This window comes from Centroberyx affinis, unplaced genomic scaffold, assembly GCF_046629955.1.
Source record: "Centroberyx affinis isolate AG114_WGS23_722 - 3 ecotype Tasmania unplaced genomic scaffold, CSIRO-AGI_Caff_v1 ptg003349l_1, whole genome shotgun sequence".
NCBI classification, from domain to species: domain Eukaryota; kingdom Metazoa; phylum Chordata; class Actinopteri; order Beryciformes; family Berycidae; genus Centroberyx; species Centroberyx affinis.
Genome location: NW_027281345.1, coordinates 58,671 through 114,263, shown reverse-complemented (window position 1 = coordinate 114,263; position 55,593 = coordinate 58,671). Strand labels below are relative to the sequence as shown.

The following is a 55,593-nucleotide window of genomic DNA, read 5'->3' as shown; positions in this document are numbered from 1 at the left end:
AAGCTCATGTGAAGCCCAGTGTGGAAGGTCATGTGGAAACTTCTATTTCCATATTCATAACTGTTATCAGTCTTGTGAAATGAAGCTCATTATCTGTGTAAAAGCTCAAAGCTCCAACAAGCATTGCGTGACTTCAGAGCGTCTCCCTCCATTCCCTGTCAGAGGCTGCTGCATGTCAATCAGATGTTTTATATAAGATAAGATGCAGAGACTGGCAGATAAATGCTACATGAAAATATTAAAAGATAAGTAAGTTTGATGAGAACAATGTTGCTGAATGGCTTTAAAATGCAAGTTTTAGTTTGTGGATTGATCAGATTATGGTAACATTCAACAGGATGTGATGTCACAATTCCTTGTTTGTTTTTTTTATTATTATTATCTTACACAAGAGCTCAAAGTAGTTTTGCACGGGTATGTTGCTTATATATATGCATGTAATCTGACTGTGCATCCTACACACACACACACACACACACTCACAGGCACACAGCTCCTTTACTGCTGATCCCTGATGCGTGATATAAGGCCGCCACCCGCTGTTCAATCCTTGTCATTACAAGGCAGCAAAAAATATCCCTGAGCAACATTTTTACTGGTGTCACACCCACAGCATGTGCCTGCTGAATTGAATTGAATTGAATTTATTGTATAATCTTAAAAACAAGTACAAGAATAGGATTCAGCCAGAAAATAACTTCACACGACACCAGCAACATTTAGTTCTAGTAGTTTTTATGTTTCATCTCAACTCAGAATTCCACTATAGGATAAATTTGAAATTAGATGGAGATTATCTGTGTGAGGGAAGCATGGTCTCACTATTAGCCAATACAAACACGGCAAAATCAGCGTCAGTGTTAATTTAACTGTGAGAGTGTAAAAATCAACACATGCCAGTGTTTATAGTCCAGTCCAGTGGTTCTCAACGTGGGGTCCGGGGACCACCAGGGGTCCTTGAGGGGGTTCCAGGGGGTCCCCAGCAAACTGATGAATTGTTCAACTTCAGCATTATTTCATTTACAAGAAGTTAACACAATTAGAGAATGTAGAAGAATGACTGTTTTTTTTTCATAGTTTCACTGTTATCTCTCTACCTACAGTACAGATAGTCATGGAATTCTGGACAAAATCATATCTAACAATAAAAATATTGTCAGAGAGACAAAAACTCATCAAATGGCGGTCCATGATTCCAATGTGGACTAAATTAGGGGTCCTTGATATGAAAAAGGTTGAGAATCACTGGTCCAGTCAACACGTATTAACACTGGAAGATTTGCTCTTAAAGGAGTACAAAAGTGTTACTACTACTACTACTACTGGGTACTCTTCCTGTTGGAGAGCGACATACAAATTTACTGTAATTCATAAACAAAAAAATTAAAAGGAAGATCCACTCTAAAACAGAAATCACCCATTCAGTTGTGCTATTTCAGTGATCCTGGACCGTTGAGTCAGCATTTGTGAAAATGGCAGAGCCAAGACTTTCATGCTGATGTCATCAAGAGACAAATGTTCAGGCTCTTCCCTGGCTGTGAATGAGTCACCGATTGGCTTTGTGGACATGGTGAGAGGACATGTGAAGATTAATCAAACGCTCAAAGTCAGTCTCTTCCTCACTGTCAGCGGACTGACCTCATTTTCTCAGACATCACAGAAGAGAATCCTCGTTCCTCTTGAGATAGACTGGTTTTAAAATATAAATTGAACTCTTTATATTGCCCATGGGAGAATAGTTTAATTTGCATTCTGCTGTATTCTTCTTCTTCTCATTATTAATATTATCATTATTAGCCTATCACAATTGGTGAGATGCAATTACATTTTAAAGTAGAGGAAAAATTAATTGTGTTTAAATCTGTATAGACTTACCTCTTCCAACATCAGTGACCTCAGTGAGGTAACTGTTACCAAGCAACACAGTGAAGGCCCTGTAGGCATTTAAACAATAATATAGCCCACCTCATCACAAGTGTAATCACAGTAAAGAAAGCACTCAATAGTGTTATGGCTTTTACAGAACCATTACCAACGCATATACTGTCTAAAAGCAATCTACAAAGTAGTTTATATATATAAGAATATACAGGTATTGTATTAAACTTATATTATTTATCAAAGTACATTAAAAACACATTTACAATCTCTTAATGTTGTCTACATGACTTTGCAGATTTATTCTAAGTTGTCCGTTTCATACTCACCATTGTATAATGTTTGATGCACTTAATTGGACATCTTTAAATATAAGAAGACATTTTCACTGCTTGCAGTTTATTTTTATACACTTTAATTATCCCCACTGCTTAGAGCAGCTTTTGGGACTGCAGACCATCACATTCACTTAGACATTCAGGTCAGTTTTTCTTTTCGGTTCCTACTGTCTCTAAAGACATTGTGAAAAGAGCTTTTGTTTCTAAGGCTCGTTCTGACTGGAATAAGTTAGCAGACTCCTTATGATCCATAACAACATTTAGCTTGTTTAAGAACCAACTTTTTTCTTATCTTAAAACTGACTGCGTGTGCTTCTCATGATTCTCACTTGATCTATGACTAATCCCCCCCCCCCCCCCCCCCTCCTTTTTTCCTTTTTTCCTTTTTTTTTATTATGTCATTGTATTGTATGATATTTGGATTATTTAATGATTGCACATTGAAATACAATTTACTTGATTGGAGTTATCATATTGTACAGTATATGCAAATAGAAGGAAACTATGTTGTGTGTGTTAGTCTTTGTTGTGGTCATTGTTTGGTATTCTGTGTTTTGCTGTAGGACCCCCTTGAAAACAAGATGATACATCCCAAGGGGTTTATCCTATCAATACACTTCTGTCCCAGAATGCTGAGAAAATATGCTGCTGAAGCTCAAAATGTATCACTGCTATCATAAATCAAATGATTCATCTTGAGGAGAACAAAGTAGGGCTATCGAACCCTTTAGGGCTCTCATATCATGAAAGTCCGCAGGTTTTCATTCCAACCAAACACTACAGCAACTGATTTCACTGATGAGCACAGCTTCAGCCACAGAGGAGGAAGTGAGCAGTGAAATCAGCTGATGTGAAGTGGAATGAAAATCTGCTGATTTCTCTGCCCTCCGTGGCACATGGTTTGAGATCCCTGCTTCACTACTCTGTCACAGTTATGCCCAAGCATCATACGGGACGTCCCAGGGGTCTTTGAGAGGGTCAGGGGTCCCCAGCAAAATGAGGAATAGTGTGATTTTGAAGTTATTACTAGGGACAGAATGTGTAAAGATGAGTGTTCTGTTCATAGGTGTCACTCTCCCTGCTGTTACCTCCTCTTATGTCATAGAGATATTATATTTGGAATGGTGCTAGAGGACAAGAAGGAAGATGTTATTAATCATGTCATGTTTTTATAACACTCTGTATCTCCAATAAAGCAAGGGAAGTCTATTTCAAGATATTACACAATATGTATCCCTCTAATTTATATGTTTCTAAATTTGCTGATGTTGACCATAAATGTACTTTTTGTAAGGCTGACCCTGAATCAATAAGCCATTTTATAATTTCATATTTATGTTTTTCTCGTATATCTATTTTATTTTGTTTTTCTTTGCATGATCATCACATGTACTTATACTTTTCATGTAAATGTTATTGGAATCTGTTCGTTCCTTTGTATTAGATGCTGTATTTGCAAGATGTATGATTGCCTGACATTGTAATGTTTTGTAATTTAATAATTAAAGAAAAAAAAAAGAAAAGAAAAAAAAAGTCAGGCTGCGCAGTTTCGTTTCGTTCCTCTCCTGGGCGGAAGTTGCGTTTTCCTGGAACAGATCCAGAGTCACGTGCCGGCGGGTCAGCTGATATAAACTCGGTTGTTGTCGTCGAGAACAAGTCAAACTGCCCAGTCATTGTGTTGTGTTGGTTCTTTATGGTTTTATAATTATCCGAGTAATCTGCGACTGTAAAATGAGGATTTTATGCCTGTTTGTTTTTGCGGCACTAGCCTTGACGAACGACGCACTTGTTCGGTAAGAAAAAGAGTTTTACCTAACGTTTACGCTAGCAAACGTTCACTAGTTGCACTGTAACGTTAACGTTTGCCAGTGGAACCTAAAATATGCATGTTAAGGTCGAATTGACTGCCAACTAACAGCCAGGTTCGTCTCATGTTTACTCACGTAGTTTAGGTTAACGGTAGCTAGTTCCCATTGGTGACCCATTGGTGAAAAATAATTTAACCTTAGCTAATCGTTAGTCAGTTTACACCGTCTGTACATTCCCTGCATTTGTCCTGCGCTTTGGAAGTCAGTTACGTTGAGTACAGTACGTCCCAGCCAGGCCTGCTGTGCTGAGCTGTTGACAACTAAACTGTGAGCAAAGAAGGGTGAGCTATCTCTGAATGTAAAGGTGAGGTATCATGGGTATATTATGATATATATCGGTATAAGTTACTGTGCGGTCCCAGCCGTGCAGTTAACAGGGGCTGACTGTGACCCCAGCAAACCTATTCATGTCAGTGGTATTTTGGTTGAAACGTGAGTATTCATCATATGCCCCAGAGACTGCCGCACTACTGAGGGTATCAATGATGGGACCAATAACAAGAATCAGTATCATGCATACTCACTGCCGAGGATGGCTAACTTGGCTAATTTAATTCCTTGGGGGTTTCTCATGCACGAGCAGCCACTGTGATAAGTCACTGAGATAAGACTCCAAGCATGAATGGGCAAGACCGATAGAGAACATTTATTTTCCCTAAGGTTTTCTTGCAAGCTTTTCCTAGTATGCTTCGAGGGTCTAAGGGTGGTGGTGCCGAGTAGGTTAGGCTATGTAGAATATGTAGGCACTTATGTCTTGCTAAAATCTGCCCTATCTCTTATGCTTTGTTCTGCTTCTCTTATGTTTGTCCACTACCAGCCCTTTGAGTCACGCATGTGATAAAGGGCTATAGAAATAAACAAACTTGAACTAAGAGGGGCAAAGTAAAAAAACAAAATGGGAGAGGCATGTCCACACCTTGCACCAAGTTTGCCAAATCAATTCCCGCTCCCCAGCAGCGCTCAGGACTTAACACCCACAAGCCAACTGCACTCAGTCACTGGCACAGGTGCAGGCTGCCATAGTAAAATCCTCACAAAAACACAAGAGTGTCCAGGCTCAGTAAAATAAACCCCAGGCACCAGATTAAGTTACTTTAGCTCCTATACACAGAAAATGGATCATGCTATAAATATATGTTCAGATTATGGTGACCCATATATATTTTTTTTATGCTGTATTCTGCATCATTCTTTTCAAGAGTTAAAGCCTGGCAGTGGGGCTGTAGGGTTGTCTAGTGGTAAGAGAGATCATCCTATAACCAAAAATTCACTTGGTTTGATTCCTGGAACAGCCAGTTTGTGTCTAACAGTCATGTGTCCTTGTACAAGACACTGAACCTGCACAGTTGTTGTGAGTCACTCAAGATAAGAGTGTCAGCTAAATGCCTAAAATGTAACAGTTTGCAGTTAGTTATTTATTGGGGGGGGGGGGATCCTGAGCATTTGTGACTGCAAATTTCCAGGGCAACTACAGCCATCAGCTGAATCTTCATGAACTCGTATATCAAGTATGTTTAAAAAAAAACCCAAAAACAAACGATACCAGAGTGAAATATTGCTTTAAGTTGGATTTGTTTTGGAAAATGGATGAAGTTTTGGCTGCACCTTCTTCTGCCTTAGGCATAGTCCCCATTTGGTCATGCAGTCTGAAGTATAGTGAAACTGTACAGATAAGGATGCAGCAATTAGGCACAATTTCATCGACATGGCCACTAGTTGCTGTTATATTTTATCAAGGAACTGACCTAAATCCAAAGGAAATTAATCCCTTTTTTCATTTCTTCCCCACCAGAATTCCTCTAAAGAAATTCCGTTCCATCAGACGTGAGCTCACAGACTCGGGGAGAAAAGCAGAGGAGCTCCTGGCCGACAAGCACTCCCTTAAGTACAACTTTGGCTTTCCCTCCAGTAATGGACCCACTCCAGAAACGCTGAAGAACTACCTTGACGTAAGCATCGCCGCGCAGCCCCACTCACCAAACCAATGACCTGTGGACCCCTTAGTCTTCCCTTTCCCTAATGCACTGTTCAGAAGCTAAAAGCCAAGCTGCAGGAGAGCCGCAACAAAGGTTCTCTTGTGTGCCGACTGCTTTGGCCTTTTCCTCCTAATCCTCCCGGCTGAATAGAAAATTAGACTTGCCAGTCAAGCCCAACAAACCCCCTGCACACGCAGCTTTTTAGAATGGCTGATTCATCCTTGTTAAGCCAAATATCAGCTTCAGGTAATGAAACTGCTTGGGTTCCACCATTGTGACAGAAGAGGAACATTTACCGTATGACAGCTGAGTCAGAGTGTTGGCGCCTGATCTGTAAGCTTCTTGATCCTCATCAGCTGACACGAGCTTCAGACCATGTTTGGCTGTTCTCTGTTCTACTTGACATTTCAGGCAGCCGCCTCTTATCTTAGGTATTGATATCAATCAGCCTTTAAAGATTGTAAGTGTGGAGAAGGGTGTAAAAAAAAAAAAAAAAATATTTGCATGTTGAGGCTCATGAGCAGCTCAGGCTTTCAGATAAAGCAAGCAAATAAGACCTGAACCTAGGGCTGGGCGATATTGACAAAATCAAATATCACAATATTTTAGGTTGATATTTACACACACACACACACACACACAAACATACACAAATTTAGAAAATTAGTAATGGTCATTAGTAATCAGCAATGAGTAATGTGGATATGACGAGCAGGTAAAGCCAATCGTAACGCAGCATTTAAGACCAGGAAGAAGTGGCATTTAAGTTATTTCACAATATTACGATAACCAAAATCCCAGACGATATCTAGTTTCATATCGCAGTATCGATATTATAAGATATATCGGGGTCCCCACATTTCCTTTGGTGTTTTTTAAAATGTGTGGGGTTTTTTTTTAAAGGCCTACAGTACTTTAAGTGTTAGAGTGGTAATACATGACTGTGAAATAGATTTTGAATAGCGGTATCAGCTATTTAAAGAACTTGACTTGTAGGGCTAATGACTTCACACAAACGTCTCTATCTCAATGTAAGTCATCATCATCTGGGCTTAACTGCAGGTAGTGACTCCAAGGTCTCTCTATCAATAACAAGATTAAGATTGGTCACATTATGTCCACATAGGCCAGAAGATTGCAAAGACATGCAGCTGCTGAACAGTATCCGTAACAATGACAAAACAGAAATCACAGAATCACAAATAATTGACTCAGGAGGTCTGGATGAATTGGCAAAAATGCCTTCAGTTTCACAATGAGTGGTTTGACACAAGTTCCCTTCAGTCACATGAAAAAGGATATTGCCTCAGCTCCTGAATCTGTGAAGTAATCGTGCAGCCCTCTGTTTTTGCAGAGTATCTGGGAGACCTAATATTGCTGATTTATTAACGTGACTCAGTGAAGCTGTTTGACCTGCTTCCTCTTAAATTCCGCTGAGACCAGCAGCTGCAGAAACTCTTTATCAGCACAGAGTGGAACAGACCTCACATGACTGACTGAAATTATTAGCCTGTCTGTTGTTTACTTGCCCTGTACAATCTGATCCTATTAATACTGTTGTTGTTGTCAAATCATTAGGCCTAATCATTAGGTAAAGGCCTGGTCTCTTGCCCTGCTGTGGGTGGCGTCTATTGGTAAAGATGACCATCTTACTGCCTCAAGGGATTATCTGGACCTGGTTTCCTGGATACATGAGATTAGCGCTAGAATTAAGTACCGTTTCTGTAGGAATGCTTTACTGGCAAGTTTGTGAAGATTAGCTCCAGTGAGTCCAGGAAACAAGGCCCAGCTAAATCTCTAAAAGCATTAGAGATGATTGTTATTTTATTGATGGTAGTTTATATGTATTTTTGTCTTTCTGTGTTTAGGCGCAGTATTATGGTGAGATTGGTCTGGGCACCCCCCCTCAGCCCTTCACTGTGGTGTTTGACACCGGCTCCTCCAACCTGTGGGTTCCCTCTGTTCACTGCTCCTTCACAGACATCGCCTGCTGTAAGTCCCAGCTATCACAAATATATAGAGTGTAAAATAACATTTCTCCAGGCGCTTTAAGCTTAATGAAATGTTAAGCAAACTAAAATGTATGTCTTTCTTTTTTCTCTTTTTGCAGTGCTTCACCACAAGTATAACTCTGCCAAGTCTAGCACATACGTGAAGAACGGCACTGCCTTTGCCATCCAGTATGGATCTGGTAGTTTGTCTGGCTACCTCAGTCAGGACACTTGCACAGTAAGCTAATTTTACAAACGAGCTTTAAAGGGCATTTCTTTAACAATGTAAAGTCTCAGTGTAGTTTTCATGGAAACACTCAGGCTTGTTTTGTTCCCTGCTCTCCCAGATTGGAGACCTGTCAATAGAAAAGCAGGTATTTGGGGAGGCCACCAAGCAGCCTGGCGTCGCCTTCATTGCAGCCAAGTTTGATGGGATCCTTGGCATGGCTTACCCACGCATCTCTGTGGACGGGGTGGCGCCGGTCTTCGACAACATCATGAGCCAGAAGAAGGTGGAGCAGAACGTCTTCTCTTTCTACCTCAACAGGTGAAGACAAGCAAAACCTTAGCAAACTATTATTGACTCTAAACCTCCAGAGCCAGCAGATTTTGCTACTGTGTGTCTTCCTTTGCATTGATTAACTGTTTGTAGTGTGTTATCTGTGGCCTTTTCTTAATGACAATGTTTTATCATCTGCCTCTTTTCCTGCAGCAGGTATACATTTCACACATCCAATTTAAAAGCTACATTACTCTGCACATACGACCGTAAAAGCTCTGACAGAAAACACTGCACCAGCACAAAAAGAAGTTGTTACCTTCCTGTACGGAGCACAAAAACAGTCATGACTGGGTAATGCTGATGTTGTGAAGACCACTGATAACTCGGAAGGAGATAAGAATAATGTGCAGCTGCATCATTCTCACAAACTTGGTCATGCACCTGGTGAAAGTTGAAAATATAGGACAACAGTTGTTTTACTTTGCATATTATCTCAATTCACTGCTAATATTTATTTTTTATTAATTTTAGGGCATTTTCTGAGATGATTAAAGATACAAATAATAAAACCTGGGGTAACCTGAGTTCCTCGGACAGGTCGTTCCTCGGGCAGGTCGGTTGTGGAACAGGTCGTTCCACAACCCAGGTCACCCCGTCAGGTTTTGGTCTTGAGTCTAGACCAAGGAACAGTCAGAAGTCTTGTGCTCGAGGATCTCAGGTCACACTCTTGTAGGATTTAAAGGTCAGCAATGTAGCTAGGGACCAAACCCTGCTGAGCTTTGAAAGTGTCTTCTAAAACTACTACTAAAGCCATTGAATAATCCTTGATATTTCTCAACTGAAAGAAGCAAGACTGTACTACCTTCTCAACCTGATCTTCAAAAGTCAAGTCGGTGTGAAAAGCCATCTGCAGGTTTCTGGCTGCTGCTGACGATCTAGTGTGTTTTTTTTTGTCTGTCTTGTGTCTGTTAGGAACCCAGACACTGAGCCGGGCGGCGAGCTGCTGCTGGGAGGAACCGACCCCAAGTACTACAGCGGAGACTTCAACTACATCAACATCAGCCGCCAGGCCTACTGGCAGATCCACATGGACGGGTGTGTGTTCATTCTAACACTGCAAACACACAGTTTAACACTGTTATTCAAGACTCAGATCATTATGCATTGTGTTTACCATTATGCCTTGAAGACAAGTCACAAACTGGCCCTACCTGTAGACTAGAAACCAGAGAACCATGCCTGGAGCCGTTTCACTGAATGAATGGGACACTGACTGCTTACCTGAACATTTTATATCTAGATGCGACTGATACTATCTATACTATATGTGCAATATATACAAATGCTTCACTCCGTCAGAAAAGACACAAGAAAAAATGTAAGGAAAAAATACAAAGACCTTCTTTTGACGGTGCAGGATTCTTAAAATCCATTTCTATTGAGCAATTACAAAGAATCCTTGAGGAAATGGGAGCAGTGCCCACTTCTTGTTAGCAATGCTAGTGCAAGTCAATGCCATTAAACATTCAGTAGCTGCAAGAGTAAGAAATTGAGCTGTTTGAAAGAACTTGCAGTTTTGAGAGAAAAGGCTTCAATCCCCACTGAATTGTACTCGCATTGCTAACAAACGCTAATAGGAGGCTATTGCCAGGTTCTCAAAACAGAAACACCAGAGTGAAAACCTTTTTGAATGTCTAAAGAGGGGGATTGGCTAATAAGATGGTTTCTTAAAATCCCAAACCTCCCCCTTTTTTTTTTTTTTTTTTCAAAGTACAACTTTTGCTGTATTGCATACTTTCCTAGCAAAACCCCAATAACAAAGACACAGTGATGCTGTTATTGTACTTTGATTGTATAATGGTGTGTGTGTGTGTGTGTGTGTGTAACAGGATGGGAGTGGGTAGCCAGCTGAGCCTGTGTAAGGGCGGCTGTGAGGCCATCGTGGACACCGGCACGTCTCTGATCACCGGCCCATCTGCTGAGGTCAAGGCCCTGCAGAAGGCCATCGGAGCCACTCCACTCATCCAGGGAGAGGTAAGATCAACCTGACCCACCTGACCACATCTGTGGAGAGGCAAACAGTACTTTGATGTTGGATCGACCCTGACAGACAGTTGTCTGTTGTCTACTATAATAAATAATCTTTGCATTAGAGCTATGGGTGTGCGGCTACTCTCTTCAACACCATGATAAACAAACATAAACGCTGCTTTAATGAGTTATGCTGTGTTCACACTGTGAAGTCCGGACACCAACGTGGACAGTCAGAAGAAGAAGAAGAAGAAGAAAGCTCTTTCTTATTCGCTACCCTTTTTTCATAGGAAGATGAGACATGAAGAGCAGATGCTTGAACATACAGTATGTGGCTAAATTCATTTTGGACGATTTTTCAACATTCGATTTGTCTGACAAATTGAATGGCAACATTTTGGAAACCAAGTTCTGCCTGCAGGCGTTGTATGCAGCTCTTATTACTAGTTTACTGTCATTCTCCCATTGAAAACAATGAACATCTAGTTTGCCGTCGGCCACATGCTGCCACAGTGTGAACACAGTATTGCATTAAACTTTTTTTTAGACTGACATAGTCTATGGTTAAAAAGGAAATTAGTGAATGAAATGTGTATTAAGGGTTAGTAAATGTCTGTTGTTTTGTAGTACATGGTGAACTGTGACAAGATCCCAACCCTCCCTGTCATCACCTTCACCCTGGGCGGGAAGGCCTACACCCTGACAGGAGAGCAGTACGTCCTCAAGGTGAGTCTGTCTGCAGGAGAGCTGCTGAACAGCCAGCAGGGGGCGACAGAGAGTCTGCTCCCACAATAACAAAACAACCCTGTGACTGTTGCATCACAAAACCACACAAGTGTAGCTTTGTTTCATTTGGCAGAGCCAGCGGCAGTCATGGTGGGAGTAGGCTGATTTGTTGTCTGAAGAGTAATTACTAAGAGAACCATCTAGCTGTCTGTTGTCTCAACCCCATGTTATGCTTTTCATTGTCAAATTTTCAGATTTATGTATAAGATAATCTGATTATGTCATGAGCTAAACTGTCTTTCTTCTTCTGATCACCCAGGAAAGCCAGGCTGGTAAGACTATCTGTCTGAGTGGCTTCATGGGTCTGGACATCCCGGCCCCCGCTGGGCCCCTGTGGATTCTGGGAGATGTATTCATCGGCCAGTATTACACCGTCTTTGACCGTGAGAACAACAGAGTGGGCCTTGCCAAGTCCAAATAAGCACAACCTGTGTTAGAGCAATATTTTCATGTACAAGTGGATCGGAGTTAAAAATCCAAGTTTGGGAGGTCAAAACACTGCTGCACACGCTTCTGTTGCTTTGGAATCGTACAGTATTTAGCAATAGATTTGTGTAGAACCTGTATGCACTGATCTGAAGAAACATCCATTTTGTAATTCTCAACAGAGTGTGTGTGTGAAACGGATTGGAGATTTGGTATGCTGTGTGATGTGTGTACATGATCAGGGAGCAGGTGATGGTTTCGGTACTGACCTTTTGAGTTCAAACATTTGAGTGATCTGTACTTTTTTTTAATCAGGGACCTGTTTTAAGCAACAGAACACTTTTAATTTGCATTTTAGGAGGCAGTTTGCCCTCTTCTTCTGACTTTCAATGTATCTTAATGTGATTGGCGTGAATAAAGTCTTTTAACAAGATGTGTCTCCATTTGGTATGTGCTATGCAGCTGTGATAATGGATAATTTGTATTTCTGGAAGGAGAAGAAAGTGATCAAACCATGCTTTCCAGTGTGAATAACCCTTCTTAAGGCAAATCTTAATAAGATATCCTCCTAATTATCAGAACTTTCATTTTACAAGTGTATATAGACATCTGGTGGGAAAACTTCCCTTGTGCAGGACAGAAATTAATATGCATCCAGTGAGCCAATCCATAACACGGCGATCTAGACTCGATAAATCTTTCAAACTTTATTATTCCCTCAAGCGCCTCAACACCAATCACTTCAATGTACAAAATGTCAGCTATATATTAACCATATATTTTTCCATAACAATAGTTATTTTGCTTAACATGCTCAATAAAATACAAACCACAGAAAAAGTCCCTTCGTCTGTTTAGTATTCAGTAGATAAAGTTTGTCTTCACATATTTTTCTGACCATAAAAATCCAGACAATTTTGGTTCATTTTAGTAAAGCTTGTACAAAATGTGTGTAGCGCACTGGGATGTGACAATAATCAAGGCAGCACTATGTTTACCATCTTTACTGAAGACGGAAATCATTGATCACTGATTTTTCTCGGCCCTCATGTTGATTCAAGTTGTCATTTGATGTCCTGATGTGACTGGAGGTGACAGGACTCATTATTTACACTGTATAAAGGTAGTCATATTATCTCTGATGCTGTATTTTGGAGCATTCCCAGTAGAAAATAAATACTTCTTGAAGTTTGGCAATTATCCAGAGATGTTGAACCATCAGCGTGGAATGTGGAGACCTCTGCTGTAGGCGTATCCAAAAAGTGACAAGAAAACAAACAGCATTTTGCTCAGTTTTATGAACTTTTGTCCAATCCACCTCTGGAGCCACAAATTGAGGCGGTTTGACCTCTGACCTCTGCTGTTTTCACTGCTCTGAGCCGTCCTGCTCCTGTTTTCCCTCTTTCTCTTTCTCTGAGTCGGCGTTTCCGCAGCCCTGGTCCTCATTAGGCTCCGTGCTCTCGTCCTCTTGCCCACCGTCAGCCTCTCTTTGCGGGGCTGCTGGGTCTCTCACCACCCCTTCCATCTCCACCTCCCCCTCCAGCTCCTCCTCAGTTTCTTCCTCCACCCGGCCCACAGTGTCTGGGATAATCTCCACCTCGATGTCCGAGGAGTCCTCGCTCTCTTTGAACCACACCGTCTTCTGCCCCTCCCTCCTCCTCTGCTTGTTCAGGATGGACCTCGCGGCGTATTCGTCCCCCCCTCTGCCCCCTCTCCCGGCCGAAGGGCTGCCCCTGGGCACGTGGTTGGTGTAGACGCCGCAGGAGGAGCAGTGGCGGCTCCGTCGCTCGAGGGGGATGACCCTGCCTCGGGCCTGGGGCACCGTGCTGCGTCTGGGGACGGCGTTGCTCCAGCGCCTGGCTCCCCCGCGGCTCGGGTCGCCCTCGTTCTGGAAGCCGTCGTTGGTGTACTGCATGGAGTCCCTCGGCCTCGGCCTGGGCCGGTCGGACCGCAGGCAGGGGCCCAGGCACTAGAGGCAGGAGACAGGCCGCCCGTTAATACACCAGTTAATGAAGCATGGAGGATATTGAGGCATTGTTCAATGTTACAGATGCCACCGCGGTTCCCAAGTGTTAGCTAGGTTCATTTGTTCTGTTTTAACACAGAGCCCTTCTGTGGATTTCAGCTGATAAATATTCATCAAAGCCACACAGGAGGAGTGCTGCACATGCAGGCATTTCACAGCTGAGTCCCCCTCTGAGGTCTGAGCCGTTATGACGTGGAGTTACTTATGTGTCTTTATTTTGAAAGTGAAAAAAATCTTTTGAAAGAAAAAGAACAAAACATTTTGAGACTGAAAAAATGGTTTCAAAGTGAAAAAAAAGTTTCAAAAAATGAAATAAAGGTTTGAAAGCAAAAAGGTTTTGAAAGTGAAAAAAAAAGACTGGATTGGATTCTTCCTTCACTTTCAATGCTCTTTTTCCATTCATTCAAATCTTTTCCCATTAATTAAATTCTTTTCATTCATTCTAATCTTATTTCTCTTTTTTTTCTCACGGTATTTTACAAGCTATATTGTCATATAAAATAAGCAAGAGTGTGTTGGCAAAGAACCCAGTCAATATTTTTGTTGCTTTCTCGACTCAGCATTACATTCAGAGATCTTTACCGATGTGATCAAGGTCACAGGTCATTCACCTGTCACAGCTCCCCCTCACCACACCACACCCCCTCTCTTCTACACCTCACCCACACCAAAACGGAGCCAAAAAGAATGAATGAATGAAAAAAGATCTGAATGAACAAAAAAATGATTTAAATGAATGAATAAAAGATTTGAATGAATGAAAAAGGAGAAGAATTTTCTTCACTTTCAAAACTTTTTTTCCCTTTCAAAATAAATACACAAAAGGAACTCTATTACTTGGATACAGCAAAATCAACCTACTACTGAACTTTACAGTACAGTGTAGTCACTTTATAACCAGGAGGGGCTTTTAACTTCATCGTCCAAATAATTCCACCTCACAAAACGTTTCGGAGTTTAAAGCTGTCAGCAGAATACTGACCTCACACAGTTTGTGCATACTGGTGTTTCCCTTCCACACGTGGGAGATCAGGAAGCCAATCACAATGAGGCAGAGGACCAGCAGAGCGGCCATGACCAGGCCGAGGAGCGCCATGTCTCCGGCCCGGTAACCCACGTTCGAGGGAGACGGGACAGCCACCGCTGCAGAGGACAGATCATGGCAATCAGATAAGAAAGTGTTAGAAGACGAATGGATAGAGTGTCTCTGAAAATTAACAGAATCCATTGTATTCCAACCAAACTGCGTACATTCGGTGTGCAGATCACGTATGTAAAACATGACAATTTTAACAAGGCCAAATTTGATCCATACTGACACCCAAAAATTGTCACCTTGTTTTCAATGACTGGTCTACGGAAGCTGAGAACGGCAGTGCTTGCAATTATTTTTTTAATGCCGTTATCTCGAGATCACAAGTTAATTTATCACGTTAATTTACCACGTTATTTACATTTATTTATCACGTTATTTACAAGTTAATTATCACAAGATAATTAACTCGTGATCTCGAGATAATGGCATTAAAAAAAAAAAATTGCAAGCGTCCGTACTGGTCCATCCCATCCTCCACTGTAACTGCATAGCTAACACTGCATCATATTACTCCCTGAGTAGGACTTTCCCTATGACCATTCTTTCAAATGTGGAAATATGAAATGCATCCTGGTATTTTAAATTAAGGATAAATATTTTATACAAAACAATTTTCTACATGATGTAGTAGGAGTATGTGGACAGAGCCAGTTGCCTTGCCGGTATTTTGTGTTGTACCTGCTGATCAATAGGTTGATTCAGTTTACTAACTTTAAATTAGTTTGGTGGGCAAAGTTACACGTGAAAATGGCAGGATGTCATATTGTGTTCTGGGTTTGATTAAGGAGACAACAGCAAAATAATAACTGGAAATTGGGTGCAGTAAAAAGTGACCCACAATGCTGTGTGACATGACGTAATGGTGAAATTGAGTGACAGAAAACAACAAAATTATACTGTCAGCCTCTCTGAAGGCTGAATGTCTTCGAGTAATGAGTAATATGTAGGGGAGAGCAGGGCATGCTGTCACACCTTTTACTCATTGGTGTGTTTTTCAGTAGTGCCTTACTACTGAGATACGATATATATTTTTCTAGCTAGATTAAGGTCTTTTTACATTTTGAATAACTTACTGGAAGAAAAAGTTATTACTGATTAAATACTACTTGACAACATGTGACAACTTACCCCATGTCAGGGCATGTTGTCACACATGACAGGGCATGTTGTCACATAGACAAGTACACAGGGAACAGCAATGATCAGGTGGATGTTTTTACCTGGTATGACTTGGACAGAGAGGGCTGCTGTGCCAGACTCCCCTGTGGAGGTGTCCACTGCTCTAAGCTACATGCAAAGAGAAACAATTACATTCATAGAGCAGCTTACTTACAAGTGGTGGCAATACATCTGACTGGACATGCAGTGTTTGTACTGAGCTGGAAGGCTGCAGTATGTGTATCGGTCACCTGAAGTGCAAAGGACTCGGTCTTCACAACCCTCTTCAGGATGACGAAGCCCTCTGAGGTCACGTTAACGTAGCTGCTGTACTGCACCTCGTACTTCACATCTGGATTCAAACCCTGACACACACACACAGAAACTGATCAAAGGATTTTGTCATGAACATTTCATCTCATGAACCATGTGTACACACCTGACATTTAAAGTGACTAGTGCAGCGCCCGTTCAAAACATGCCTGTTCGGAACGGGCTGATTGCTTGGCCTCCGGTATTGCTGCTTGCAGCTTTCTCGAGAACCGCTCATCCAAACAACTTCACACTCCACACTGCGCTTCCAGACGCTCGCTTTGAGCCCCGCTGCTGCACAGAGCGCTGTTCGCTTGTTTATTCAAAGTCTATTAATATTGAACGTGTCCAATCCGACACTGCACGTCCTTGGGTCCCCAGCAATACACCAAGTGTGAAGTAGATCGGACGAATGGTTCTTGAGATATGCGAAGGACACACATACAGACAGAGATTCCTTGCTTTATAGTATGATAATCCGCAAGATTCTTGCTTTTCTTGGTTTTGGCGACACCTTTGGTGATAAGAGGTCATTGCGTTGGTGTTTTACACTCAATAAATAATATGGAGCCGAAGCTGACGTCATTCCGTCAACCCTAGGGTTGGCTTTACTATATAATGTAGGTTACTTTATATAAGCAATCTAAAAAGCATATGGCTTTGATTTTGAAATATGTTGTAGTAAGCATCAACACATCTTGCTTCGCTTAATTTGGCAAAAATCCATTCAGTATTATTTACATGAACGCCAAAATTAGTTATCGAACTACACTACCCAGCAGGCTTTTAGCTAGTTGGAATGTTCCATCTCCTGCAAAGGGAACAAGCTCCAGTAGCTACAGCTCCACAGGCTGCTGTACTATTACAAGCCTGAACTCAGACTTTAGCAAAGTCCCAAATTGCATCTCAAGAGGTGAAAACCTGCCATGTGTGACAGCGTGTCCTCCATAGTCAGGCGGAGCACCCCCGCTAGACAGTTGGTACATTATGTTGTAGCTTTCCAAATCCACTAAAAGCTTATGCTACTAGTGTTTTGAGGGGTGAATCTTAACACCAATCGCTGCTTTGTTTAGTTGCAGAAGACATAAGGCTTTGTGGCCAGTGGAAACGGCTGCAAAGCAACAGCAAATGTAAAAGCTTCCATGAACTGAGTATAGGTTGAACCACTATTATACTACTATACCACTACTATACTATCAATCACAACATTTATTTATAAGAAAAAGTTGTGGATTATTACTTTAAGAGCATTTTAAGTTCTAAAGTCATTGTCATTAAATGAAATGTTCAGGCACCGAGTTCAACTTTAAAACCACAGAAACACAGACTCACGCTGGCGAAGTCCTCATCCCGGGCCCGGACCCTGAAGGGCCTGTTGGAGCTGCGGTCTCTGAGGATCATGCTCTCTGGGATGGAGTTGCTGTAGATAAATCCCTCGTAGCGCTCCTTCTCGAAGCGAGGAGGGTTCCTGCTCTTCTTCATCACCTCGATGGTGACCAGCGTCACTGCAAACTGATCCCTGTTGGTCACCTGTGACGCCTGAGGGCCGGGGAGGAGGGAAAAGAGACTTCAGCAAGAAAATATTCTAAATAATCCCCAGAAAGTCTATTGCAATCATTAGCTTTGTTTGTTTTTGTTGTTTTTCTATTTTCTGTTTCAGTGCAGAACAGCATGATGCACAGTCTAGTTTGGTACCAGAACAGTGAGGGTTATTGGTCCGGCAATATCAGCAGCTTTAGCCATGGTGATGTTTCCTGTGTCTTCATCAATCTGGAATATGCTGCCCTCATTCCCTGGATAAGCAAAAAAAAAAAAAACTTGTTCATACTCATACAATACATCACTATATCAATATATCAGTAAGGCTTTCTTCCTTTATACAGCACATTCCCTCAGCTCTTGACAGACACATTCATGAAGGCTCGATCAATAGCCTGTTAATTGCACTTGCAATATACAGTACATGCTTCTAATTTTTATGTTACATGGTTACAAAGGAAATTGAATCCAAAATGAGAAATGAAAATTTTATTAAAGTATTTAAGTTGTCCTTAGATAAATAATTTACTGTATATGAAATCTTAATTTGAGTCATATTTCCATTTAAAGATTGGTAGAAAAGCATTGGACCAAACGTTGTACAAAGAGATGACTTATTTGAATGGCGACATATTTGGATGTTAATGGTTTTTAATGTGCATTTCTTTATTTGGGACAAATTCTTATATTTTTGAATTTTATTCTGAAGTTTTATTTTTAAAGTTTTTCTTTGGCTTTTATCTTCTTGACATGTTAAGTCTAAAATGAAGCAAAAAATTGCAAAAATGAAGAAGCGAATACATGCACTGACATTTTAACAAAGTAACAAAGCCAGTGGTGAATGTGCTGTGGAAACCAAATACTGTGTTTCTGCACTGGAAGAAAATGAACACATGGGAGGCCGGAGTGTTCTTCAGTTCAGTCAAACCTCTCAGTATCTTGTAGCTGATCTGCTCGCTCCTGTTCTTGTCTCCGTCCTTGGCGAACAGCGGACCGGGCTCCAGTGTTAGTGGCCCATCCTGCAGATTAAAATCATGATGCATTAAACCTGCAAACCTCATTTGTATTTATTTGAACAGCCATTTCTCACGGACAGGACTATAACAGCCACAGTCTGATGAGCTCTCAGGTCTTATCCTGAGGCCAGATGGAGATCAAGTGAATTTTCACTGCTAACAACTTTCCATCTGCCAAGTGACTGAATATATCATCAACTTTAGATACTGACAGATGCAACCAAGTTGTTAAATAAATTAATTTGAGAACTAAATTGGTAAGGCACAATTGAAATTGAATGGAATGGCTTGAAATTGAATTATTGTTGAACTTAACTTTTAACTAATTTCAGTTTTCTCAATTCAAATTCAGTTTTCTCTGTTCAGACTGAGCAATCTGAGATAAACATCCTGGGATTTAGGAAAATCAAACGAGCAAAAGTTCAATCCAACATTTGTGAGCAGAATGTTTAGATGAGTTCCTGATGGAAATGTAGCAAGTGCAGAAACAAGACCAAGACAAAACTTCCAACAAGCTATAGTGAAAACTAGTAGCAGTAGTATTTTCCAGTGTTACTGGATTGAATCTTTTGTCCATTTGATTTTCCCAAATCCCTGGATGTTTGTTTCAAAGAGCTCAGTCTGAATTGAGAAAACCGAATTTAAACTGAAAAACCTGCACTTGAATTTAGAGGTAAAAGTTATGGTAACACTTTACATTAAGTGTTCATTTACTAATGTTAACTAATGCATTTACTAACATGAATTAAACATGAATAACAGCATTAACAAAGATTAATTAATGTTAAATGCACATGAACAACTGCATCAATCAACATGTTTGTTGATTATGTTAACTAATGTGTTTACTAACATGAATTAAGCATGAACATTGCATTGCAGCATGACATTAACAAAGATGAGTTCATATTAAATGCACAATAAACAACTGCATTAAGTAATGTTGTTATACATGTTTGTTAATGCTTCATGTATTACTGAATATCCTGGCATTAACCAGAGGTGGAAAGTAACTACGTACATTTACTCAAGTACTGTACTTAAGTACATTTTTTTGAGGTACTGACACTTTATTTGCGTATTTCCATTTAGTCAGACTTTATACTTTTTCTCCACTGCATTTCAGAGGGAAATCTTGTACTTTTTCCTCCACTACATTTATCTGACAGCTGCAGTTACTAGTTAATTTTGCAGAATAAGGTTTTACATGCAAAACATACGATAAACCCATAAAATATGTTGCATTGTTAGAATTTAAACGGTATATGGAGCAGTTAGACCGACAACATTAAAATACTTCTTACAGGTTAATGCTTCAATAATGTAACACTCTGAAAAGGGCCGTTCTTGAGAATGAGTACTTTTGATACTTAAGTACATTTTACTCCTAATACTTCTATACTTTTACTTAAGGAAACTTTTGAATGTAGAACTTTTACTTTCAATTCAGTAGTTTTCCATTATGGTTTTGCTACTTTTACTTTAGTAAATTATTTGAGTACTTTTTCTATCACTGTCACTAACTGAACCGAGTAAGTCACAGCAAGCATTACCTAACGTGAACAGTGTATTATTGATGTCATTTGGTACTTCCTCAAACTTACACAAATGTATGCAATCCAAATACAGTCTCTGCAGGCACCAAACAGTATCCATACAGAAGCTTTAGACAATCGACTGATGAGGATGTAATTGGGGAGACTCACCTCCTTCTCAGTCAGGTTGACCTTTCCCCTGTATCCTGTGCTGACACACAGCTTGGCGATGCCTAAGTTGGCCCTCATGCAGGGCTGGAACCACGGCGGCCGGTTATCCACGTCCTTCACCTGCACCGTGATGGTGGCCACCGAGGTGAAGAAGGGCTTGTCGGAGGAAGAACCGTTGAACGTGTCCTGCAATATGTGACACGTTACATAATAATAATAATAATGATAAACTTTACTTATACAGCACTTTTCAAAAGTCAATAATAGGGAGAGATAAAGGACTTAAAAATAGAAAAGAACACCATCTAAAAGAGAGAATACAATGAAATGGAATAATAATAATAATGGAAAAGAAATCAAATTAGATAGAATAAAATAAGTTAAAATAAACACTAAGAGAAGGCCTGTACATAAAAGTAGGTTTTAAGAAGTGACTTAAAAGATGATACCGGTGATACATGGGTCAAAGAGAGTCATCCCCTTCCTGGATGTTGTGGTGGATGTTGAATTTTTTTTTAATTGTACCTGTACATGTAAAACCAGAGAGATCTTCTGTATAACATCGTAGTCCATGATGCTTTGAACCAGTATCTTCGGAGTATTGATGTTCTCCAGGCGGAAATACTTGTCCTGGTATAAAAAAGCCTTTGTCAAAGCCTGAAGTCATGATTTGGTTTTTTATTCTATTTTATTGCTCTAGTTTTTACTTGCTTTGTGAAGCACTGTGTAACACTGTTAAGAAAGGTGCTATTATAAAGTTTATTATTATTATTATTATTATTATTATTATTATTATTATTATTATTATTATATACACTCAATGAAAGAGACAAAGGCAATTGATTAATTAATTAATTTCTTCAGATAGACTTCTCTCACTTCAGCATCAATTCTTTACATCATTTTATATTCATATCAGTTTTCTTGCATCAGCACATTTTGAAGTATTCCTGGATTACTTAAAATCATTCTTGATGTATTATGCATTCTCAGTTTGAAAAGCCAATATGATAACGTTGTTATGTTTCTGTTTTCTGAAAGAATACAAACAGTGAGTACTGTTCTAGATACAGTATATACAGTCACTGTAATACAGTCATCATATCACTACAATAGATTTGGTCTTACCGTGGCAGACTCTAAACGATAGTACAAAACCTCTGAATCGATATCTGTAGCTTCTATTAGTCCAACAGTGGAGTTAACTGGAGTGAGCTGTGGAGACAAAATTCAGAGTTAGCATAATCTTGACACTGAAACAGGTTGTAAATATATGGATTATAGAAAATATAAATGTTCCTAGAAAACCAGAATGTCTCACCTCATTCACTTCTAGAACATAGTGGTTTTGTGAAAAGTTTGGAGGATTATCGTTCACATTTTCAACAGAAACCTCCACAGACACGTTCACCTTGAAGAGAGAAAAAAGGATTGAATCCAACAGTTTTACGACAAAGTAAATGATAACTTGATATTCTAGATAATCATTAGTTATTTTAATGAGCGGAGCAAGAAGTTGCACATAAATTAAGAGAAATATTATGTTGACCTTTGACAATGAGCCCCAAAATAGCATGGGCCAGCTGTTTACAATCCATTTGCTTGACTCATTAGCAAGTTATCTTTTATTTTTTTCTTAATGAGTGATTCAGTGTGTGATGTGACTGTGCTACTCACAGATCTGGAGCCGGCTCTGCTGCATTGGACCCGAACCACCAGAGCTTCACTGGGCAAAGACTAACAAACACATATCACACATATCAGCAATAATATCAGCATTTATATAAAGTTTTAAAAAGTGAAACTTTATTAATAACACCATCCATAAATCCATCCTTTTTTCCATTCAGTTTCAGACTAACTCCAAGAAACGCATCATAACTAGACTTGGTCCTGATTGGCTCACTAAAGAATTCCTGAAATCGGTCCAATCAGGCCAGTTTGCAGCATTTGAACTGGAAAGCCTCCACTCAGCAAAGTTTACTTCATTTGAATTAGAGGAGCTGCTGCTGTCGACCAATCAGGGTCCAGTATTGTGAGTCTTCACATTCATTCAATAAATAACCTTTCAACTGAACTACATTTATTTACAAAACATCATGGAGAACATTATTCTTATGCTGAGTCAAAGTATATTTGAAAACAAATCATGAAAACTGAATCAAATTGGACCAGTAAAAATGCAACTACAATAAAAAGTGCAACCTTTGACCTCTGAATGAAGAATGGAAGACCCTTCTTTCAATATCAGAGACAAGTAGGCAGTATTGAATGTTCACATCAACATGCAGTTGATAATGTACAAGTGATGGGGATTACCTCATAGTCCAAGCCTTTCTTCACCATCAGCTCATTCCCCTTTAAGTAGAAGAAATCCTCAGGATTTCCTACAACAGTCAACGTTACATCGCTACCAGCGCTGACTTTTGCAACCAGGAGGTCAGCGGTGTTGTTTTCTGGTATGGACACTGGGCCGGGAGAAACTGTGCAGACTAACAGAGGGAAGAGTCATGAAAATCAGACTGTGTACGAACAATAACAGTCAACAATGGCAGCAAGGCTTGCATGGCAGTGTCAGGGCCTAAAGGGATCCTGATCTAAGATTTCTATGAAATAAAGATCTGCATAGAGATCTACAGCACATGCAGATTTAAAGCCAAAGCTGATTAATTGGGAATGTTGAAAAGTTTGTTTAGGTAAAGTACACTGGTACAAGATTTTTGCAATCCAGAAAGACTTATGACACCTATTCCAAACCTAATCTAATTTTAGCCCTTATCCTACACAAAACCCAATCCTAATACTAATCTTAACACTAAACACAAGCCCTAACCCTAAACTAACCTTAACTTTCAGCAGTACATGCCTACTCTTAAGCCTTGCCCTAAACTAAACCCAATCTTTATTCTAATCTTGATACTAAACACAATCCCTACATAGCCCTACATATCTAGTCTTCACTTTAGCCTGAACTCAAGCCTTATTATAATCTAAACACTAAACACAAGCTCTAACTCTAAATTAACCCCTTGGAAAAGTGAGGACCAGCAAAATGTTCTCAGTTTGGAGTATTTTTGTACATTTTCCATCCTTTTGAGGACCAAATATCAAATACAAGAACACTCGCGCACACACACTCACACACACTAATCAGAGTAAGCCTCATCAACATACACAGCCTCTTCCTGATGACGCCGTCAGCAGAGAGCAGACCTGTACTTACGTCTCTGAGCTGAACAAACTGTACAAAAGCAGACAGCGACGACACATCCAAGGAGAAAGTTCACAGGTTTGCTCTTCGATTTCAGTTCCATGTCCTGATTTCAGAGCAGCAACAAATGAAGTCCTGAGGAGGATGAGGAACCCGTGGTACCAGCTGGTACTTGTGCACATAATGCCCTGTCTGTGCTGCCCGGCGAGTGGGAGTCGACTACAGTCGCAATGTTTGTGACTTCATCTTACGGGCATATATTGCATGCAGCGCTTGCCAGCAGTGGACTTGCAACCTCCTACAAAAATACTTGCATCTGTTTTAGCCGGACGGGTCTTTCTGTATCTCTCTGCTGGCTGCAGTCATAAGGCAGGAATCCACCAGCTGAGAGAAACATTTCTGACATGTCTGGATGTTAAGTTACACTGACCTGTTTAAAGAGGATGAATTATCTTTGTTTTATTGTGATAACATACATAGATGCATACATGCATTAACATATAGTAGAAACTTGAAAATGTAAATAAATAAAACCAGAAAAAGGGTATGATGGGGGGGGTGATGGAGGGCTATGGGCAGTAACTGAAGTTGTTGAATGAATGAATGAATGTCTCACTTTTCTCACGCTACAGCAAGGTATATTTGCTAGTAAATGGGCAGTTCAAAATGGTGAATAGAGTTCAACCAATATGGAATTTTGAAGGCCGATACCAATAATGATATTTTTGTATTATTCAATACAATATCTTTAAATTTGAACATTTCCATGTCAAAAACCTTACTGAATATTACTAAAATATTACTAAATAATGCTAAATAGTCAGTGTTTCCCCCCAGAATGTTATTCTGGTCAGGGTGGAAAAGCGTCTGAAACAGTATTTAGATCATCATGGGACACTAAAACTCTCCATTGAAACCCACCTTAAGGCAGAGTGACCCACCACACCTATTCAATGGTAGGAGAAGCTGGGAAACATTACTGCCTTTAACTGAAGAATTATTGAACAACTAAATGAATAAACAAAATGTGAAAAGAGAATTAAATGTCATGTCAGGTTTTCCAGTCTGTTTTCCTGTAGCTGTGGTCAGGGAAGAACCTCCATCCATTTTGGCAGTGAACAACACTAGTGTTGTTCACTGCCAAAATGGATGGAGGTTCTGGCCAATATCTGATATTTAATATAAGGCCAATATTGGCCTGATATATCGGTCTAACGCTAATGGAGAGTTTTTAAATTTTCATAAACTGTTGTTGCATAAACTCTTATTTTGGAGGGTCAGAAGGTTTCTCCTCCCTCTCCATCCTCTCTGATCCTTTCACAGCAGTGATGACAGAAAGTGACCCTGGCACAAAGTGGGACATACATGTCTTCACATGTGGGCAGTGGAACACTGTACACACACCCGTCTGTTATACACTGCACTAAGTACTGCTCGCCCACACACACACACACACACACACACACACACACACACACACACACATACATACATACACATAAACACAGTCCAGTGCCCCTCCCCCTCCCCCCAGCTCCTCTGTGTGGGAACAACAGCCATACAGTGTCATGATGTCACATGAAGCACATACTATACATTGTGCAGCGGAGCAGAGAAGCTCCACATGCAGCAGATCATCCAGAGCCTGAAACACTGAGAAACACTGAACTGAGGCCTGATAACATGGAAGCATAATGATTGGTTTGTGCCTGACCTGCCTGCTGTGTGTGTGTGTGTGTGTGTGTGTGTGTGTGTGTGTGTGTGTGTGTGTGTGTGTGTGTGTGTGTGTGTGTATGACTTAAGTCACTTTCAGGGACACACACCAGACTTAAGACCAGTTGACTGGGGACGGCTTGTGCAATTAGGGATAAAAGCCGTGTCCCCAATTGGTAAAAAGCTGATTTTTGGGTCAGTGGTTAAAGTTAGGGTTAGGTTAAGGTTAGGGTTTGGGTTAGGGTTAGGTTTAGGTTTAGGTTTAGGCAAGGGTTTGGGTTAGGGTTAGGTTTAGGCAAGTAGTAGTTATTGTTAGGGTTAGGGTAAGTCTCCAGGAAATGAATATAAGTCTATTTAAATACACCAAAAGTGACTTAAGTAAGTATGTGTGTGTGTGTGTGTGTGTGTGTGTGTGTGTGTCCCAGATTGGGATTTGTGGGATTAATAAAGTTCTACTACTACTATTACATTCACTAGTACTACTACTACTTCTACTAATACGAATACAGTTACTACCACTACTGCAATCACTACTGCTCCTGCTACTATAATCACTACTACTACAACTACTAATGTTACTATTACTGCTACTCCTACTTCTAATACAATCGCTATACTGCTGCAGCTACTACTAATACTACAATCACTACTGCTATTACTATTGCTACTACTAGTATTACTCAGTATTACTTCTACTGCTTCTACTACTATACTAATACAATTAATACTACTACTGCTGCTGCTGCTACTGCTACTGCTACTACAGTCACTGCTACTACCACTACCACTAATACAATTACTATTACTACTACTCCTACTACAATCACTCTTACTATTACTGCTACTACTATCAATACTACATCTACTAATACTACCACTACTACTGCTCCTACTAGTAGTACTACTGCTGCTGCTAACACAGACCTTGGCCTGAGGCGCTGATGTTGTGTGAGTGCAAATTAAACCCACTCTGTCTGGAAAGTCTATCTTAATAAATAGGTAGTTGACATTCATGAAATAATGTAGTCTATCACTTGGCTAAACAGGCACACGAAATCATAGATTTATAATAATAATAATAATAATATAAGCTTTATTTTTTATATAGCATTCTTAAAAAAAAACACAGTTACAAACTGCTTCACAACCAAGAAAAAAAATCAGGGTTCCCTTCGTCTTAAAAAAAATAAAATAAATCCTTGAAGGTTTCTGAAAAACAATGGAAGCCTTGAACCCTGTCATGGAGATTTGGAGATTTTTAAGCAGCAGCAGTTTTAACATGAAGGATTTCATCTAGATTTACTGACTTGACAACATCATGATTGAAACATGAGGCCATGATGTCTAATTCTGACCGATGTCAGTGTAATGATTTACGCTCGGTGTAGCACTGGCTTGCCTGAGTCATGTTGTTGCTCTTGGTTGTGTCACTGTAGGGCAGCGCTATGTCAATGCCAACTGCTGTTTTGGCACAGTGCACATTACAGCCAGTAGAGAGCGCTAGAGGAGGGGAAAGCAGATCCAGGACCAGGGACGGGTCATGAAGAGAGCAGAGTAAAACCACATCCCAGTGTTAATCAGGAGCCAAACAGAGTGAAAAACATGGAACAAAAACTAGAGTCTGCTGCTCCCAAGGTGTGAATGAAAATGTATTAACAACTTCACATGGGACGTTTCCAGCCCAGTGCTCTTCATCAGAACAACCATGAGTGAGAAACATGCAGAGGAACCACATTCTTCTCAGGACACCAACACCTAAACCATGAGGTTCCTCTGGGTCAACAGAACTTCATGACACCCTGGACAGTAGTTCACTCCTCTGGATCCACTAACAGAGGTCAGATCCAGATCTTAAGATAGAGGTCGTGTCAGGTTTACTCACTGTATAGTTCTCTCTGATACATTCACCCATCATCATTTTTCTATATCTTTGTCATTAAATAAATTGCATTAAAGAACTGTATTCTTTATCAAAGTGTCTAGGGAGTTTGTAATGTTCCTCCTTAGCCTCATATCTGACCCATTTATGTAATAATTTGTGCAGTGGTGGTGATGTAACACTAACTTGGGTTTGGTCTGGTTAAGCAGAGTAGCTAATCTCATAAGAGTTATTAGAGACCTACTTACTGGCATTCCTGTTCTCTAAGGCTGGGAGAGCCGGGGCTTTAAGCCTGTTGGTATAAGACCAGTGTTACCTGGGTCTGCTGTTCATTTGTCGAGGTCATCAGTGATTTGAATTTGCACGTTAACTTGTCCATAGTTTACACAGAAAAAATCCACCTTAAAAGTCCTGTCATGAAACCTGTCAGTGGCTATAAAAAGTATTCATTCCCCTTGACTTGTTACAAAAATCGTTTACAATACACGGTGGCTCAGTGGTTAGCACTGTTGCCTCACAGCAAGAAGGTCCTGGGTTCAAACCACAGTCTGTCCCAGGTCCTTTCTGTGTGGAGTTTGCATGTTCTCCCTGTGTTTGTGTGGGTTTCCACCAGGTGCTCTGGTTTCCTCCCACCATCAAAGACATGTATGTTAGGGTTAATACTCCTGTTTTCTGGTTTTTGTCAGTGCCCCTGACCAAGGCACTGGCAAAAGAACTGGAGTTGGTCCCCGGGTGCTGTGCTGCGACTCCCCACTGCTCCTAGTGTGTGTGTATAGGATAGGTCAAATGCAGGACAAATGGGTCAGATGAGGACAAATTTCCCCATGGGGATAATAAAATATACAAATACATTTATTGGGATTATTCATGTAATTATATGCAAAGTACTTTTTCCTGTCAAGGTAGAAATTAGAAAGAAATTAATGTAAAAATATCAAATTAGAAATACAGAACAGTCTAGTTTGTAAAGGTATTTACCCCATAAATTATCAAAACATATAACATGTATCATTCATACTTTATCTTTACACTAAAGTGATACATTTTTAATACATCTTCTTTTCAAAACAGCTCACATTTCTTTCTTTCTAGGAAAGCTATAGCAGGTCCCTTCTATATAAACATCGAACAAAAAGTTCGGAACCTTGTGTTTGGTAGATTATTTCTCTGTTGTAACAATGCTTCTTGGCAATGCATTTTATATCGTTGGAAAGCCTGTTTATTTCCCTTTTAAATGGTGCCTCATTTGTAAGGAACATGCATTTGTGGGATGAGCAGCACAGCTGAGTATGTGGGTTGCGCTCATGAAAGATTTGCCAAATCTTCTCTGCCAATGCCAAACAGCTTATTCTGCTGTTGCTATTGACTCTTGTTTGGTGTTGTTTGGTGGATTGGATGATTGAAGTCTATCAGTAACAAGGAAGAAACAAGACATATTGGCAATTTTACAATTTATTCATTGAACAGTCAGGAGCCTCAGTAGCGGGTGGAAGAACCATACACAGCCACAACAGCCTGGCACCTCTTCCTCATGCTGGTCACCAACCTGGTCACACACTGCTGTGGGATGGCATTCCACTCCTCAACCAGGATTTGTCGCAAGTCAGCCAATGTGGTTGTGTCGGTCACTCTAGCACGAACAGCACGCCCAAGCTGATCCCATAAGTGTTCAATTGGGTTGAGGTCAGGACTGTTGGCAGGCCATTCCATTCTCTCTACTCCCAAATTCTGGAGGTAGTCTCTGATAAACCCCGCTCTGTGGGGGCGAGCGTTGTCATCTTGGAGGATGGAGTTCGGTCCCAGACTGTGGAGATATGGGATTGCCACCGGTTGCAGAATCTCATCTCGATATCTCTCTGCATTGAGATCGCCTCCAATGATGACAAGCCTCGTTTTTCCAGTGATGGAGATGCCGCCCCACACCATCACACTGCCTCCACCAAAAGGTGTTACTCTATCGGTGCAGCAATCAGCATAGCGTTCTCCCCGTCTTCTCCACACTTTGACCCTACGATCCAACTTCCGTAGGCAGAATCTGGACTCATCGCTGAACATAACGTTCCTCCACATGTTCAGGTTCCAGTGCAGGTGCCAACCAGGTACCTGATTGTCAGCACCTGGGGGTACCGGAAGCTCAAAACAAGAGTCAATAGCAACAGCAGAATAAGCTGTTTGGCATTGGCAGAGAAGATTTGGCAAATCTTTCATGAGCGCAACCCACATACTCAGCTGTGCTGCTCATCCCACAAATGCATGTTCCTTACAAATGAGGCACCATTTAAAAGGGAAATAAACAGGCTTTCCAACGGTATAAAATGTATTGCCAAGAAGCATTGTTACAACAGAGAAATAATCTACCAAACACAAAGTTCCGAACTTTTTGTTCGATGTTTATATATGACAATAAGATTTTAGGGTGCAGGATGTTTCTGCGATAAAAATAAACTGTCGTCATTAGAACAGTAAACTATATAAATCCACACAGAATGCACTCTCTTAGTATTTTTTTTTAGTGCACTGATTGACTTGCCTGGTGAAATTAGATAAGAGAAAGTGCACTGAGAGTGCACCCTTTACGTTTATTTAGTTTGCATTGATTTTAGACCAAAATTCCAGAATAAATGTGTTTTGAACTAATTTCACAGTACAAATGTGCAAAAAGTCCAGGGGTGAAAAGCTTTTAAAGCCACTGTGCATCACTGTGAATCCACATATCACTAGGCCAATGGTTTTTTTTAGCTTGTCAGAGCAAATTGACTTCTTATTAAAAACTTTTAGTATCACATACCATTAATAAAAATTACAATAATAAGATAAAAAAAAAAAAAACAAGAAATCATAATTGCTGATGTGTTCACTCAGTGTCTCCCAGTGTTCTCAACTGAACTTTGCCTTGAGAAAAGTGCCAACTTCACCAAACACCCAGTCCAGGTTCCTCACTGGGACCCACAGCAGCCTGAGCCTGCTGTTCAGCAGTAAGCAGCTACAGTAGATTAGCTGGAAACACTCACAGCTCCAACACTGCTGCTAGTCACTGCTTACTGAAAGTATTAAGGCCATAAACACATTTAGCCTTTGACCTTTACATGGCTGTTCCTCTTTGCTTTATTCATAATATTTTGCAGGGGATATTATGAATGAGTTTCCTATGACAAATTCTGCTGCATTAACCAGTAGTCATATATACTAGTCATATATATATTGGTATTTTGCAACTGTTGGGAATGGATAGCTCAGTATGATAAAGCTCACAAAGCAGTTTGGTGTGTGTAGGTGCAGTGTTTCGCTGTTGTTGGCTGAAAACTTTGTATGTCTTGACTTGATCATGATGCATTTTTCAGTTTATTATCCAACTGGTTTTGAAAGGGTTTCATAAACCCAAAGGTTGTAGTATTTTCTCAGCCCATACAGGAGCATGTGCTGCTCAGTTGAAGCTTCAGCTGAAGTTAAAAATGAAAATAACCAAAATTAGAGTTGCACTGTCACTCGACAACAATGATTTCTTCAGCTAGTGGATGCTCACAAAATATTTCAGTAAACTACTAGTCTTCAACTGGTTGGCAGTCCAGAATATTTCATAGCACGTTTTCATGTCACAGACCCACAGGTGGACCCACTTTAGGCCATGGACCCATTTGATAAGATCTTGGCCCAGAGACCCATATGGGAAGATTTTTGTTGTTGTTGATTTAGTATTGGAGTGTATAACTATGGCCTACTGTAGGTGGGGAGATAATAGTGGAGAGGGTGAAACTTCTGATCAGAATAGTCATTATTCTCTAACTTAATACATTTCTGGTTAAAGAATTGTGCAATTATATTATTATTTATTTTGCCAAAATTCTAAACGCAAGTCATAATTGCTGCACCACCAATCTGATTTTGATGAAACTCGGAGGGAAGATGCATCTTGTTACTGAAAACACTCTCAATCCATTTTTACACGTTCATTTTCCAGCATCTCTCTGAGCCTTACCAAGAACAGGCCATTTCTGTCGCCATGTCTTTAAGGCTCATTAATATTAACGACCCCTCTGTTCTGATTGGTTTACCGTTTCAAGAGTGAAAGGTGAGACACCGCGGCCCGGCAGCTACAGGTAGGGAAAACTCTCCGGTAATAAACAATGACAACCGCTCAACCGCTTTGAAAAAAACACTTTGTTAGTCTATTATTTCTTACAAAAATGATAATGAGCGAACCTTTGTGACGCCACAAAGTTACGGAAGTCCAAACAGCTCATTTAGAGGCTTGCGTTTCTAATATGGATTGTGTGGATTTAGTTGGCGACATTTTGCTTTCACCATGTTTAGATAGACCATCCAACTCCTTTAGAATCACACAGGCAAGGGAAATCCTGTTTTCCACAATATGGGACCTTTAACACTTTAACACAGCCGTTAAGTCTGGTAAACCGCATGATGCACGGCTCCTCTGGCAGTTGACCTTTGACCCAGAGAGCAACAGGTATCATGTCCGTGTTGACCTAACAGTTGGCTGATGCTTCGGGGCGAGGTGGCAGCCTGTTGTTGCTTTCCACTCCTATGAGCCAGTCTGTGACTCGATATTTATAATATTGAGGTTCACTGTGCGCTGGTTTTGGGTTTCTGTTCCTGGGAATTTCGTTATATTCTTATGGGAATCTTGCAGTTTGAAAGGCTTTCTATCAGTAAGAATCTGTGGTGAAGTGAACAGGACCTGAGACCTTTCTGTGTTTCTTGTCTGTTAAAAATACAAAACTGGGGTACTTTCTCATATTTTTTTTATTTTTTTTTTGCATTTCTGTCTTATTTGAGAGAGGCAGGTGATGGCATATGACAAAGGTCCCAGGCTGGATTTGAACCCAGTATACTGCAGAATAGAACAGAATAGAATAGAACTTTACTACTACTTCATTTTCCAACTAGGGCTGTAAATTTGTCTGTGGTCTCTCACTTTAGACTCAAGGAAACATCAGTTAAAAAAATACACAAAAGTACACGGATGATACAAAATGCAGTAAACAATTCAAGCACAAGACAGTCACAAAGCAGTCAGCTCAGTGTTTGATCTGGTCTGGCTGGGCGGACTGACTGCAGGCTGAGGTGAGACCGGGTCAGAAACACAACAGAGCTCAGTCTGATCAGTGACTGCAGGCCATCTACTGTCCCGTCACAAGACACTGCAGAAACCTGGTGTGAGAGTCCAATTTTGACCCAACCCCCCCATACTCAGACGATACTGGAATATTCCACATGGATCCACACTAGACTCTACGTTAATTCAGATTAAAGATTCAGATCTCGACTGGAGCCCCTGGGTCGACCACTCGCTGAGAGACAGGAGAGGAAACGCTGCCAGATGTCGAGGAATCTCTGAGGATTCCCAGCAATCTCATCTCTAATTTTCTCCATGTTTAGCATGTTCAGCCCGACCTTAAGCTGAGGTGCTGCTTCTCCATTCCAGACCCTTCAAACTGTTTTCTTAGTTATTACCATGAAAGACTGTTAATCCTACTATAAAATGAGGAAAACTCTGTCCTTCTGTCTGTCTGTCTGCATCCATTTTGCTCCTCGATGGGTTGGCCAATCAATCTGAAACTGCACATGGGCATTGAGCATTGGCATAGGCAGGGACTGACGAAGCTGATTTTTCCATTTTCCAAAATTGATGCTGTTTATGCGCATTTTTGGCAAGTCTGCGCAGAGTTATGGCGTGCACATCCCCACGTATGGACTAGTACAAGTTCTAATTCATTGTTTTGTGTTGTATTTTCGTTACGTTATTTATTTTGATAAACAATATACGAGACCTATAACACTGACACATATGCATTGCCCTATAACATTGAAACATATGCGTTATACGTATAACCACGTGACCATGTACTGATAACCAAGCATCCTGTTCAGGTGTAAATTCCAATCCAGCATAACTGGAACGAACAGGAAGGAGGTTAGCAGTACGGCAAGAAATTCACTTGGTGCCTCAGTTACTGCTGGTTTTATACAACACATCTGACAGAACTGACTTCTAATATGCAGACTGAGCCAAAAAATAGAAACCATAAATAAATGATGGTTTCTATTTTAAAAGAGTAGTAATAAAACCATATTAGTTCACTCATACGTGGGCTCCGACACGGTCATATCAATATAAAAAGGAAAAGTTAAAGGTCCAGTGCAATGAGAATTGCATTTCTCAAATTCACGGTAAGGACCTGTTAATGTAAAGTTACCCACATTATTATAACTAACGGCCTTTGAAAAACTCTGTCTGGTTTCAACAGAAGCAAACAGATTTAGAATTCCAATCTACTTCCTTGTGTAAATGATGTCACCTACACCCAGGTTTTGTTGAATGCTCTGATTGGTCGACAGTATGCATAGTTAACGAGGTGTCCCAAGCCAGCTACTTGCCAAACTAACCAAAATCTCTGTGCCTCCATTGCTAGGAGCCAAAGTTCCAACTCTGGATATTTGTTCCCAAAAGACAGAAATATTATTCTGCAGTGGAAGATTCAGCTCTCACTCAGTCCTGCAGGCTTTGGACCATCTAACCTGAAAAAACGAAAAATTCAATGAACATCAAACTTTTCCTGACTGAGTTGAAATCACTGCTAATGCGCCACTGAAGTATAAAGGCCAAAACCTTCCTCCCATAATGTTACAAGAAAAATAACAAGCTGAAATTCAAAATGTCACGTGGTTTGAGTGTTCAGAGGCAAGGAGTAGTAGGCAAGTATCTGTCTCTATTTGTGTTTATCTGCTTCTATCTGCCTCTATCTGTCTTCATCTGCTTCTATCTGCCTCTATCTGTCTTTATCTGCTTCTATCTGCCTCTATCTGTCTTTATCTGCTTCTATCTGCCTCTATCTGTCTTTATCTGCTTCTATCTGCCTCTATCTGTCTTCTTTATCTTTATCTGTGTTCTCTTTTCTCTTAATTTATCTTTATCTGTCTTATTTGTCTTGATTTGTCTCTGTCTTTATCTATATTCATTTGTCTCTATCTGTCCTTATCTGCCTCTATCTGTCTTAATCTGTCTTTATTTGTCTCTATCCGTCTTTATACGTGATTTCTTTTGTCTTTATCTGTCTTAATTTGTCTGCCTCACTCCACTTGTCATCCCTGAGCAGGACCCCTTAACCAGCACTGTCTGCCGGGAAGCTGCACACACACACACACACGCACACGCACACACACACACACACACACATGCACACACACACACACACACACACGCACACACACACACACACATGCACACACACACACACATGCACGCACACACACACACTCCGTCCCTCAGTAATTAGGCTTATCCCATTAATCCAATATATCTCAAAGCACTCCTGTCTCTTATGAATTTTTAAACCGGCTCCAACAAGACTCTTTATCAGCAGATATGAGGAACTCAAACTTTTTTAAACAGGAGCTACTCTGGACTCTAGAGGAGCGCTCATCACTTCAACTCTGTCAGTCATTATGAAGACAGATTTACTGACCACATTGTGTTCCACGTCATTTCTAGCTGACACAAAAGCCATTAAAAGCAATTAGTTGGGTCTGTATTTTTTTTTTTTTTGGACCATCTACAGGTTCACAAAGCCACCGCAGACTCATTTATGGACAGACTGCTGTGGTGAAGAGGAAGAGAGGCAGGAAGATGCACCCAGAGGATTCTGGGTACTGGAGCTGCAACAGAGAAACTGCTGATTGGGCTGGTAATGATGTTTTAAACCTGATTTTCTCACAGTTTCATGAGCCATGTGGACGTTCAATATGCATGTAACCTATGTGATATCTACATAAAGGTAAATCCATTATCTTTTATTTGAGATTACTCACATGTCTGTTGAATAAAGGTATAGAGGTGACAGAATGAACTGGACTAGTTACTACAACCCAGTGATCCATATACTCATAATCACCAACTAAACTGGAAGGAGGTTGTTTTCACCCATTTATTAGTTTGTTAGAAAGATATCTCAGAAAGTAAGAAACAAATTTGACTAAAATTTAACTTACTATTGTGTTGCGTGCTGCGTTCATGTGCCGGTGGGAAAGTACGACATCTGGGACTTCCAAGTCTGCTGCTGGACAGCGTTGTGTTCACGTGCTATTTTGTCGGGAAATCAAACCCGGAAGACAAAAAAATAAACAATCATGAACTGTTACAGAGGCTGCAGCTTTACAAGTTGGAGAATTGTTCAGTGTTGAAGATTTGCTCTCTTCCAAGTGCCTTTTAGTGTTTTCCAGGGTTTCTCTGACCTCAGCGTCATCACAGAATATAAATCCAACTGTGGAAAACTTCTGGAAATCTACAGCTTCAAAATCAGTATGAACTGCGTACTCACATGGTTGGGGTTGGTGTGCTTCTGAAGTCTATGATTTAACCAGTTTTGATGCTTACTTTTTTTCCAATAACAGACACAAATCATGTCCAAAAAACTAAAAATGGACTTAAAATTGAGGAGTTGAAGACGTTTTGAATAATCAGAACTGATGAAGTCTGTCGGATGAGTGGCAAAACATCTTCACCTCTTCAATTTAAAGTCCAGTGCATTTTGTTTTTATTTTTTTGGACATCTTACTACCTGGCTGACTGAAATTAATCTACACAGGCATAAATCATTTAGTGAACATATTTCAAAGATCTTGATCAAACACCTAATTCATGAGAACCATGTTGGCCATGCAGAAACGTAGAAACGCAAACACTAAATTAAAGGTACAACATTTCTGTACCTAGCCTTTGTATTGGTGAATGTCACAATAATTTAAGGTGCAGCAGCTCTTTCTGTTTCCTTCCACACACCTGCAGTCTTTATATTAGACTGTTTTAAATGTCTTGTGGTTTGTAATGAGCTGTGTGTGTCTGAAGGGAGGGAAGGTTTTACAGTCTCTTTGTTCTCAGTAAATGTCGTCACACACTGAGACACATTACTTCCAGTCGGCAGATAAACTTGAATTGCCCAACCATGTGGCCCAGTTCTCTCTGTGCAGTTCACTACTTCTCTTAAGAGTGAAAAACATAGGATCAGTGCAACAGAGGTTACACTAATCCTATGTTTTTATTCTATCCTGTCCGCCTATCCTGTAGTTCTTTTTCATCTGATTTCATTTGACATAATTATTTATTCTTTTGAAGCTAGAATATAGTTGCTGTTGGGTGAAAATCCAAATCTCAACTTTTCAGGAACTTCAGTAAGCACTATGTATTTTTCAGTTGACACAAAGGGGTTTTAATAAGACTAAGGTGTCGCCGAATTTTCTCAAACCACAAAGGAAGCGTGTATTCCTTCAATTGAAATTAAAACATGAAAATCACTAAAATTGGAGTTCTGAGGTTTTTGACACAACAGCGGCGATATGCAACTTTTCTCTCAGAGCCTGCAGGTGTATTGTTAGTCCCGCCCTCCTGCCCCTCGGTTGGTCACGTGCCCGCCCCGACACCTGTCACTCATCTTGGTGGTCATGTTGCCTGAGGCTGAGGGAACCGGAAACTGGAAAGCCTCCACAGGTGCTGAAGAAGGAGCCACTCTGCAATATAAGATATTGAAATAAAACAACAGCAATGTTCGCAGTGTTTAGCTATGTAGTATATTGTATTTATTGTTATTTGAATGTCAAACAAGTTGCATTGTAGCTTTTTTGTTCACTATGTTTTTTATCTTCATATTTTGCTATGTATGTTTTATGCCTTCCTGCAAGCTCTGTGTGAACTCTGCTTTTTATTGTTAGTGTTATATGATATTATTATTCTTGTATGCTGTGATTTTTTCTGGACAGTCAATTGGAGTCTATGAGACACAGGTGTAATTCAGATGAGAGAACATCATGGAGTGTTTCTCCCAACTGTTTTATGATGATGAATTTGCTCACAACCACTTTATGAAGATATGGATTAGTTTGATAAGATAACAGGCAACTTTCTGCCAGGAAATCTTAAATCTAAATTGCTTTTTCTAATCTAGCCCGCTATGGCTTTGCCAGCCCCAAAGTGACTTTCTGTCTGTTCACATATTCTCCAGGGAGAGATGACTCAGTTTACCATCTTGCTCTCATTTGAGTGGGGAAAGGCAGTTAGCTCCTTCAGATTCTTTCAGCAAAGTGTCTCTTTTATATCCATTAGTGGGGTCATACTTTTCCTTGGTCTTCCTTCCCTTTCTGTCTCTTTAGTCTCAGGAAATCAGGCCAAGCTGAACATCTGCGTTGTGTTTCTCTCAGCATGTGCGCTTTTTTCCCCGCAAGTTCTTCCCAAAAGCCGGCAGATGCTTCCTTCCATCGGTCCCCCACCCCCGGGTTTGAGACGACGTGTTAAAAGATAATTGCTGCTGACTTTACTTTAATGATATTCATGCCACAGGAACAGCCGAGGCACACGTAGCCGACCTTTATTTTAAGATCAAAAAAATAACAGGCGAGGGGGAAACTTGTCAGCTGTTGATGCATGCTGTGTCTGCGTATGATGTTAGAGAGCGAGAAAACAGATCTGCATTCTGTGCATCAGTTGGCAGTAAATCCAAGAGCTAAGACGTGTTTTTCAGGAGGAGAGCGGTGTTTGCTCCTTGAAGTCCCAGTTCTGTGAGGTTGAAAGGATAAAAAGACAAAGTGCGATGACGGGACATCCAAGGTGTATTTTTTCTGCAAGCTTATAAGAAGAATATCCGCCCCCCCTGTGACAAAAAGTGACAAAACAACAACAAAAATTCTCAATGGCTGCCACTAATCCTAATTAGTTAAACCAAAAAAAAGCCCTTTCAACTTGCAACAGAAGTAATGAGTAAAACACATTGTTGTTTTAAAGTTTCAATGTGCAACCTTTGTACTTGTGGTCGGAAGTGTGTTGTTAGCCCCGCCCTCCTCCCCCTCAGCTGGTCAAGTTCCCACCCCAACACCCGTCACTCATCTTGATGATGTCATCTATCCTGATGCTGAGGTAACCGGCAGCATAAAGCCTAACTCTAAAGGAGCAGACGCCAACGCAGCGCAGCAGGTGTTCGCCATGTGTTCACCGTGTTTTTGAACGAGTCTTACCTGCTGTTCTTTCTCGTCTTTCTGCTTTCCGCTGTTGTTGTTGTTGTTGTTGTTGATTCTCTGTGCTGCGGCCGCCAGCCTCACCTTGATAGCCACAACCGGCTCACCGCTGGCCACGCCCACAGCAAAAGGTAAACGCCCTAAAAAACAAGAACATCACTGAAAAGCTAATTTCAGGCAAAAAGAGGCATTTAGGCATGAACAGAGAGGATCACATACAGACTAATACTACAATATAATAATAATAATAATAATAATAATACAATATATCCTATTGGTGTGGATTTTAGCGAGACTTCCGCTTTACCTCCCTATTCTGTATTGTTGTTGTTATTCTGTATATGATCTATATATCATCAATTAAATAAATTAAAACGCTAATAGTCTATTCAGATTAAGTGTTTTGTTGTTGAAAATGTATTTATACATTTGTACAACACTTTAACATCAATAACAGGGACATTTTTGCTCCTTTGATCCACTATGCAAAAGAGGAAAAACAATTTCATCAGGAAATTCTACCAATGACATGCCACATGTATTAGGTGCTGATAAGTAGTACAATTTTGGCTAATGTGGCCAAAATAACTAAGGCTTTCACTAATGCAACAAATAATTTATAGAATTAGTAACTGTAGTGAATGGGTCGGTCATTAGGCACACCAAGAATTATTTTGGCTTTGCATAGGGAAAAGACTTACATCCTTTTCACTTGTTCAGTTCCTTCCCCTCAGTTGAGCTTGCCGTTGCCTCACACTCACATCAAGGCTTTGGTTCAGAAGTGTTGAGAAGCTGGCAGAAGTTGTGGAGAACTTTTAATTGGAGTACATTCACATAACAAGAGGCATATCCATGTGAACCTGAATCAAAGTATCATATTGTTTACTGAGACGCTTGCCCACGCATCATACCAGATGGTGTGCAGAGGTTTATAGAGGATTCTTCTTTTTTTCTTCCAGGAGTTGGTGTCAAAGTTATGAAAGAAATTAGGTCGCAGAAAGCCAGCTGAATCCTGCTGCAGGTCCTGAGGTTTCTGTCAAAGACACAAAGGAACACCAGACAGAGGAGACAGTGGGTGCTGTTTCATGGACTGTGAGGAGTGGACAGTGAAGGGTGATTTGGATGATCTGGTGGAGAACCATGTGACTTAATGACTTAATTAGTTTTCCACATGCTGATTCAGAGCCAGTCAGAGTGAAACAGTAGATGGAAGATAATAGATGAGAACTAGAAATTATATATTTTCTGACTAAATGTGTGTGCTTGCTTAGGCAGTATGGGGGAGTTTAAATGAAGCGTTGTCAGTCAAGTTGAAGTACTTGAAGTAGTAGAAGTAGCAGCAACAGTGGTAATAGTACAAATAACACTAGCCTTACCATACCTTCCTGTCTATCTCTCACACTGTTTCTATGCCTAAAAAAAATAAATGATAATAATAACACTAGTACTTTAAGTAGTAGTAGTAGTAGCAGTAGTATAGTAGGAGTAGTAGTAATAGTAGAGGTAAAGTAGTAATACTAATGGCATGTGATATAACCTAAATGAACAGCATTAAGTTAATGTGCATTGTACTAATTACTATAGCCTAATAGTGTGCATCATAAGTATCAAACTCATGTAACCTAATATAGGGTCTTCATTCATTCATTCGTTCGTTCTTACGTTCGTTCATTCATTCATTCAGGGCCAGGGTCTTCTAAAGGATATTATTTTCTGAAAGTATATGTTTTTTGTTTCTTTTGGTGGTTGTTTATTCATAGTAGCTAAGTAGTATTAACTAAGTTATACAGGGTCTTAATTAATTAATTAATTAATTTATTTATCCATTCATTCAGTTTTTTTTACCCAGGCTCAGGGGAGATAGTGTCTTCTAAAGGGAAAAATAATAATGCTTTTCTGAAAGTAGCCTATAATTATTTTTTGTTTCTTTTGCTGGTTGTTTGCCTAATCACGGATCACCGACTGCAGGTCAGTTTACTCACCTTTTCCCTCCTCATCTCTGCTGCTCGTGCTGTAAAGCGCAGCAGAGCTTCAGCCTTCAGCATAAGGAGCTTTGAGCGGCGGATTTAATCTGCTGCCTTTTGATTCGTCCACTCAGCTCACTTACCTCGCTACAAGCAGGCTGAGAAGTCGGCAGGGGGGCTGATCCTTATAACGCTACAAGTATTTAGCATGAATAGTCTACCAAATGTAAAGGTAAAGTAAAAAAATGAAGGCTGTCAGTTTGAAATAAAGCGGACTTGGTGAGAGTTTGTGTTTGGCTCTGTCCGCTGATCCGGTGCTGATCCCGACGCGCTCCTCTCCGCTCCGATGTGCGTCTCCAACCGGCTCTGCCGCCACGGACAAACTTCCACCGACTTCAGCACGAAGGACACTGCTTACTACGGGACTGCTGGACACAGCTCATAGATGAAAACTCCCTCGGGTCGAGCCGTTCTCCCTCGGACCAGGAGCAGAAGAAGGAGCCCGTCAGTCTGCGGCGCGCGGCGCGACACCGGCGACCATGTCGGACAACTCCACTGATTTCAGCAACGACACGCAGCCGGTGGTTGCGGCCACCGACTATAATTTCCCAGCGCTCATATTCGGGATTTTGCTGATCGTAACCATCACCGGAGGAAACGTGCTCGTGTGCCTTAGCGTTTATTTGGAGAAGGCTTTAAAAACGACAACCAACTACTTCATAGTCAGTTTGGCTTTCGCAGACTTGCTGCTGGCAGTTCTGGTTCTGCCGCTCTTTGTTTACGCAGAGGTAAGAAACAGAAAATAGACCTTTCTGCCTATTGTCTGCAGAAAGGTCCATGGTAGCATAAAGCAGTGTGTTTCTTATGCGTAAAAAGCATGAGTCGATTTGGCTACACAGACAACTAAAGCTCAACGAGCTTGACCAGAAAATGGTTCTTCGGAGTCTTGCCATAGAAGAACCTGGTTCTACAAAGAACTTTTCAGACCAAGGTTCTTTTTCTGTAAATTAGCCTCGGCAGCCATCCTCGGACAATGGAGGGGTTATGGTTATTTTCCAAATTGATGCCATCGCCCACCATCCAATAACTCAAATAAGAATATGAACCTTTTAATTTTCCAAACGAACCATATGAGGAACATGAAGCACCCACTGAATAAAGTGGTTCTTTAGTAGGTGAGCCACACAGCCTTTTAAGAACCATTATTCTTCTGTGGTCAGATGCAAGGGAAAAAATGGTTAAAATCTGGTTAAAATTAGCCTTGAAATAGGTTATGAAGCTTCCTCCTAATAGCTGTAATAGACAGACTGAGGCAGGCGGCCAATTAAACCCACCAGAACAAGTTCTCAGCGCAGAACAGGACAGAACATCCCGTCCTGAGCCGAGCTGTCTCACCCGCTCAGTGCAGCAGCGCTAAAGGTCAGGCATCTGCTGGAACTGGGAGTCTCATACTGGTTATCTGCAGAGGTGTTGGACCAGAAATCATAACTATGTAATGAGACAAAACTGGTTTACAGGCTGTAAATCTGTCATGTATTCAGTCAGCCTTTATTAAAGTGTTACAATGCATCTATCTATCTATCTATCTATCTATCTATTAGGGATGGAATGATATATCAAAATTCAATATATCAAGTATAGTGGGGCAGAAAATTGTGATATTAGCTACATGATTTGTGGCTCAGAAATAAACATAATTCGTCGTTATTGCAATGTATCCGGTTGTATTGAATTGGGAACCCAATATCGCGTATAGAATCATATCAGCATATCTTCCCACCCCTACTATCTATCTATCTATCTATCTATCTGTGCATGCCTTGGGTGGATGTTTCTCCACATGTCTTCCTAATTAGCACCATTTGTTATGTAATAACCTGTACAAGTTGTTGCAGCCAGTTAATCTACTGAGTGTCACTCTGCTGGTTTGTCTCATGCATTGACATCACTGACAGTCAAAATCCTTCTACTTTCTTCTGATCAAAAGTCAAGAGAGTCTGGAGAGACAGAACTGGGTTTTTAGGAATGTTTTCTCCTGAACAGTGTGCTGTGTTGCAAGCACAAGAGGATTAGAAATATTCACACTGCTGCACAGATTTGGGGCCGCTAATGAGTTTGTGTTTGTGTGTGTGTGTGTGTGTGTGTGTGTGTGTGTGTCCAGTTCCAGGGTGGAGTTTGGTCCTTAAACATGCTGATATGCGACGGCCTGATGACGATGGACGTGATGCTGTGCACCGCATCCATATTCAACCTCTGTGCCATCAGCGTCGACAGGTGTGTGTGTGTGTGTGTGTGTGTGTGTGCGTCGCTCTGCTCCGGGGTTATGAGGATAGCGGATAGATGCCTATCCAGTCATTATAGAAGAAAATACAGAAGGTCTAAGTGGGTTTTTCCAGTCTGTTTTCACTGAGGTCAACGGAGAAACTCATAAATATTTCACCTTCTGTATTGTCTCAAACACTGAGCGGAGGGTATTTTTTTCTGAGAATTCAAGAACTGGACTGTAATGTCATTCATAAATCATCCATACATCCCATGCTGTGCTTAAGCATTCTCCAGCCTCCATCCTAAAATCCCATTAAGTCCCATCTAGTGCAGGCAGCTGGTCTAAGATTTGTTAGCAAGAAAGACAAATTAAAAAAAAAAAAACATTGGAAAGAAAACATTGTTCAGAAATGCTGAATACAATCTGAATATGAGATCTGAGTAGCAGATGATAAGAAATGTAGAACAGATTTTTGCTAGTGTGGCAGTTCAGCTCCGACGAAGCAAAGGAGTTGAATGTCAATGCTTATGCAAAATGCATAAGCATTGACATAAATGTCACATAAATTTCTATTTGCATAGAACTCAGGGTAAAAATCCTGAATAAATGCATTTTCAAATAACTTAATGGCACAACACAATGTGTCAAGTCTGAATACTTTTCCAAGGCGCTGCATGTGACATTTTCATGGTCTGGAGCTGGCAGTTCAGTTTAATACTTAATTGCCACCTCAACAGCAGTTTCTCAGTTTGAGTTCCTCAATAAAGTCTATTCATTAACATCCCATCACTCTGTCCTGCTGATCACTGCTAAGTGACATGAAAGGTAAACTCAATTTGCACTGACAACGCTGTACTTGAAAGCCAACCTTGCAATCAAATAACAGTCTTGTATTTAGCTTGTCAAGATGCAGCATGAATCCAATTTAAATGAACATTTTTAATAACTTACTCTGCAGTTAAATATTTACTGCGGTTAGTAAAATGATACATAATTATTGGTAAAGCACAAACACAGTGAAGCCCAGAGTTAAGCTAAAAAAAGCGTTCATGCCAATGAAAATGTACTGAAATACAGTTTCCTGAATGTTTCTAATGTTCAAGCTTCTCTCCAACAGCTCAAAATGTCAATATATGCCAGTTCCACATGTTGGACTTAGTTAATCATTTCTTCCATGCCACATGACCAACTTGTTCCCCATTTTCCTGACTGGACCTGAAATGGGACATGAGATCTGCCTGTTCACATTCTACACACTTTTAATCATTTATCTGATTATCTCAACATCACCTGACCAATCAGCTCTATATCTCTTCAGTTTCCATCAGTGCTGCCCTTCTACCACTGGACCAAGTTTTGAAAAAAATTATCAGGGCGGTTCTGTCTAAACTGGAAATGAGCTCTCCAGTGCCTCCATGTTGTTTGATTGGCCCAAAAATGGAGGGTTTGTCTCTTATGTCTGCTGATTGGCCACTAAGTTTGACGTTATTACGTGAATCCATTCATCTGCTTTTTTATTTTTTAAGCCACACCCACTTCCACGCGCCCCTTTGGCCAATTGGTATGACAAGTTAATCAGTTCTTCTTTGCCCCATGTCCAATCTTTCCACAAAGTTTCATGCAAATCCGAATTCATACATTTTGACATATCCTGCAGACAGACAGACAGAATGTGGTGAAAACATAACTCACATCCAACGTTATTGGTTGAGGTAAAAAAGGAAACATTTTGGTGATGGATTAGATTACTTCAAACAGAATTAGCAGCCACTGGACCGGACAGAAATAGCAGACATACTGTACGTCTGCATATCTTTCTCTCCCCTGCAGGTTCATCGCCGTGTCCATCCCCCTGAACTACAACCGCAAACACGTGGACCACCGGCAGCTGGTGCTGCTGTCGGCGACCTGGCTGCTGGCGCTGGCCGTGGCCTCGCCCGTCATGTTTGGCATCAATGACGTGCCGGACCGGGACCCCAGTGAGTGCAAGCTAGAGGACGACGATTATGTGGTTTATTCCTCTGTCTGCTCCTTCTTCATCCCCTGCCCCATAATGCTCCTGCTCTACTTTGGTGTTTTCCGCGGCCTGCAGCGCTGGGAGGAGGCGCGCAGGGCCAAGCTCCGCAGCAGCATCGAGGCCTGCAGGAAGCTGCAGCACGCCGCCGCCGCCGCCGCCGCCCTCCCGCCGCTGGCCGGCACCATCCCCGGCCCGCTGCCCATGCCCTTGCCCCGGATCATCGAGAGGGACTTGGCCCAGTCGCGGATGGAGGACGTGGACGACTTCCTGCAGGCGGAGCCGCCGTACCCCCGGCAGTACAGGGAGAACTCGGTGCCCACGGTGACGTTCGTCCAGCAGCAGCAGAGGAGGAAGAGCGCGAAGATCAACGGCAGGGAGAGGAAGGCCATGCGGGTGCTTCCGGTCGTAGTGGGTGAGTGACGTCACCGCCGCTCTCCCCCCCCACCCCCCGCCTCGTCCAATCGGAGCTCATACTGTAGGACAGGGGTGTCCTACAGTAGGGGGGGACAGCTGAGGAATTGGAATTGGAATTTGAAAAAATCTTAAAAACAGAATTGGAATTGAATTGGAATTTCAGGAAGTTGAATTTAATTCAGTGAAATTCCATGTTTTTTTGTTTTTTCTTGCCACATATCTGAGATTACACATACTGTTATATATTCTCAATACTGAATATCATAAAATGTTAAAGGAACCTTTCAGGTGGTATTTGATGCAGAACATGTAATCATAACACATATATTATGACTGAATGAATTTGATTTGTTTAACTGTCTTTTATTTGATTCATAATGTTTGATTTATAATGTTTAGCGAGTCAAGACAAACTCTTTTAGAAGTGGAATTTCATGGTTTCCAATTCTATTCACATTCTGTTTCCTTAGAGCTGGGTGACATTCACATTCCAACTCCAGGAATTGAATTGGAATTTTCCAAGCATTCTGAATTCAGTTTATGAGTGGCTCCAGCCTGCTGTAGGACTCATGTCTAAGACAACAGACTCTGTAGTTCAGAAGACTTCCTGGGTTTCCCTGTCAGAGGCTTCAGGACAGCAGATTGGCCAAAAGGTCAGAAGGGCTGAAGAGCCAATGTCAAAGTTTGCTGCTACAATCCTCTCTGGCAGGGAGGCTGCTGATTGGCTGATGAAGTGGGGTGGGACTACAAAATTGAGTTAGAGAAAGAATGATGCAGTAAATTGTATAAAGGCCCAATTAAATCTTAATTGCCTCTGCCAAGGAGGTGATGTTTTGACCCCTGTTACATATTAATTTGTTTGTCAGCAGAATTGGAATTGAATTGGAATTTCAGGAAGTTGAATTTAATCTATCTCAGAAAGTTATTAATGGATTTGCCTGAAATTTGGTGGACAGATAGATTTTGGTGGTGATCCGGATCTGGGATTTCCGCCATTAGATGATTAGCATTCCTTTATATATAACTATGAAACTAACAGAGACAGAGTCTTGATTCCAAATCCTAAGGGGATGTTTGCAGGATCAAGAAATCAATTTAACTTAAAATGTGAGTGATAGGAATGATGCGTTTGGGTGTGTCAGCAAGTTGGAGAATTGTTCAGCGTTGGCAGAGTTTTTCCTTCTAGTTTCCCCACAGAGAAAGAAGATGCAGTACATTGTTACAATCCCATCACTGCCATGATAAAGTCAGTCTTAGTTTGAAATAGCACAGATGAAGACTTTGATCATTTGCTGTTCAGTTATGAGGAAAAACTGATTTTCTTGAAACTACTGTAACTAATGCTTTAAGATATGGAGTTCATATTATTACCACCCATACGTTATGTGAAGACAGGTATGTTGGCATAGAAATATTTGCGAATGAATGCATTAGCTTAATTAATGACATCATTAGCATAACTGGTTATGTTTAATATATCATTTTGATTATGGCAGTGCCTCTTGTTCATTAGGGCTTCATCATTCTATCAGTGGATTTATAAGAGCCAAGCAAACCATTAGAGTGAGTCCTGATTCTGGCTGCTCTTGAATATCTGAAGAAAAATAATACTGTTGCCATTCAGGATGCAGAAACGACTCACTTTGTCTAATTCCTTGTTTGGCATTAAGCAGTGCTGTTTGTGACTAAACCACTTGAGTCATGTATCCAGTGCCAAGTTGATGAGTCCTGCTGTAGTAGATGGCTACAGATTTTCAACTTCTATAGAAAAAGACACTTTTGAGGGAATGATATTGTTCCCTCTGTTTACAAAGTGGCAGTGTGTCTGAATTCCTGGTTGAACCATCCTTCATCATGGACACTTCTGTGCATTTGTTTATTCTGTGAAATGGGAAATGGAAGTCAGATTGATCATGAGAGCAGATGAAGTGCTTTGGTGCTGAATAGTTCAATATGGTAATTATTACTTTGTTTACAATCTGCACTGCAGCAGTTGTCAGTAAATAATTGCACAAATGTTGCTTGTGTGTGTGTGTGTGTGTGTGTGTGTTGCCCATTAATCAAATCAGATGAGAAGTTAAACAGCTGATCAACCTTCACTCACTCAGTTTACGCCCCAGAAGCTGTTCCATGTCTGTCTGTTCCATGAATCTTAATTTGGGTTTCTGATTTCTGCAAAGTGTTTTATTGTTGCGGCAAAATGGACACTATTTCTAGATGTTGATGCTGCGATGAGGCATGAATAACCAAGTTCTAGTGTTTTTACAAAGCAAAAAAATACATTTGTATTGAAAATACAACTATATATTCAGTGTGACAGTTAATTAGATATTCAGTGTGACAGTTAATTCACTTGTGCATGTTGTCTTTAGGTTGTCTCATATCTAAGAGCTAACAGAGCTAGCGGAGGTCACTGTGGGCGCTGGGATAAAAGTGTCACTTCTGGCTGAGCGTCTCTCACCAGCTAGCGTCATTATAGCTTAAAGCCTTCAATCCAATTATTATGCAACACTTGATCTTAGTCGCTCCATCTCGCCCATACATAGACCGGACCACAGGTCGAGATCTGCTCTGATTCACTCACCGTTTTCACCGGTGATTCTGTAATCGGTGTCTAATGCATAGAAGCAGCATTCATATGAGAAAGCACAGATTGCTTAGTTACAGAAGATCTTTAGCCCACTAGGGTTCAGTCCTGTCTGGAGGCACGTGGCGGTAAGACTCACTCCCAGCCATCCAAACTAATTAGACGCAGCAGTAAAGACTGTCAGCATGCAGTGCAAAGCCTCAACTGCAGAGTTCAAGCCTGTCCTGCAGTATACACACCATACACCTTCACCAACATAGGATATAACAATAAAAACACAATCCATGGTCTGCAGTTGTAAACGGACACAGAATCACTAATATCTGGGAACAGCATTTTAGACTTTCGTTGTTTTTTTTCTGTTTCTCTGAGAGAAAAGGAAAAACACGTTCTACTAAAAATACCCTCCAAAACAGTGGGCAGAAGTGTGCTGATGAAAATATTGCCCTATAAGATGTTGAGTCTTGGCTGATAAAAAATAGATTGATAATAATATACTGCAACGATATGCCATACATTTGAAGGATGTACTGGGAGACAATCCATCATGCCTAAGTGGGAGCTAGTGCTCTAAGAGAAAAAAAGGAAAAGCACTTTACCAAAGTTAGTCTAACGTTAATTGCTTGTTTACTGGGTTTCAGTCATGTTTTTCTGCTCAGAATCCCCTGCAGACCATGGGCAGAATCACATGTAAAGTGTTCAGCGCTCACATGCATCCGTACGTTAATAAAGTGTTAGAATTTCCCTGAATGCATCTTATGCATAAGAATGAAGGCAGGCTGTCCCACTGACAATAGGGTCGTGGCGTATATTATGCAAAGTCGTCCAACCTGCTGGAAAGAAAAGTATAAATCCCATCCATCAAGCTCTCAACTCCAAGCTAATAAATCACAATCTGCAGGAAGCACTTCATCAACAACAGACGACAGTGGAGACAAACGGCCCCAGTTCCCCCTCGACACCGCTGTTCATAGTCCTGGTGATCAGGGAAACTAAGCTTATTAAGTTGAATTATCATTTCCAAGAGGGGGAGGGGTGGGGGGCTGGGGGTGGAGGGGGGAGGGGGGTAGAGGACTGGGACCTAATGTGTTCAAATGAATGTCTCTAAACTCGCAGCAAAAGCTAATTATCCTCCACACTACGTTCGTCTGCTGGCCAGGGAAGTCTATTAAGATTTTGTCTGATTCCTCTTCTTCCCGCAGTATTTGTTCTCCCTTCTGCGTTTGAATCCTTTCTGCAGACTCTGTCAGGAAAATGAACGACTTTCTCATGAGAGAGATAAAAAGAAAGAAGGGTGTAAACAAATCAAAAATGTATTGAACGCCCCAAATAGTAACGTGTCTTGAGTTAAAATTGTATGAGGCAGCAGCATATTTGACAGCACTAAGGTGAATTATGGCTTTGCTGCACCTTGCATGGAACAAATGAGTGATGACATTATATATTTGATAAAGTAATACTTTCTATTTTTCAGTTGTGTTGTGTAACTCTAGCCCTGAAGCTTTTACAGTTATACTTTAAAGTCCCAATGAAACTGCATTTTGAGAGCACCTTGCTTCCCTAATGTGATGTATTTCCTGTTGAAACAGGATGTTGGGGTGGGACATAACTCAGGGAGGGGTCATTCAAAAGTGTAAACCTATGGGATATTAGTCAGCGAGTAAAGGGCAGTTTTATTTGATGGGAGGGGCAGTATTGTTCAAAAATCTGTGATGGTTTTGTTAGTTTGAATTTGTATTGACACCTTTTGGTATAGCATGATGTCACCAGTAAAGATACACTGTTTTACAGGAAGTAAAAGTAATGGGATTTTGAGATAAAAATACAAGAGAATAAAAACTTTCACATTTTTTGCCATTTATTGTTAGATATGAGTATATTATGGCATGGAAAATTGGCTAAGAAGGTAAAAAGTCCTTTTTCATTTCATTCTGACAGTAAAGCATAACTCCAACAACAACCAATTCTGCATCCTATTTCCCATCTTTTTCCATTGTACTGATTGATTCTGACCAAAATCTAGTCAGTTGCTTCACTATAGAGCTTCTTACATCTTGTTTGCCTCGGTGCAGCTCTCCATTACAGTCCCAGCAGGCCAATGGACTCTCCAAACATCAACCCTAAAAGCCCCCAAAGCATGTTTTTTTTTTTTCAACATATTGACACTGACTCTGTAATGACACATGCATAGATTTAATTTTCAGTTTATGACCTGACAACTTTAACTATTTATGCCAAAGTGCTAAAGCAGCAGCCAAGGCAGCATCAAAACTGTAGGAGAAACACCTGACATCAGCTCATTTTTATTCACATCTTTTTACCAACATATCTCGCTTTACACAGCTGCGCTTTAGCTGCTTTAGGGTTGATTTTTGGAGAGTCCATTGGCCCTATAGGATTTACAATCAAGCAAGACACAAGAAGCTCCATACTGTAGTGAAGGTGTTGATGAGATGTTTGATCAGTATGATGGAAAATGGGAAAACAGGGTCCAGTTCAAAAATGGCTGGAGTTATGAGAGATGAAGAGCTGAATATTGAAACACGGCCTCTAACTCTTTTATTTATCCTCTTCCTATCTCCATGCAGGTTGCTTCTTGTTCTGCTGGACTCCCTTCTTCGTGGTTCACACGACCCGGGCGGTGTGTGTGACGTGCGACATCCCGCCCGGCCTGATGAGCACCGTCACCTGGCTGGGCTACGTCAACAGCGCCCTCAACCCCATCATCTACACCATCTTCAACACCGAGTTCAAGAAGTTCTTCAAGAAGTTCCTCCGGAGCTGCTGCTGACGGCAGCTTCCCCTTCCGCAGACACTGACCCGCCGAACTAATGGAAGGATGTATTTGGATGTATTTGGATGTATTTGGATATATTTGGGATACGTGGCATACAGACCAGGACTGGGATTTGATGATGCTCAGCCTTGTGATGTTTATGTACTCAATGAAAACACATTTTCGCACAGCAACACTTTTTGGAAGGGCGAACGTTGCGGCGTACAGCTCTAATGTTGAGTATCTGACTCTGGCTTGGCTTCGACTGGGCAGCTGTCTGGATGTGGGCGCTTCAACCAGCGAGAGGAAGACGGTTCATATTATGTGGCTTAAAGGAAAAATCCACCCTGAAACACTTTAACACTTTTCAAAACAGCTATTGGTGATGCACCTTGCATTTCTGAGAGGAGGTGACGTCACCTCCAGATATTTCCAGCAGCTACAGTGGAGTTTGATATCAGAAAATGTTTCAGGATCTAAAACCTCAGCGGTAAACGTCAGGTTTTGGTGTCAGTCCCTCAGAATCAAAGAGCGAGGGCTTCTTTCTAGAGCCGCCATTTTTGCACCAAGAGACGTTCAACAATCATACAGGGAGAAAGTGGCTATCGCTGTTGCACTTACTCATACAACCTCAGCTGAATGCTAACTAGCTAACGCCTCTTCTCTTGGCATTGTCAAAAGTCGCAAGACATGAAAGGCATTCTGGGAAGTGTAGGAAATCACCAACTGCAGTAGAAGTAGACGAGGCAGGCTGAGGGAAAGTGGGTTCACCAAAAAAGTCAATTCCAACACTTCGTTACAAAATAACTCTAATAACTGGAATGCGTTGAACATCACAGATTGATGATATTTAACAGTGTTAGAGGATCCGAAGGTGGATTTTTCCTTTAAAGAACTGCAGGATTTTCTGCCCAAGGGACCTGAAGCGTAAACATTGAAGGCCCAGCAACATCCAATCAGCCGACTCCCTTGTCACGGATACACACCGGTCGTATTTGGTCCAACAGGAAAGCTGCAATAAGCTTTGAATTTCATGGCACTGCATTGTAAACTTCTAAGAACTGTGTATGAAGCTTACATTAAGAGGTTTGCAGTGAGGTCACAGCTGAAATCGGCTCACCTTGGTTGTTATTTAATTAATGTAATGGGTATTATACTAAGATGTGTGTTGATTTAAAAAAAAAAAAACACATTCATACAATATTCTGTAGCGATATGCCTTAAATTTGAAGGATATTTTGTCCATCAAGTGGTAGCTAGTACTCACTATTCACAGCACTCCAACCCCCACGATGCTGAGGGAAATGACAGTGTTAAAAAGAAAAAGACAAGAGATGATCCCAAGGCTAATCTGTTTAAAAAGAAATAAATGATGAGAGAAAAAGGGCATGAAACCCCCTGAAGATTTGATCTGCTGCAGACTGCAGAACGGTTGTCAATATTTTGTGTTTATAATCTCACATAAACACAATGTCAAAACCTCAAGTAAGTATAGAATTACAACCACTTTAGATCCATTCTCTGTTGGTTATCTCTATCTTTAGCACTACGATTAATCTAGTGACATTTCTAGATTAATCAATCAACAATGACATTTCTACATCATGTTAAAACCTTGTACAAACCCAAATGTTTTACTTTTGTTTTTGCCATTTTACCTCTTGAGGGGGGAATAACACCTATTGCCTATGACAGTTTAATTTGTCCAAGTGATCATTCCCCTCTGTCTGCTATTGTGGAAAACATGAGAAAAGACTTTGTCTCCCCTGCTAATTTATGATGTCACACTAATTTACTGAAAATAGAATAGAAAATAGAGAGGGTGATTTTCTGGGCACATGGGCACAAATTATGGATCTGAATTGTATGAATTGAAGAGTTTCATTCCAAAATAAGATTTCCATCATTTGAAAAATATGACACCTCGTAAACCTCATCATAAAATAACTATAAAGTCTTGAGCCCATTATTCAAAAATAGCAACAGCTTAGAGGATGTTATAATTGTTTTTTGTTTTTGTTTTTTTATAATGAGTGATGGTCAGGTAATAGTAACATTTTCTTCCCCAAAATGTATGTAAAACATTGAATGAAACCCTTCAATTAACAGAAAGCTCACTTGTTGCATATTAGAGTCTTTGTCCTCTTTGTTATTGACTGTGCCTACTGTATGCCATATCCACGTTTTATGTGGAAACCTTTCTAATAAAGAGTATCATCTTTCTACAGCATCTCCAGAGTATCATCCATGTTCCAGCTCCCCAGATAAAAACTAATTAGCCTTGTTGGATCCAGAGTGCTGTCTGAGCTCGGACTGTCTTGTCTTTTAGCATTAGACGGCTTCATGTACAAGTCCACCTCCTGCCAGGCGGATAGGGACTGGATACCAAATGGATTTTTATTTCAGATAGCTTGCATTGAGACAAAATTACTGAACCAAGTGTCTTTTTCACAGTTCACTGCCCATTTCAAAACCCCATTTATGCGGCCGCAGCGTGGAGGAGTTCTGCTCCCCAGGAGATACCGGGAAATGAGTATGGTTGCCTATAAAATAACAGACTTGGAAATAGAGTTGTAAATTACCACCGTTTAGGCTTTTGAATTAAAGTTGCATTAATGGAAGCTGGGAAATTTCCTACCACCAAGTGGGGAAAACACACCCTGAATACCCACCGTACTGTGAGTCACAAATTGGAAAATCAGGATTTGCACAGAGCCTCATTAACTCCTAATCAAAATTTGGTGACTTCATGTTAGAAAAACAGCGGCGTTTCTACTTTCAATTTGCTTCAATGTCTTAGTTTCTACCCTTGCTATGATGTTAGCTAGTCTGTGAGCTGCAAGAGGCTGAAATAACTAACCAGCTGCCTGCCAGTCACAACTATGTGTTTTTACCTAAATATACCAAAAAACTGAATTTATAATTTGACTAGTGACACAGTTTTGTCTGCATTCTCTTCACTTTCATGTCCGTTATGCATTAAAGTACTGGCACATCTCTTGTTGCAATGCAAAACACTGCTTTGGTTTATGACAGTTTCCTTTTTCATGGCTTTGTGCTGTAATTCTTGGATTAACAGAAGTGTTGTGTTGCCGAAGAGAGATTGTGTCTCACCACTGCAGGTAGAAAATCAAAAACCTGGGTGAATGCTGCTGTAACCTGTGGAAATGATCTCATGCTCAACCCATTTCAACTGGATCATCCATCTGAAAAACTGGAAAAGAAGAGGAACATCAAAGCCGTTAAGACTACAATAGAGTTATTGATGTCATTAGTAAGACCAGGAGGAGCATAAGGTTTTAGAAATAATGAAAATTGGCATGGCAAAGTGGAAGGGTCTGACTTCAGAAGTCAAGTTAAGATAAGAAGGTAATGCAAATACTTCCAGGAGAAGTTGTAAATTATTAGACAATAAATGAAATAGTAGACACGGGTTAGTGCAACTGAAGATAAACCAGCACATCTCACAGAGCGCAGCATTGCAGCCAGTCAGATATCATATTGATCTCCCTGCTCAGATATGTGGGAATACATATACTCAGCTAAAACTGCCAATAGTGACAGTTTGACCCATGCCACAGTTCACATAATGCATGTATGTGCATCATGCACAGTGAGTGGTGGAAAAACTACTCAAATCCTTCACTTAAGTAGCAATACCATAATGGAAAAATACTTCATTAAAAGTAAAAGTTCTGCATTCAAAATGTTATATTAGCTGTAAAATGTACTGAAGTATCAAAAGTAGAAGTCCTCATTCTGTCAGATTGTTAAATTGTTGAAGCATTAACCTGTAAGAAGTATTTTAATGTTGTTGGTCTAACTGCTCCATATACTGTTGGGGAGTTTAAACTCTAACAATGCAACATATTTTATGGGTTTATCGTATGTTTTGCAGGTAAAACCTTATTCAAAGTAACTAGTAACTGCAGCCATCAGATAAGTGTAGTGGAGGATTTCCCTCTGAAATGTAGTGGAGGAAAAGTATAAAGTCTGACTAAATGGAAACACTCAAGTAAAGTGCCAGTACCTCAAAATTGTATGTAGGTACAGTACTTAAATGTATTTAGTGACTTTCCACCTCTGGGTACTGATGACCCAGATCATGGATGTGGCCTTTACCAATCAACCATTTACATCAGCAATAGCGATCAATATCAAAGAAAATCAGCCACATATTCCATTTAAGATGATTAATCAACGATGATGACATATGATGTTTTTAACCTCTTGTGTTGGAACCTTCCTGCACAGCTATTTCAAGTAGTATAGACTGTTTTCCTTCTTTACTTTGTTCCTTGGATGAGCAGCAAACCACGATAACAGCAGAGACAAAGTATATTTGGCTTTTTTAATCTCATGAACCGTTGAACAGAGACTGGACACTGTGTGTTTGTAGCTCCTCCATCATTTCAGTTTGAATAAATTGCCTTTCTGAAGGTTTTCTTTAGGCTGCTGCAACTTTTTCAGAGCCATTTTTTATATCCTTGACTCTGCCTTTTTACATTCTAGTCATTTGATGTTTTCATTTTGTTCTTTAATGCGTTTCATTAACCTAGCAAGTAGAGCTGAACAATTAATCAATATGAACTTCTGCAATTTCCAAATCACAGAGGCTTTAATTAATTGCTTAAGAGAGAGAGGAGCGTCCAAAATGGATTTCTGAAAACAATGTTTTAAAGCTCCGGCTAATCTTCGGTCCATGAATAAAGTACAATAGACGAGGAGACGAGGCAGGTTGAAAATGGGTTCTCCAAAAAAGTTACTTACGACACTTCATCACAAAATAACTCCTGGAATGCCTTGGACATCACAGATTGATGATATCTAACAGTGTAAGAGGATCTGACTCTAAGCTCCAGTGGGCATGATACATGGTACATGATCTGACTTCAAACAGGGGAAGCTGGTCTCCACTCTGTTCAGCACAGGACTGACAATGCTTCAGACAGTTGCAATCAGAACAAAATTTCTTCATCACAGACTGAAGGTAGTCAGGTTGCTTGTTTCAGTTTCATTTATCTTTGTCTCTTCAAAAGACTTCTTTATGGGTGCTGAGTGTCATGACATGTCACTAGTTGTACCTGTACGCTGCTCC

At 40.6% G+C, this 55,593-nt stretch overlaps 3 protein-coding genes across 3 annotated transcripts; 2 read left to right on the top strand and 1 right to left on the bottom strand.

Moving 5' to 3' along the window:
* The first annotated feature begins 3,844 nt into the window (after positions 1–3,844).
* ctsd (cathepsin D) lies at positions 3,845–12,227 on the top strand. The gene is made up of 9 exons (XM_071538772.1): positions 3,845–4,009; positions 5,877–6,033; positions 7,929–8,052; positions 8,171–8,289; positions 8,399–8,598; positions 9,526–9,648; positions 10,443–10,587; positions 11,212–11,310; positions 11,630–12,227. The coding sequence occupies exons 1-9, from the start codon at positions 3,948–3,950 to the stop codon at positions 11,789–11,791; spliced, it is 1,191 nt and encodes a 396-aa protein (XP_071394873.1). The 5' UTR covers positions 3,845–3,947; the 3' UTR covers positions 11,792–12,227.
* Positions 12,228–13,052: 825 nt separating this feature from the next.
* cdhr5a (cadherin-related family member 5a) lies at positions 13,053–23,963 on the bottom strand. Its single transcript, XM_071538768.1, has 14 exons — positions 23,873–23,963; positions 22,969–23,141; positions 22,327–22,386; positions 21,971–22,060; positions 21,778–21,864; positions 21,175–21,279; positions 20,650–20,835; positions 18,856–18,946; positions 18,084–18,181; positions 17,721–17,927; positions 16,328–16,441; positions 16,139–16,205; positions 14,805–14,965; positions 13,053–13,765 (listed from the first exon to the last, which is right to left on the bottom strand). Exons 1-14 carry the CDS (start codon positions 23,961–23,963, stop codon positions 13,163–13,165), a joined length of 2,133 nt encoding a protein of 710 aa, XP_071394869.1. The 3' UTR covers positions 13,053–13,162.
* A 17,011-nt stretch (positions 23,964–40,974) lies between these two features.
* drd4b (dopamine receptor D4b) lies at positions 40,975–50,510 on the top strand. The gene is made up of 4 exons (XM_071538774.1): positions 40,975–41,223; positions 42,597–42,709; positions 44,532–45,130; positions 50,308–50,510. The coding sequence occupies exons 1-4, from the start codon at positions 40,975–40,977 to the stop codon at positions 50,508–50,510; spliced, it is 1,164 nt and encodes a 387-aa protein (XP_071394875.1).
* The last annotated feature ends 5,083 nt before the right edge of the window (positions 50,511–55,593 follow it).

What these genes read in the sequence shown, in the direction of transcription:
- ctsd (XM_071538772.1), top strand. Translation starts at nt 3,948, where the DNA reads ATGAGGATTTTATGCCTGTTTGTTTTTGCGGCACTAGCCTTGACGAAC. An exon ending in CTTCACAGACATCGCCTGCT is followed by an intron (nt 8,053 to 8,170) that starts GTAAGTCCCAGC and finishes CTCTTTTTGCAG; the next exon opens with TGCTTCACCACAAGTATAAC. An exon ending in TCAGTCAGGACACTTGCACA is followed by an intron (nt 8,290 to 8,398) that starts GTAAGCTAATTT and finishes CTGCTCTCCCAG; the next exon opens with ATTGGAGACCTGTCAATAGA.
- cdhr5a (XM_071538768.1), bottom strand. Translation starts at nt 23,963, where the DNA reads ATGGAACTGAAATCGAAGAGCAAACCTGTGAACTTTCTCCTTGGATGT. An exon ending in CAGCTACAAGATACTGAGAG is followed by an intron (nt 18,182 to 18,855) that starts GTTTGACTGAAC and finishes TTGCTTATCCAG; the next exon opens with GGAATGAGGGCAGCATATTC. An exon ending in CAATAACCCTCACTGTTCTG is followed by an intron (nt 17,928 to 18,083) that starts GTACCAAACTAG and finishes CCCGGCCCTCAG; the next exon opens with GCGTCACAGGTGACCAACAG.
- drd4b (XM_071538774.1), top strand. Translation starts at nt 40,975, where the DNA reads ATGTCGGACAACTCCACTGATTTCAGCAACGACACGCAGCCGGTGGTT. An exon ending in CGCTCTTTGTTTACGCAGAG is followed by an intron (nt 41,224 to 42,596) that starts GTAAGAAACAGA and finishes GTGTGTGTCCAG; the next exon opens with TTCCAGGGTGGAGTTTGGTC. An exon ending in GGTGCTTCCGGTCGTAGTGG is followed by an intron (nt 45,131 to 50,307) that starts GTGAGTGACGTC and finishes ATCTCCATGCAG; the next exon opens with GTTGCTTCTTGTTCTGCTGG.